At 34.9% G+C, this 71483-nt stretch overlaps 6 protein-coding genes, 1 non-coding gene and 1 pseudogene across 10 annotated transcripts; 3 read left to right on the top strand and 5 right to left on the bottom strand.

The window, feature by feature from the left end:
• The first annotated feature begins 1051 nt into the window (after positions 1–1051).
• LOC112100431 lies at positions 1052–1158 on the top strand. Its single transcript, XR_002906803.1, has one exon. It is a non-coding gene; the product is annotated as a small nucleolar RNA R71 (small nucleolar RNA).
• An 11854-nt stretch (positions 1159–13012) lies between these two features.
• Positions 13013–17709, bottom strand: LOC18049866 (cytochrome P450 CYP72A219). Its single transcript, XM_006442235.2, has 5 exons — positions 17323–17709; positions 15278–15492; positions 14903–15147; positions 14290–14668; positions 13013–13525 (listed from the first exon to the last, which is right to left on the bottom strand). Exons 1-5 carry the CDS (start codon positions 17615–17617, stop codon positions 13100–13102), a joined length of 1560 nt encoding a protein of 519 aa, XP_006442298.2. The 5' UTR covers positions 17618–17709; the 3' UTR covers positions 13013–13099.
• Positions 17710–17868: 159 nt separating this feature from the next.
• LOC112100316 (salutaridinol 7-O-acetyltransferase-like) lies at positions 17869–20599 on the top strand. Of its 2 annotated transcripts, none has more exons than XM_024189426.1 (2): positions 17869–18223; positions 20174–20599. In XM_024189426.1, exons 1-2 carry the CDS (start codon positions 18190–18192, stop codon positions 20488–20490), a joined length of 351 nt encoding a protein of 116 aa, XP_024045194.1. In that variant the 5' UTR covers positions 17869–18189; the 3' UTR covers positions 20491–20599. The 2 variants fall into 2 exon arrangements, with proteins under 2 accessions (XP_024045194.1, XP_024045193.1); XM_024189425.1 differs by having other exon boundaries at positions 20171–20599.
• A 3764-nt stretch (positions 20600–24363) lies between these two features.
• On the top strand, positions 24364–25848 carry LOC112099840. The gene is made up of 2 exons (XM_024187339.1): positions 24364–25060; positions 25292–25848. Exons 1-2 carry the CDS (start codon positions 24364–24366, stop codon positions 25846–25848), a joined length of 1254 nt encoding a protein of 417 aa, XP_024043107.1.
• A 10171-nt stretch (positions 25849–36019) lies between these two features.
• Positions 36020–40090, bottom strand: LOC18049865 (cytochrome P450 CYP72A219). The gene is made up of 5 exons (XM_024189158.1): positions 39738–40090; positions 37928–38145; positions 37592–37836; positions 36889–37276; positions 36020–36802 (listed from the first exon to the last, which is right to left on the bottom strand). Exons 1-5 carry the CDS (start codon positions 40012–40014, stop codon positions 36377–36379), a joined length of 1554 nt encoding a protein of 517 aa, XP_024044926.1. The 5' UTR covers positions 40015–40090; the 3' UTR covers positions 36020–36376.
• An 8727-nt stretch (positions 40091–48817) lies between these two features.
• LOC112099839 lies at positions 48818–51786 on the bottom strand (annotated as a pseudogene).
• Positions 51787–58688: 6902 nt separating this feature from the next.
• On the bottom strand, positions 58689–61800 carry LOC18049864 (cytochrome P450 CYP72A219). Its single transcript, XM_024189246.1, has 5 exons — positions 61234–61800; positions 60302–60519; positions 59972–60216; positions 59299–59686; positions 58689–59219 (listed from the first exon to the last, which is right to left on the bottom strand). The coding sequence occupies exons 1-5, from the start codon at positions 61508–61510 to the stop codon at positions 58779–58781; spliced, it is 1569 nt and encodes a 522-aa protein (XP_024045014.1). The 5' UTR covers positions 61511–61800; the 3' UTR covers positions 58689–58778.
• A 1077-nt stretch (positions 61801–62877) lies between these two features.
• Positions 62878–70942, bottom strand: LOC18048596 (60S ribosomal protein L18a). 3 transcript variants are annotated; one of them, XM_024188082.1, is made up of 6 exons: positions 70391–70942; positions 70209–70284; positions 69760–69874; positions 65152–65267; positions 64614–64677; positions 62878–63412 (listed from the first exon to the last, which is right to left on the bottom strand). In XM_024188082.1, the coding sequence occupies exons 1-6, from the start codon at positions 70770–70772 to the stop codon at positions 63071–63073; spliced, it is 1095 nt and encodes a 364-aa protein (XP_024043850.1). In that variant the 5' UTR covers positions 70773–70942; the 3' UTR covers positions 62878–63070. The 3 variants fall into 3 exon arrangements, with proteins under 3 accessions (XP_024043850.1, XP_006442292.1, XP_006442291.1); XM_006442229.2 differs by lacking the exons at positions 69760–69874; positions 70209–70284; positions 70391–70942 and adding an exon at positions 65363–65521; XM_006442228.2 differs by lacking the exons at positions 62878–63412; positions 64614–64677; positions 65152–65267 and adding an exon at positions 67449–67790 and having other exon boundaries at positions 70391–70940.
• Between the last annotated feature and the right edge of the window lie 541 nt (positions 70943–71483).

Here is a 71483-nt window from a genome sequence, read left to right as displayed (position 1 = left end):
TATTGATCGATGACGTGGCAGCATATCAGTGGACCAAAAATCTCGTGTACGAAACATGCATTACACAGGATTATTTTCAACCAAACCGCGTCACTGTTCAACCCAGGTCAAACCGTGTTACTGTTCACTGGCGTACTGTTGACTGATGATCTGGCGCAATCCTGAGCGTCCAAACTGTTTTTAATCCGATGGCCACAATTTACTCAATGTATCTATAAAAAGGGGGTCTCCCCCCCTAATTTGATGGCTCTGAATTTATTTTTGGGCTCCATTTTCTGTAATTCCTTCTCCATCTTGTATTTTCTATATATTTTAATAAATTCCCATTTTGCCCTTAGTTCAATTATGAGTAGCTAATTTTCTTTCAAGCTTAGGTTGAACGTGAAGTCTCAACATGTGTCATGGGCTTTATTTGGTAAATTTATTTTCTCTTCCCCTCTAGTTTTTGTGAATGTTTTGACTTCTCGTCGACAAATAATAATAATCTTGTCTAGATACCGCTTTGGTTTCACCGGCTCTCTAGTACAAGGTTATTATTATTTGGCACGATAAGCCCTTAGCACCACATTGATTAGAGTGTGGTTTATGAGGTGTGGATTCCCCCCTCATGATTTAATTGGCATTAATAAAGAATATTTAGCCCATAGTGCATGTTGATACGGATCTAGATACCCAAGTACGTCATTTCAATAGATTTCTCTTCAATTTATTCTTGCCATTTTAATTCCAATTTTAGGATAATCTAAGTCACTTTTACCACAAATCCAACCACCCTCATACAAAATTAATTCTACATATAATTAAAATCCACCTCCTCGTGGGATCGACACTCGTCACCATTGATCTATACTACAATAGATTCGTGCACTTGCGAATTCAATAAATTTTGCACAACAGCCACTGATAATTATTATTCGCAATTCTCTCCAGAATTTCATAAGCTTTAGTGTAAGATTTGGAGAACAGGGCTCCATTTGCTGAAGCATCCACCATTAACCTTATACTTGGATTCAACCCATTGTAGAAAGTTTCCAACTGAATGCAACAAGGAATGCCATGATGAGGACACCTTCTGAGCAGTTCTTTGAATCATTCCCAAGCCTCGTACAAACTCTCATCTTCAAGTTAATGGAAGGAAGTAATCTCATTCCGTAACTTAGCATGTTTTTTCGGTGGGAAATATTTCATTAGGAATTTATCAGCCAACTCATTCTATGTAGTGATAGAATCATATGGTAACGAATTTAACCATGCTCTTGCTCAATGTCTTAAGGAATAAGAAAAAAGCCTCAGCCTTAAGGCATCTTGTGTTGCTCCAGCAATCTTAAAAGCATCACTCACTTCCAAGAACAATTGAAGATGGAGATGAGGATCTTCATTTGGCAATCCATTAAATTGACCAACTGTTTGCAACATTTGAAACATCACTGGCTTCAACTCAAAATTTGCAGCTTCTACTTCAGGTTGATTATCCCATGGTGTACAACTTAAGGAGTTAACACAGCATAATCTCTAATAGCTCTGTCTCTGTCATCAGCCATGTAAATAATATTGTTATTGCCTGGCTGTCTCTCGCATGTTCATTCTGCTCTTCTTGAATGTTGATTGGTTGTAAGGGCCCGTAAGGGTTCAAATTTCCCACATCCTGCAAATTATTCATGCTTGAAACAGTTTTTGAATTCCTTTGTTCTCTTCGCAGTCCCCTGACAGTCCTTTCAATCTCAATATCGAATTGGAATACCACAGATCTGTCTTTGCGCATGCACGTACTGATCTGCCAATAAATAGAATGAATTAAGTCAAATTTGGCGCTATCAAGATTTACTTCACACTTCAAAAATAAACAATCAATCCTTGGCAACGGCGCCAAAAACTTGTTGGTTAATTTTATAATCAAATGCTATTGATGTCAAGGTGCAAGTGTACACAATAAGTAATAAAGTGATGAATATTCAAGATCGTCTCCACAGGAATTGATGTCACTTGAAATGCTATAGCAATCACAATAGTGCAACTAAATTCAATCTGAAGTTAACAAATATAGAGTGGGTTCTATTGTAATTGATGATTGTGAGAGAATAAAGTAAAACAATACCGTAATGAATTAAACCAAATTAAATGTGTCTAAGATTCAATTGAAACTATGGTAGTTGAATGATTAAACTCTCCTTATGGGTTGACTACTTTTCATCATGTTAGCACCAGTTGTTATGGCAAGTGCTGCAGCACAGGGCAGAATTAATTTAAATCCTCAGCTATCGCTTATTGGAAGTCTCATACCCTTAAATCTATTAACAATGACCAGTTGTTAATCTACTTATGGTATGGCATTATGATCCTTTAGTCTCTCCACCCTACAAGGTAAGCACCTATGTCTAGTGTGTCACAAATCTTAACTTCAAGTATAGCCCTTATGGGATTCAAGATAACTTAATCCAGGAAACTTAAATTAAGACCAAGTAATACTCTAATAATATCCGCTAAGACATGTCATTTTGCGGCTTTATCTTGACTTGAACTATTAAATGAGTGGTCAACCAAAATAACAGTTATATTAATAATAGCTATTAAAGTAAAATGCTACAGCAATGACATAACAGCACATAAGAACAATAAAAAACCCATTGGATTGTTTGTCACTCAACTACAAGCAGATCTAGTTCATATTCTGAATAAGAAAAGCAAACATAAATATTTTGTTCACGGGATACATCAGAACAATCAAAGGAAGAAGATAAATATAAGTTGAGCACGGTGAAAGAAAAATCCAAGTAATTCTGCAAGATTCCTCAATGTTGCCGAAACGGCACTCTTCAATTCTGATCTTCTTCTCCTCTCTTCTCTAATTATTCTAATGATAATTTCCTTGCCACCTTTCTATGTTGTGCACGCCTCCCTTTTATACTGCAAACTAGGGTAAACCAAAGTCCATGGGCGTGCATGAGTTAAATTAGGAAACATGCAAATCGCGATTCTGCAGCTGACCCGCGCCTAAGTTTTCTCTCGCATTGCTCCCAGATTGCTACAGCACTGATTGCTCTAACATCCGCTACAACACTGTACTATTCCCGATTGTGCTTTACTTCTTTTGCAGTCATCTTCTCTCCTCCTCTTGCTCATCTAATGTCTCACTATCCCTCATGAATTAAGACTTTCTGAAAACCTACAATTATTCACCTGTTTTTAGCACCAATTACTTTGATTCAAAGAAAACTTATTAAGACTCAACTAAAATGAATGTTTATGCAAAATATAACCAAAATGTAATAAAAGCACCTTATTTGTTCTTTAAGTGATCTTAATTTAAGTCTAGAATTGATGTAATAACTCTCATTTCCTATAGTTATCAACCTAGCATTTTGTTTGACTTAAGATCGTGTTATTTTTTAGCTGTGGGCATATTCCTTTCATCTTGATGGGAGTGTGTGATATCACTTCTTTATTATTTTGTCTCAATTTACCATTCATTGGAGTGACTATTTTTATTGGGTTTAATTTTTTTGTGAGAGTGTCACTACTTCCAGTGAGATTTTGGGGTTTGACATGTCATTCTTAAAAGTGGTTGTGACAAAGTCTACTAGGTTGATTCATACGGATGGTTAATGTGGGAGTGATATTTTTTTAAACTGGAGATAATGATTATACTTTTATTTGATTGCTATCATTAGTCTAATTGAATAAACACGAGTGTTTAAAAAAAAAATCATTTTGGATTTGAATTTTGTTTTCGCTTTATTTGCTAGGGACTAGCAATAAGCTAGTTGGGGGGTGTGTTGAGTACTAGAAAGTGTATATTTATAAAGGAGAAAATCGTCATTTTACATTTCAAGTCTTACTAACACCCTTACTTTTATGTATTTAAGTCTCTTGTGATTTAATTATGTGTGTTTTATTTTAATTAAGTATTTTATGTATTTTAGGGGCATCATGGTTATTTCACAATGAACGAGATATCAGACAACAAAATGGACATCACTTTTGAACTCAGGAGAGTCAAAAACCTTCTGAGGAGCATAAAAGGAAAAATGGCACTATTCACATGTACAGTACTGTCTATGTTACTGTTCATGACACTGTTCACATATTCGGAACGACGATGTGGCATTGACCGATGAGGTATCACGATACTATTGGACTAAAATTCTTATGTACTGTTGATCAGTGACGTGGCAGCATGTTAGTGGACTAAAAATCGTGTGTATGGTACATGCATATACACAGAATTATTTACAACCAAACTGTGTCACTATTCAAGCCGCCTCACTGTTCATACCGCGTCACTATTCAAACCGCGTACTGTTGACCGATGACATGGCGCAATCCTGAGCGTCCAAATTATTTTTAATCTGATGGCCACGATTTACTCAATGTATCTATAAAAAGGGGGCTCCCCCTTAATTTGAGATCCCTGAATTCATTTTTGAGTTTCATTTTCTGTAATGCCTTCTCCATCTTGTATTTTCTACGTATTTTAATAAATTTTCATTTTACCCCTAGTTCAATTATGAGTAACTAATTTTCTTTCAAGCTTGGGTTGAAGGTGAAGTCTCAACATGTGTCATGGGCTTTATTTGGTAAATTTATTTTCTTGTCCTCTCTAATTATTATGGATTTTTGACTTTTCATCTATAAATAGTAATAATCTTGTCTAGATACCACACTGATTTAACCGGCTCCCTAGCACAAGGTTATTATTATTTGGCACGATAAACCCTTAGCACCATATTGATTAGAGTGTGGTTCATGAGGAGTGAAAACCCCCCTCATAATTTAATTGGCATTAATAAGGAATATTTAGTCCATGGTGCATGTTGATGCAGATATAGATACCCAAATGCTTTATTTCAATAGATTCCGCTTTAATTTATTCCTGCCATTCTAATTTAAATTTTAGGATATTCCAAATCATTTTCACCACAAATCCAACCACCCTTATGAAAATTAACTCTACACACAATTAAAATTCACCTCCTCGTGGATCGACACTCATCATCATTAATCTATTCTACAATAGATTCGTGCACTTACGAGTTCAGTAAAATTTGCACAACAACTATCATCCTCATCTCTCCTTTGTAGTTGATCTTCTACAAAGATAACATCTTTGCTGATGATAATCTTGTAGCCAGTAGGGTCCCACAGACAATACACCTTTACTCCATCAGCATACCCCAAGAAGATACACCTCTTAGATTTTGGATCTAACTTTGTTCTTTCTTGGGTATTGTACATCACGTACATAAGACATCCAAATGCATGTAGGTAGAAGTAATTAGCTGGCTTTCTAGTCCACATCTCCATCGCTATCTTCAGCCCAATTATTGTGGATGGCAACCGATTTACTATATAACAGGCAGTTTTTGTTGCTTATACCCAGAATAAATTGGGTAGACTCGCAGTTCTCAACATAGCTCTTATTCGTTCTGTAAGAGTCTTGTTCATCCGCTCTGCCACTCCATTTTGTTGAGGAGTGTATGCTACCGTGAACTACTTTTGAATACTTTCTTGCTTACAGAAAGTATGAAACTCGCCGTCTGTATACTCACCACCATTATTTGTCCTCAAGCACTTAATCCTTTTGTCGGATTCAAGTTCCACCCGCGCTTTGTATTCTTTAAACACTGGAAATACATCTGATTTTTTCTTAATTGGATACACCCAACATCTCCTAGAATAATCATTAATGAAATTCACCATACACTTTGCACCTCTTATGGATATGTCTGGTGATTCACAAACATCAGAGTGAACTAAGTATAGAATGCATTTACTTCTAGCAATAGATTTACTGAAGTTTAACCTATGTTGCTTACTTGTAATACAATGCTCGTAAAATGGTAAGCTTAACGATTTGAGCCCTGAAAGTAATTTTCGCTCAGAGAGAATCTTTAAACCTTATTCCGATATATGGCCAAGTTTAAGATGCCATATCATCATTAACTCTTCTCCATATAATGCAACACACGCATCAGCTTCCTACAATGTTTCCCCTTTAAGTATAAATAGATTAGCACCGATCTTTTCTACCTTCATCAATACAAGCGCGCCTTTAACAATCTTTGTAATTTCATTCTCCACATGAGTTTTGTACCCATGACTATCCATTTTTCCTAAAGACAATAGATTATTCCTCAAGCATTTGACATGTCATACCTCCCTAATTGTGCGAATACCATCAAACATTTTTATTTTGATAGTACCAATGCCAACGATCTCCAAGCCATGATCATCTCCCATATATACAGATCCTCCTAAGATAGGTTCATATGTGTGGAACCATTCTCTTTGAGAGGTCATATGTCAGGTAGCTCCTGAGTCTATAAGCCAGACGTCAGATAGTCGTTTTCTGCCTTCTAAAACAGTTGTTGCCTTACTGTAGAGAATTTCACCATCATCCGAGGTACTTGCTACACACCCTTGAGCATTTGATGAATCAGGTTCTTTACCCTCTTTTTTCTTCTGGTTACTCCAACACTCTTTCTTGACGTGCCCTTTCTTGCCACAATTGTACCATTTGACATTCTTCTTACTTCCTGATTTTGACCTACCATGATTGTGACTTCCACTGGAGCCAAATTCTGTTGATCTCTCTCTTGTTACCGATAGTGTTTCTGCTTATTGCGAACTTGCTTGTCTGTCTTCCTTATTTTTCTGCCTACTTTCTTCATTTAATACGGAAGCGGCAACATCGTCGAAAACTAAATTGTCCGCTGGATTATTGTTTGTAAGGTTGATAATGACTTGATCATACAAATCTAGTAGACTTTGAAGTAGGAGCCCTGCACGTACATTTTCCTCTATATTATGACCCAACATTGTGAGTTGTGAAAATAAAGTCTTTAAGGTGTTGATGTGGTCAGTCACTGATGTAGATTCCGTCATTCGAAGTATAGAGTCTCATTTTTAAGAAGTCTTGTTGTGCAGCGACTTGGCCTCGTAAAATTTTGTGGGAGTATCCAATATTTCCTTTACTGTCTTTTTCTCTACCACACTAGATAATACTCCATCCACAAGTGCTAAGTGTAGATCCGAAATGGCGATCCCGTTTATCTTGTTCCACTTGTCATTAGTTATCTTCGTGGGCTTTTCTCCAATTGCTGTCAAGCAATTATTTATCCTCAATACAACTTTTATCTTTATTTTCCACAACGGAAAATTATTTCCGTTGAACTTCTCAATTTCGTATTTTGCTGCCATTACTGTTCACCAAAAACTAACTTTGTTAGGATCAGCTCCCACCGTTTCACGTGAACAGTAATTGTATACATGAACAAAGCCGTATACGTGAATAGTATCATATACGTGAACAATATCATATACGTGAACAATATCGTATACGTGGACAATATTTTACATCTGAATAGTACTTTTACGTGAACAACAACCTGACTCCAAAAAATACAACCTAGCTTTGATATCACTGTTAGGAAATTGATGGGTGAAGGAAGACCACAGCTAAAATGAAATTGGAAGAAAATAAAGAACAAGTACAAAAGAGGACACCAGAAAATTACGTGGTTCAGCTTTCAGCCTACGTCCACAGGCGAATATAGAAGGAAAATATTTCACTAGTGATATGAAAATTACAAGTATTGTAATATTTTGGCTCACTTCCCAGAACCCCAATACACCCAATCTCTCACTCACTAATTACACAAGAGTATTAAGACTCTTAATTTTTCCTCTCTGACAAAAGATTAAAAACTGAAGAATGGGATGCCGAGAGGGGAATTAAAGCCTTCTATTTATAGGCTTCATTTCCCTTCCTTTTTTTCAATAAAATAATACTATTAATATTTTATTATTTTTCCTTTCAAATCTTTCGACTTCTTCTTTCTTCTTTTGTTCTTTTTTCTCATTTTTCTTCTTCAAGCATTTCAGCACCACCAAAAATGGCGGGCCGTGTTGAAAATGTTGATGGTTTGGCACCGCCCATCTAAAAAAGTGGTGCCAACCATGTTTTTGATAGGATTTAAATTTGAGAATTCGCGTAGCATATTTTTTCATTATTAGGAGTTACTTTGATCAAGGTTATTTAAGTGCTAAACTGTTATAATTAAGCTTGCATGTATTTGAGTTCTTTGTATGTAAATGACAATTATATCAATGTGTAATGTAAATTGAAATTTGCCAATGCAGCTTCAATTGTACAGTTTAGAATGTGAAAACAACTATGTAAATTTTAATCTAAAAAAAACAATTGAAGCATGGTAATTTTAAATAAGAATGGTCATCAAAGACCTATATAAGATGATTGTTTTATATAAAATCGTCATTAAAAATTGACATTTAATGACGGTTTTGAAGAAAACTATCATTAAAAATATATGCTAAAGTAGTATTGATGACCGTTATTTAAAGAACCTTCATTGAATGGTATTTTTTAATGACAATTTTTAAGAAAAACCTGTCATTGAAACTCTATAATATATCTCAAATAATGATTGTTTAATAAAATAACCATCATTATATGTATACATTTAATGACGGTTTTTGAACTGTCATAAACAGTGTACCCTTTTTAATGTCGCTGCCTAAAACCGTCATCTTATGTCTTTTAAAACCGTCATTAAATACTAATTTTGTAGTAGTGAATTTTATACAATAGAGTTTTCTACAAAATGAGAAACATAACTGCCGAATTTGATTGTGGCTATATTTGTGCTCTGTATGAACCAAAATGCAGAATGATTTATTTATTTATTTAAAAAGAAAAGATTTGGATAACTCTAAGTTGGCATCAATCCCAAAAACTTCTAAAACGTGTAGAAAGACAGGATACTTTTAATAAAATATATTTTAAATAATTTATATTAGGCAATTCCTCAGTTATGTTTACGTAACTTACAGTGTAGAGAATCCGAGAGCATCTAATGTGTTTTAATTTGAATCCATGCCATGAAACTTATCAAAAAGTAGTAACAAGTAGTCAACCACCTGAACTGGTTATTTTTAAGAGTGATAGGCTACTTGATCAAACGATTTTAAAGAGGATTTGCAAAGGGAAAAATATTAAAAATGAAGAGGGAATAATAAAATTGGAAATTGAAGAGGGGATCGTGCACGGATTTTTTTGCGAAAGGAAAAAATGAGATCGTAGATTGCCTAAATGTTTTTTTTCATCTTGGCTGTTTGACTGCTTAACAACCATCGATAGTAACCGAGTGCTTCTTCTTCTGTCTGTGGCTTCTTGGCTTGGCTATCAAATGTAGAAGCTGGTGCCGCAAATGAAGAAGCCGCAAATGTTAAATTTGACAAATAATGATCGGCGCCAAAAAGTTTGAAGGAAAATGGCAGTTTATGGCTTCGACGTTGAAGAAGCCATGAGAAGGACAAAAAAAAGAAGAAATTAAAATAATAGATTATTTTGGCTATAAAAGGGGAGTTCCCCATAAATTGTAAATTAATGCCCATTTTGTAAAAAAAAATTTTCATTTCTTTTCTTCAAATTGTTTCTTCTATCAAGAGCGAGAAGCTGAGAGTTTAGTGATTGAGCGATTGGGTGTATTGGGTTCTAGAAAGTAAGGGTAAAATCTTACAATACTTATAATCTTCTTTGCACTAGTGAAGTTTTATCCTTCTGTCTTCGCCTATAGATATAGGTTAAAAGCTTAATCACGCAATTTCTAGTGTCCTCTTTGTATGCTTATTCTTTATTTTTCTCCAATTTCATTTTATTGTGGCCCTGCTTCACCATTAATTTCCTAATTGTGGTATTAGAGCCAAGTTGGTTGTCACAGTACTATTCACATATATAGTACTGTTCACATATATGGTTAGTATTCACGTGAAACGATGGGAGCCAATCTTAGCAAATGTAGTTCGTGGTGAAAAAACAATGGTCGCAAAATACGAAATTGAGAAGTTCAACGAAAATAATTCGTCGTTGTAGAAAATAAAGATGAAGGCTATTTTGAGGAAAAAAAATTGCATGGTAACAATAAGAGAAAAGTCCATGGAGATAACTGATGATGCCAAGTAGAACGAGGTAGACAGTAATGCAACTATGGATCTACATTTAGCACTGGCTAATGAAGTGTTTTCTAGTGTAGAGAGAAAAAGAGAGCAAAGAAAATATGGGATACTCTTACAAAATTGTACGAGAACAAGTCTTTACAAAACAAGATTTTCTTAAAAAGGAATCTTTACACTTTTCAAATTCATACGATCAACTCATCATTAATCTAACAAACAATAACCAAATAGATAGTCTAGTCTTTGGCAATGTTGTAACCTCTATATTAAATGAAGAAAGCAAACAAAAAAAAAAAACAAGGAATGTAGGCAGGCAAGTTCGCAGCAAGCAAAAGCATTATCGATGACTAGAAATAGATCAACAGAACGTGGCCCCAGTGGAGGTCGTAATCATAGTATATCAAAATCAAGAAGTAACAAGAATGTTAAATGCTACAATTACGGCAAGAAAGGGCATGTCAAGAAAGAGTGTTGGAAAAATAAGCAAAGTAGAGACAATAAAGTTAAGTCATCAAATGCTCATGATTGTACAATAAGTACTTTTGATGATGGAAAAATTCTCTACAGCGAGACAGTAATTCTTGCAGAAGACAGGAAGCATTTGGCTGACATTTGGCTTATAGACTTAGGAGCAACATGACACATGGCCTCTTAAAGAGAATGGTTCCACAAACATGGACCTTTTTAAGAGAATATGTGTACATGGGTGACTCAAAAATCTCTGGTATTAGTGCTGTCAAAAGAAAAATGTTTGATGGTACAGTTCGCACAATTAAGGAGATACGACATGTCAAAGGCATGAAAAATAATTTATGGTCTTTAGGACGAATTGAGTGACTTGGACGCAAAGCTCATATGAAAAATGGGATCATGAAGATTGTTAAAGGCGCATTTGTATTGATGAAGGTGGAAAAGATCGGTGTTAATTTTATTCATGCCTAAAGGGGAAACACTACAAGAAGCTGATGTGTCACGTCAAATGAAGAAGAATCGACAATAATGTGGCATCTCAAACTTAGCCACATATCGAAATAAGGTTTAAAGATTATCTCTGAGCAAAAGTTGCTTCCGAGGTTTAAATAGGAAAACTCATCGTTTTGTGACCATTGTATTACAAGCAGCATAGATTCAAGTTTAACAAATCTAGCGGCAAAAGTAGAAGCATTTTTAACTTAATTCATTCTGATATTTGGGAATTGCCATATATATTCCTGAGAGGTGAAAAGTACTTGATAACTTTCATTGATGATTATTCCAAGAGATATTACGCGTATCCAATTAAGAAAAAGTCATTCATGACAAAATAAATGGTCGAGAAATATAATTATAGGTGACAAAAATATTTTGTAACTAAAACACAGGTGTTAATTTAGGCAAACCATCAATAACACATAATATTAGTCTCTAAAGCTATTTTGATTTATTATAATTTTAAGATCTTGTTTTTTAGTCGTAGATGAGTTATTATGGTGACAAAACTAAAAATAGTAACTAAAAGTTTTGTCTTAGACAACTTTGTATTTTTTATGACCAAGTAATTTATTTCCTAAGGCATTGACAAAATTAAAAAAAATATTAGTTGAATGTTTTATTTTCACTAATTTTAACCAACATATTTTGTTATTACTATTTTATCTAGATAAAATGTTAACTCCTGTGACTAGACTTTTCCAAATTTTTGCTTTTCAACAATTTATAAAATGATCGGCTAGAATTGAACACAATTTCTAAATGAGTAATGGTAAAACCACAAACACTTTGTTAGAATTTATATATGTAACTTGATCACATCAATTTGCATATAAAGGGATTGACTGACTTTTCAAATAATTCTCTCATCCACAATCCTTTGTATAGACAAATTTGTCTAACTTGTTTGTCATCAATTATTATTTTAACAAATTGGCCAATTACAAGCCTTTTAATTTTATTTTATTTAAAAATATCTAGCCATGTCAAAATTCGGGTAGCTTATAATTAATTTCCATTAGTCATATGTGCGGGGCACTCTTTTTTTTTTTTTCAATTGTATGCGACATACTAACTTTAGTTTATACATAATTACCTATAATAAAATGTAATTAAAAGGTTGGATAAAATTATTTTTTAAGTATGTATAAACAATTAATTGGTCTCACCAAATAATAATAATCGGTATTCAACCAAAGGTAAGACAAAACAATTCCTCTTCCTTGGGTCAAGCAAGACAAAACAATTCCTAAATAGTTAATTTTCATAATTTCAGCTAATTTTTATGTATTAATTTAAACAAATGAGATTTTTTTTTCTTTTCGATGTGGTATATTTTGAAACTCTAAATGCTTTATTCTAACTTTATTTAAACAATTAATTTATTTAAATCTTATTCAATTTTGAATTTGATCGGTAGTAAAATTATTTTTATATTAAATTTTTTTGTTTAATTAGTTTGTGGATTTGACAGAATTACAAAATTTTAAACTAATTTGTAAAATGGTGGATTAGATAAGTATTGGATCAAATCCGCATTTGATTTGTTGACACATGAATTGGTCTTAAATGAATTTCACCAATTTATGGATTTGATTAGATTGACAATTTAAAATCCATAAAATTATTAATCGGATATAAATTAATATCTAATCTGTAAAATTCGATCTACAAATACTCAAAAAAAGCCTTTAAAAAAAGTGTTATAAACGCTTCAAAACCATTGATCTGTCATATTTATTTCTCATTTCCTCAGCATGAACTTCGTCCAGATTGGACCGTTAGGATTTCATTAAGGTCCAATGTATAGAGCCAAGATTTGGGCCCTGTTTTTCACCCACTCTAGATTCGACTAGGCTTGAGCTTGCAAAAAAAAAAAAATGCTTGACTCACATTTTAAAAATAATTTTTATTTTTTTAAAATTTAATTTTTATTTTTTTTAAACACGAAAGGTTAATTTGTTTTTATTTTTTTGCTTTCACCACAAGAGGCCTAATCAACTTTGTATACTAAGTAGAAAAAAAAATTGCAACTCTAAATTTATTGGAAAGAAGAGTACTGAGAAAATTTAAAACGGTAAATCAAAATAATAAAGTTCTTGCTCTACATATATTATATGGCAAGAATTCTGAATACTTGCGATAGTAATGCATACTAAATTTTGTGTAAAATGATATTAGCACCATGCTGTGGATATACAGTTACCCCACGAGTAGGAGCATGCATATAAGTTGGTGAAAGCTGGAAAGTGAACTTCTGCAAAATCATTGCTAAAGCTAATTTCGATTCCAACAGAGCAAAGTTTTGTCCAAGGCAGATTCGAGGACCCCAACCAAATGAGAAGAATGAAACTTGATTCTTCGATGCCTTTGAGACTCCTTCTGAAAACCTATCTGGGTTGAACTTTTTTGCATCATCGCCCCAGTATTCATGATCATGATGAACAAGCATTATTGGCAATGAAAGTAAAACTCCAGATGGTATAACAATTTCTCCTAGCTTAATCTCCTTAACATTAGCTCGAGTAAGCAGAGGTGCTGGTGAATATAACCTCAGTACCTCGTACAGAATTTGGCTTACCTGCAACAGAAAACGGAATCATTTGGGAGGGGAAAAAAGAAAAAAATTAGTTAAGGTTCTAAATTTCACTGGATTTCCCGTCTTTTGGTTTGCAAAATAAGCTATCACTACTAGTTAATTTTAAACTTTGATTTTTTAAAATATTACATACATATATAACAAATCCCTTCCCATTCCCTGTATAAGAAGGGATTTGAACCCTCGACATTTTTGTAGGTTTTATCATTTCCAGTAACCAACCCCCATGGCCATAAACACTGCACAATCTAAGTACCTTGTATAGAACTCAATTTTCTTACCTGCACCATACACTGGAATTATTTTTTCAAACAAGGAAATTCTTTGTTCTTGGTGACTGATAACAAATTTATTAAGGATAATTAATTGTGAAAATCACAGAATATAATTCTGATGTTGTGGGACGATGACACAGTTCTGTTGGCACCTCCCAAGATTTTCCCTAATTTATGTGGCTTCCTCTATCTTTGATAGTAAAATATTGACAAAAACTGGTCAGGTTAAGAAATTCAATTGGTATCAATTTAAGGAGAAGTAGTTTTCAAGTGCGGATGTTTGGATATTCCAAATTCCAAATTTGATCTATGATTAGAATAAAAATAATTCTACCCCAGCCTAGAGTCCTAATGGTAGTTCAAATTTATATTTTGTAAATCCAGACTTTGACACCTGAAAATTAACAAGAAATTGAGTCTTCCCAAAATTTTCGACAAATTAGATATTTAAGTAAGAGTAAGATTACTTACTACTTTCAACTGGTTCAGCTCTTCAAATTTTGGTTCTCTATTTCCAAAAACTTGACAAACCTCTTCCCTTGCTCGTTCTTGCCATTCAGGATGTATGCATAACAAAACCGTTGTCCACACAAGCAATGATGCAGTAGTTTCCTGCCCAGCTAGATAGAACAGCTTGCACTCTTCAATCACCTCTTCAATACTCATTCCAGTTTCCTTCTCCTGAATCTCTTTGTGATTTGATTCCATCAATATACCCAATAAGTCATCATTATTGCTGGCTTTTCCAACTTTCAGAGCTTCCTTTCTTTTGTTAACGATACCTTTTACCAGTTCTCCCATTTCATTGTGGTTGCTGTTCAATTTTCTGTTCAGTTTATTAGGCACAAACCTACCAATAAACCATTCTCATAATTAAGTGCAAGGCACGTGGAAATTATTCATACGCTAAAACATTTGACAACACTTTTCTACACTATAATGATAAGGATTCTTTTTTTAGAAGACCACTTTTAATCTTATGCAGTGCTATAAACACACATGATATAAGATGTTTAAAAAATTAGCACAGCTCAGGTCACCAAGAGTACTACGAGGAATAATTTAAGTTGATTATTAAAATTACCTCCATCCTGGAATATAAGCAAACAATGAAGCTTGAATTACAAGATTAATTTGTTCGCTTAGGACTTCAAATATTTTTCTTCCTTCTTCAAAGTTACTGCCGAATGCTGTTCGAGAAATCACATCCGCTGTCAAAGTTTGAATATGAGGCCACACATCTAACTCACAGGACTCATCCTTTGAAAACGACATCTCCCATTTCCTTAGCATGTCGTTACAGCTCTTATGAATTGTAGGTAACATATTCTTTAAAAAGAAAAAAAGAAGAAAAGAAATTGTCAAACATTGTCATTGGTCATGTAACAATATGAATATGCATATTGAAAATGGTGTGTTTTTGTGTGTGATTAAACGAAGTATAAAGGTGAAAACGAACCTTCAACTTATCATGATGGAAAGCTGGAGTGGCGATTTTTCTAACTTTAAACCACTGTTCACCATCATAGCCTACCATCCCAGTGGCCAGCAACTTCGCAAGTGGGCTTCTCAGCTTTTTAAAGATATCATGCTTCAAAAAGATTTCCCTTATCATTTTAGGGTCTGTGATGTGTATGTTTGGTCTTGGACCCATCCATATGAAAGAATTCTTACCTGTAATTTTAGCAATAAGCTTACGGATTAGAATCTTTCAACTTATCATGTTTTTCTTTGTTTTTATTGTTCTTAGAAAAAAAAAACGCAAAATTTATTTTATTTTATGGCATCGTCATCTTGTTATAATTGAAAAAAAAAAAAGGACCCTTTAGTTTTTTCAATTTTTTTTTCTTAAGTACGCATTACGCCATTACCATCCTTCCGAGATGAATATTTTTATAGCGAGTTAAAAAACACGTAATGCGAAGAAAATGATTAAAAACAGGTGAACACCATATTTTATTTATTTATTTTTAAAAATAGACGAGCGTTGAAACTTAACTCAATTTTTTTAGCCCTTTCTCAAATTCAAATTAAAGGAGAAAAAAAAATGCTACAGAACCGATCCACCAGGTGGCATCAACGCCTTGTTAGGCAAGTAATATCTTGAAATAATAAAATACAGCCTTCTCGTATTTTATTATTTTTCGTGGCTTCCTCGCATAAGCACAGACGTCATTTATATGTCTGCGTCAGCGTATCAGTATCGTTATCTTATTTTGTCTTATTTTTTTAACATGTTTAAATTTATTAATTTATTTATAACTAAAATTCTACAGTCACCTAGACTGATGCTATTTAATCACAATCTCAAATTTTAAAAAAATAGTAATAATAGTCAAAAGAAGAGAAGGAGGAGTCCTAATATTCATTATTAATTATATAGTCGTATCATTGAAAATAGAGAAATTTATTCTTATAAAAAAATTATAATTCAATGGAAGTATAGTACAAAAATTATTCTTTATTTAATTATTCCTAATACAAGTGATATAAAGATAAATTATGTCACGTATTAATAAATTAATAAGTTAGTCAAATTTAATGTATCGATATTGTTGACCAATTATTAAGCATTTATGCTGACCAATTAATACATATCCACAAATTGAAAGATATAGTTACAATTTTAAAGAATAAATTATTGTCACAAGTAATTTTAAAAAAATATTTTATTCTATCTTAATTATTTAATGTAACATAATATATATATTTGAAATATTATTACGCTGTGGAGGTAAGTTTATTAAAATAGAACTTACAAAAAATATAATTTATTACAATATAAAATTTATTTTTAATTATAACTAATCTCAAATTGTGATCATAATTTTTTATTATTATGAAAAAATTATTTCTTTATCGAGTATTCATATTTCAAGGTTTTACTGTATTAATTCTCATGGTTGGTGTAAATAATTCTCGGTCAACTAAGACCAATATATCAATCCGCTTTTGATATATAATTTTTTTTAAAAAAAATTACTTTGTCGTAATTATAAAAGACAAAAGAAATCTTCAGAAACAGACACTTGGTTGAAAGTTTCCAAAAACCATCCCATTTTTTCTTTTTGGTCCCTTCTCCCTTGTGGAAGAATGGCACATTGGTCCTTACTATTCTTCATTTTTTAATCACTCTTACTTTCTTTACATAACTATGATTTTAATGTTTGAATTTTATTGTTGAAGAGTAACATGAATTTTGACATTAAAAAAAAAAAATTCATATTATATCGATAGAGTGAAATTAAGATAATAACTGTAAAACGGTAAAAAAAAAAAAAAACTTTGTTTTAATTACGATTTTAACATTAAGGGTGTAATAAAAAAATTAAAAAATCAAATAGCAAAGTGATAAAAACAAGAAATATTAAGAGCTTATCTGCCATTCTCCTTTTCCCTTTAAAATTAGAAAAACTTGAATCTTATTTAATTTTATTGATATAAAAGCAAAATAAAATTATTACCAAGCAAAGTTGAGTGAGATAAATTAGTAGGAAGGCTTACCAAAATTGGTGATGATACGATGGTGGAAAGGCAGAATTCGCCGGGCGATATCGTCGGAGAGGCTGATGGGTCTGCTTTTAGCTTCTTTAGTGGTCTGGGCAAGCTCTTTCATGTCCCCATGAAATACTTTGTAGGAGTTTCCGGAGAATCCTTGCTCTCTGAGGAACTTTTCTAGCTTCTTTGGCTTTAGCCATACCCAATTCAGTAGCATCCACCAGGCACATGCTACGGCTAGAATAGCTGTAGAGAAAGCAATGGAGAAAGTCACAGCCCAAAGTGTAGCCTCCATTTTCATTGAACAGAACAGAGAGGAAACAGACAGAGAGAGGGAGAGAGAGAGAGAGAGAGAGAGGCTGTGCTTAACTACTCTATATCTTGATTCTTAATGAAGCCTCTTGGAAGGCGATTGATTATATTCCTCATTTTAAAGGAAAATGATATTCGGCCACCACGAAAACATAACGAAGCCAGAAACGCATGCTTCCTCTGCCGTTTCGAAGTTTTAGATTTAAAAATTAAAAATAGATTTTATTATTGAAAAACATTAAAATTAAATCTAAAGAAAATCACCTTTCCGCATGCTTCCTCTCACTGTACCACTCACTCGCTTTGCCTCTTTAGCTCACCGTCCCTCTCCCTCACCCGCTCTTCTCTCTCACTCACCCGATCTGTCTCCCTCACTCACCCCCTAGCGAGCTGTTTCTGTTTGGCTGTCCCTCACCCGCAAAGCTTGTTCTCACGCCACGCCCATCGCCGACCAGAAAATCACCGACATTGCTGTCACGCCTTTCACGTCGCCGATCGGTCTTACTTGAGGGTGTGCTTGACGATTTTGGACCTCTGTTTGGCTGTCACTCACCCGCAACTATGACGCTAGGCTCAGGAGGATCCGGTGTTGTGGGTCAGTTTCTTCGCTGATCTTGCCCTTTTTTGTTCATTCTGTTTATGCCCTTGATTGATTTATTCTCTTTGTTTTGTTGTGTTTCTTGTTCTGGCAAAATCTAGTTGTCTAATTCACATACGGGTCGCAGTTGTTGCTTTTATTATTTTATAAATTCTTTTTTGGGTGGTTTTGTGCAGTCTGATGAACATTTTGTTTTGCCATAAATGCATCTGGGTTGCTAAGTTTGATTGTTAATTAGACCTGATCCGTAATTCTATGCGTTTTTTGAATTTTTGATCGCGAAATTTAGTTAATTTAATTTAATAGTATTAGATCATCATCACCTAAAATTAGTATATTTAATCAGTTAAAGAAATTCTTTTGACACGGCCTTTATGAAACCTTGTATGTGATACTTTGCTTAGAAAAAAATATTTGGATTGTTGTTGTACTTATATTTGAAAATTACTAGAAACAAGTTATTTGAAGTGTGATACTCTGTGAAATGTTAAAAGCTTATGATTTGGTTGTAATTTTGTTTTTGCTTATATAGCTTATGATTTGGTCGTAATTTTGTTTTTGCTTATATATGTTTACTTTTGTTCGCAGTAAAGCATATACTGCTAATCCAGTAATTGCAGCTTCATTCTAAGGTTCTTCATTTACGTTTGTTGGCAGTAAAGCATATATTTCTTCATTAACCATCCTCTAAAATCAAACCAAACGTGACTTGTATTTGATTTTTATCCTAGAAAAATAGAATACAGCCTTTTCTTTTTCTCTTTACGTTGGTAATATGTATTTGATTCATTCCAATCTTACATATCATTGTTGGGTGCCGAATCAACATACAATGCTTACAATTGTGTGAGGAAAATGAACAATTCAGTTACGCATTAAGTTGGGAAGACTAACGTAGAAAATATGTGATAAGAGTGTGCAAACTGATAAATCAAAACTTTAAGTTGGTTGAATTTTTGGATTATTTTTTCCACTGTGTTGTGCATTTTAGGAATAGCAATTTCATTATGTAATTTGTTTAAGTGAATAATTGTACCTTCTTTTTTTAAAATTTTTTTGTTAATTTGGCATTTCTACATGAACTACTCTTATTGTTGTAATGGTTATTGACATACTCAACCTTTGAATATATGGATAAAAAAACCTTCAAAATATCCCACGTTCAATAATTGAATATTAGAGTGATGGAGATTGCTAGTTTGCACAAATTAAGAACCATATCACATTCCAAAAAATACAAAATTAACTAAGCATAAACATAGAAATTGGATTATAACGTATAATGTAAGAATCAAAAGGAAACGATGGATAAATATCACATCCTTATGATTGGCATGCGAATAGAGGTTCCTAAAAAATGACCATTATTTAATGACCATTAAAAATACAATCATAGCAAATTTTAATGATCATTAAAAATTAAAAAAATTAAATAGTATTACATCAAAAAACATAAAACTTACTGGATCCTTATTGCGCTCATGTGTTGGGACTACAATATCCACCTCAAGATTATCAAACAACATCCCAAACTTTGGCTCATACTTTTTTTGTTTCACATCCACAACATTATCAGTTTCTTCATTATTTCCATCTAAATTGTTGTCATCTAATTCTTCTAAATCTTCGACTTCGTAATTTTTTCCTGAATCCGTCATTTCTATACCATGAAAAATAAATTGTATTAACCATATACAATTCAAACAAAATCTATATTTCAAATAACTTATTTCTAATAATTTTAAAATATAAATACAATAAATCAAAACCTTTCCGCAACATACTAAATTTAGTTACCTAGGTTGGTGAAAAAAGGTCCAAAATCGTCAAGCACACCGTGCAATGATGAGGGGGTATATTTTGTAGACGTCGGTGCTGTAATTTCTCTTAATGAATTTCTCAGCGAACCAGATCTATCATTGATCTTTAATAAATTCTTTCCAGCAGATGGCAATGATCAGAGTGGACAAATAGCAGGAGCTCACGCGGCTAAGGTACAAGTAACATCATTTGCTTGTGGTGGTCTTGTTGTTTGTGCTGGTATTTCACATATGATCGGTGATGGCACAATTTTCAGCCCGTTCGTGAAGAGTTGGGCTGCAACAGCTCGTAAGACTTTGGAAGAAGCAGTCTGTCGTCTCAGTTTTGATGCTTCATCTTTATTTCCTCCACGTGATGCATACCCAAGAGAAGCAACTGCAAAAGACCAATTCGCCCGATTTCGAAAAACGGGCAGATTTGTTACGAGGAGATCGAGTGTGTGAGAGGGAGGGTGAGTGAGAGACGGATCGTGTGAGAGAGAAGAGCGGGTAAGGGAGAGGGAAGGCGAGTGAGAGAACAGAGCAAATGAGTGACTGGTACAGTGAGAGGGAGGGGTAAGAATTTTAGATTTTTCACTTTTTTAGATTTAATTTTAATATTTTTCAATGGAAAAATCTATTTTTTATTTTTAAATTGAAAACTTCGAAACGGCAGAGGAAGCATGCGTTTCTGGCTTCCTTATGTTCCTGTGGTGGCCGAATATCATTGCCCCATTTTAAAATATCGGGATATCCAATTCTGTCGCGTTTGTGGGTCCCGCATCGTGTCTCTTGCATTGAAATGATTTATTAGATTAGGTATAGGGTACAACTAGGGATGGCAATTTCTGGGTCCGGGTTCGGGTTTGGCTGTTCCGGATCCGGACCCGGATACAAAATATTCATAACCGAAGCCGTATTAAATCCGGATTTTTTTAATTCGGGTCCAGTTCGGGTTCAACTCGGAAAAGAGAGTGAGAGAGATTAAGTGAGAACTGAGGAACGAGTCACGGCTCACGGGTGAGAGCGATTGAGAGAGGAACGGATTACAAATGAGACTTGAGAGATTGAGAGGAGAAATTATAGATTTACAGTAGAGTTCAGGAGAAATTTTGAGAGAGGAACGAGAGAGATTGAGAGATCTAGATCTAGGGTTCACTTTTGCTTTTTTTTCTATTTATATTTAGGGATTTGTGGATAAAAATTAATATTAAAATAAATAATATCCGGGTCCAGGTTTCGGATTTGCGGGTTGACCTGAAACCGGATCCGGACCCAGAAATATACGGGTTGTCAAAAACTGATTCGGATTCCGGATAAAAATTACTCCAGTGCGGGTTGAACCCGGATCGGATTTTTCGGGTTCAGTCCGGGTTCGATCCGGGTCCGGGTTTGGTTGTCATCCCTAGGTACAACTATGATGCAACTGTGTAATCATATTAGCACTTACTTATATGATTCAATTATGATAAGAGAACCAATGACTAAGTAGCTTAATTTAATGACCAGGTGCAACTGTAGTATGAATTAAAAAAAAAGTGATAATATTATTTTTGTGTTATCATAAATATTTAACAAATAAATTTGGTGTTTTCAATAAAACTCTCCAAATTTATTACTGTTTGTGGACACATTAGATTTATTAAAATGTTAGGTCCTATTAATCGAGTGGAACATTTCAAAATGTCAGTTCCTGTTAGGACGATCATTTCATGATCTTTTATGTTTTCAAGAGTAAATTTTATTAACGTAATTAGTGATTAATAAATTAAAAAATAAAAATAATTAAATTCTTATCATACACTAGTATTAAAAGACAGATCAGATCAAGAGAAAATCATAATCCATACAAGTGTTTCTCTTTCAAATGACTTTTTTCTTGATGAATATCAAACTATGTATTGTTATTAGTTACTTCTAAAGCTGTTAGGTCATGTTTGGTTTGAAGAAAATGGAGGAGAGAAAAAGAGTGGAATGGAGAGGAAGGGAGAAGAAAGGAATGGAGAAGAGTAGTGAAATTAAATTTTGTTGTTTGGTTTGATATAAAATTTGATAAGGAAATGAATTATAATTTTTTTCTTTAGACAAATTTATCTTTTACCTTAAATATTAAATTATTTATATTAGTAATAAAATATATATATAAAAAATAAAATGGCGGCCCGGTGGCCGGCGGCGGAAGTCCGGAGGAGATCCGGCGATATTCCTGCGATGGTCTGACGGTGGTCCAGCGACATTACAGCGAGGTTCGACAGTGGTCCGGCGACTTTCTGGTGGTGGTCCATTTATAATATTAAATTAATAAAAAAAAATCATAAATAATAATTATTAATGGTATTAAATAAGTTAAAAAGATGAAGGGTAATTTTAAAAATTTTAGCTTTTAATATAAGAGGAATTTAAATTCTTCACTACTTAGTGTGGAATTTAAGTTCTACGTTATGATGATATTAAGTTCTAATGGAAATTAAATTCTTATACATTTTTTCAAACCAAACAATGAAAATAAAAAATGAATTTAAATTATTTTCCTCTCCTACATTCTCTCCTCCTAACCAAACACTACCTTAAAGTAGGAGTTGCGGCTGAATGTTTTTTTACTTCTAGGGCTTTTAACCATAGCCAATTCACTAGCATCCAGTCACTAGCTGTAATTGCAGTAGATAAAGCAAAGGAGAAAATCACGGACCAATCAGTAATCTCCATTTTCTATTTTGTTACAAAGTAAAGATTGTCGAGTGTCAATTTTTGTTTGTTTGAGAGACAATAAAGTGAAAGAGTTTTGAGTGAAAATTTTGATAGCAATTCATATCTGAATGTAATGTTCATTTTAACTCTACAGTGTATGCAAATCAAATCAGGACCAAATTGCAGCTGAATACATAGTTATAAGTGGAAAAAGTGAACGAGAATGGGATGGAGACAGCTAAAACAAAGAGTGTTGTACAATCAACGCCAAAGCCATTTTGGCTTTCGGCAAATCAAAATTTTGTCCAAAATATGTTCTTGTAAGAATACAATTACTCTTAGTTGCTTTTGGAACTCCTTAGAAAACCTCTCTGGTTTGAAATTTTAAACTCCTAAGAAAAACCACTGGTTTTGAACTTTACATCTTAGTTGGAACTTTTAAACTCCTAAGAAAATCCTCTGGTTTGAACTTTACATCTTTACCCCAAAGTTGAGGATCATGGTGAATAAGTATTGTTGATGCGAGATTCTGGCTACCCTCTCGACCACGACCAGGATCTCTGCTCAATCAACTCGACCACGATCAGGATCTCTCCTCGTATGACTTCTTCTCCAAAAATTCCTGCGTACACAGAAACAAGTTAGAGTACGCCGGTTGTTTTTCCGGCGTAAACCCTCTGACGCTCAAGTCAGAAATGAAGGTTTGGTGTTCCTGGGAACGTTAGCCACTAATCTTATGGCTTATTTTTGGTATCAATTATTCAGTGCTCTCTTTATCTCCGTTTTAATGTCAAAAATTCTAACCATTTTACCTTCGTTGACCACCTTTTTATAGGCTTCTCCTGAGTTTAGACATTCCCTCAATCCACGCCCATTGCCTTCCCATATCTCGGAAGTGGATGCTCCGTTTCCGTAATCGTGGGTGGTCGCGTGGTTTTCGTGCCTTGATTCTCGGGTTGGAGTGCACGTCTCGTCAACTTCCGTTGACCGGGTCTCCTCGCCTCAACAATTAGTAGAAGGCTCAACCATTAGCAGGAGACCGGCCTCGCCGATGGCGTATTCGTGGACGAGCAGAATATTCCTGCTCCTGTTCTCCTACTACCAAACTTCTACAAGATATATATGTTCGTGGGAACCCTGCTAATAGGCATCTGCTCATCACGGCTGGTCTCGTCGAAGTACATCCCCCAAACAACGGTCCCCCAGTTTCTGGTGTTGGGTAACGTAGTGAGCTGACAGTGAAAACTCAACGGTTCCGGCTTGCGCGGGGTAGGAAAAGGTTGCCAAGAGTTGTGTTGCATTTAATTGCGGATGACGTGATATGGCAGAAATCTACCCCTCCGTTTGAATTTCAAACAGACGGTTATGAAACTCTTGGGATTTGCGCCGTTAAATGCTGGCAGCCCAAGAGTTTGTTCCTTATTAGGAAAAACCAAAACCCCCAAAAGAGAGACTCGTCATTTTCTTTATCCCTGTCTCTCCGACGAAGGATTTTCGGCATAAAAACCTTTCATCCCTGCCTCTCTCCGACTGAGCCATAACTTCAGGTATTATTCTTATCTCCTCGGTCTTGGATAGTTGTAGACAATTTCTTTTCTCTGTTTTGTTTGGGTAGTGTTTGGTGATACTGCTCTGGTTATAGTTTAGGGAATGTCAAAAGGCAATGAGAAAGTTATTGAGATTGAGGACGATGAGTTAGGCTTCTTGCCTAGTCTGCTCGCTGGTCCTGCCTTTGACCCCGAGATCCCCTTAGAACCCATTAGATCTAGTATTGGAACTAGTGCTAGGAGGATGTCCCCCCAAATAACCTCCTCAACCGGTAATAGCGACGACGAGGGTTTTTCTAGCTCGGAAGACACCTTAAGTAAAGATCAGGGAGATGATTCTAGTGAGATGTCCTCACCAGGAACATTGCGACCAGATAGGAGGAGCACAGTAGGAGGTACAGCTTTATCACAGCATTACGCTATTGATTTCATCACGTGCACGACCACAGTAGACGAGCTCACTAATCTCCGAGTTAGGTATGGAATTCCCGATGAGATAACTCTTAGGATCCCAGGAAAGAAGGATACCCCCAGCCAGCCTCCTAGGGGATATGTTACTCTATTTCTAGAGAATTTTAAGCTTGGGCTGAGGTACCCCCTGCAACCTTATTTCGTCCGGATGCTTAATGGATTAAATTTAGCTCCTGGTCAGCTGAACCCCAATGGGTGGAGGATACTCTCTGGTCTGTTCATATTGTGGGACAAATGTTGCCAAAGCGAGCCCACAGTTGATGAGGTGAAGCATCTGTACCAGCTAAAAAGTAGCCCCAAAGACGCCGGCTGGTATTACTTCCAATCAAGTACTAAGACCAGGAAACTGATCTTCCAACTGGTGGTGGTGGGAATTGGAAGAAAAAATTCTTTTTTTGTTGGGGGTCTCTGGGGTCAAGTTGCACAGATTGACGGGAAGAATTATCACGTCCCACCCCGTTTCGTGGTCCCAGGTTGCCTGCTCGCTTTAGATGTCTTGTCTCCATAGTGGTTTTCATTTTGCTGTATTTTCTCTAACCCAATATCTGTTCGCATTGCAGGTTCCTGGAGTGTGCACTACCAGCTTAAACCCGAGTCGCTCAAGCTCGTCGAAGCTATGCTGGCTAATTCCTGTACGAACCGAGAGTTGCTAACTGCTTATAACTTGGTCGAATCTCGCTTGATGTCCACCAACCATAAAATGGAGGATGTTGTGATCGGGTCTTTGAATCAGAAACGTCCTCGACCACATATTGCCAAGCACGACCAAAATAAGGGTGCTCCCTCTGCGAAACGAGTGAACACCGTGGAGCAGGTCCCCCCACTGAGGACTCTACCTCCTCCTCCTACCAAAGTCGGTGAAACTAGTGGAGCAGCCACTGACCCCACTTCCTCTTCTCTCCCAGCTAGGTCGAAATCCCACCTGCCCGACAATCGAGCAGAGCATCTGGTCCCCTACATCAGTGAGTTTTCTAAGGTCGTGAGCAAGAGAGACTTGGAGGATTTTGATGGCAACACTCTGGTGAGCTGGTGGGGGCTATGCAGTATAGTGCTTTCCATTTCGGCTGCATGGTCACCTACTATAAGGCGAAGGTCGGCCGCTATGAACGGAAGATGAAGGAGGATATTCAATTGGCAAGAACCAAAGTTGATGCTGCCGAGAAGAAAGCAGGAGAGCTGAATCTCAAGAATCTAAAGTTGATAGAGCGAGAATCTCTCGCTCAAGCCAAGGCCATTACTCTTGAGGAAGAGCTGACTAAGGTCAAGGAGGATCTGCAGAGGCAGAAGGCCACCTATGAGGCTCAGCTCGAATCCCTCAAGGACTCTCAGCAGGTTCAGGTCGAAAATCTAGAGAAGAAAACTGACAACCAATATGACCAGGGTCTGCGGCATTCTTACCGCTGCATCATGGTTGTTTTAGGGAAGCAGTATCCTAATCTGAAGATGGATGACCTTGTTGCTGGTGTTGCTCAACACATGAACGAGGAGGCAGGAAAAGAGGATGTCGAAGAGGTAGAGCCAATTGCGGTTGAGGAGGGAAACTCTCCTCCTCGTGCAATTCCTACTGATGTTGCTGAGGCCAGTACCCCCCCGGTTGCAACTGGTGATACCCCCCTGCACCTGAGGTGGACTAACCAACCGAGGCTGCTCGGCTTACTGACCCGCCGTTTTCTTGAATGTATCTTGTGTTGTAGTTGCTTTTTTGGAACGTTGTATGTTATGACTAGCAACTTTTTATGATTGTTGATAAATTAATAAGAATGTTCTTATTTGCTTTCTCGTCTTGTAGTTGTAAATTATTTTACGTTTGAGAGTCTGCTTGCCTTCCCTTGGACGAGCAGATCTTGGCATGCTTGGCTTTTGGTCTCGCCATAAGACAGGCTTGGAGACTTGGTGAGCCTTTACGTGCTGTAGAAAATTTACAATGCTTGGGAGTCTGCTCGCCTTCGCTTAGTCGAGCAGATTCTGGCACGCTTGGCTTCTAGTCTCGCCATAAGACAGGCTTTGAGACTTAGCCTTTTGCATGCCTTAGAAATTTTACAACGCTTGGGAGTCTGCTCGCCTTCGCTTGGTCGAGCAGATTCTGGCACGCTTGGCTTCTGGTCTCGCCATAAGACAGACTTTGAGACTTAGCCTTTACATGCCTTAGAAATTTTACAACGCTTGGGAGTCTGTTCACCTTCGCTTGGTCGAGCAGATCCTGGCACGCTTGGCTTTTGGTCTCGCCATAAAACAGGCTTTGAGACTTGGTGAGCCTTTGCATGCCTTAGAAATTTTTGAAACCTTGGGAGTCTGCTCGCCTTCGCTTGGTCGAGCAGATCCTGGCACGCTTGGCTTCTGGTCTCGCCATAAAACAGGCTTTGAGACTTGGTGAGCTTTTGCATGCCTTAGAAAATTTTTGTAACATTACAGCTGACTGAAATTCTTCATCGATTCATTAATTGCTGAATTAGGCTTACACGAGTTTGATTTAACATAAAACAAATAACAACAAAAGCAAACAGAAATAACTTTAAATCAGGAACGAGTCTTACTGAAAATATTTCCTGAGGTGTGCTGCGTTCCAAGGGCGTTTCACCTCGTGACCATCCGCACAAACAAGCTTGTAGGCTCCGGGTCTAGCTACCTGCTTGACCCTGAATGGCCCCTCCCAGTTTGGTCCAAGTACTCATTGAGTCGAGTCTTTCGTGTTCTGATTCACCCTCCTTAAAACCCAATCTTTGACCTTGAACTACCGTACATTCACCTTCTGGTTGTAATATCGAGCAACCCTCTGCTGGTAGACGGCTGATCGTTTCGATGCTTGCTCCCTCTTCTCCATTAGCAAATCCAGATTCAAGTACATCTGGTCGTTGTTCTCCTGCTCATTGAAGTGATCTGTCCGGTGCGTGCTCGTCCCTATCTCGACTGGTACAACTGCCTCATGTCCGAAGGCCAAGGAGAATGTAGTTTCGCCAGTTGCTGTTTTGTGGGTTGTCCTATATGCCCATAATACACCTGATAACTCATCAACCCATGCACCATTTTTTTGCTCCAAGCCTGGTTTTCAACAGCCTCTTGATTATCTTATTGGCTGCTTCTACTTGCCCGTTAGATTGAGGATGAGCAGGCGAGCAATACTTCAACTCTATCTCGAGGTTCTGGCAGAAGTCCCTGAAGTTCTGATTATTAAAATGCCTGCCATTATTTGTTATCAAAGCATAAGGGATCCCGTATCGACAGACCAGGTTTCTCCATACGAAGTCAGTTGTCTTTTTCTTTGTGATCCTACTGAGAGCTTCTACCTCTACCCACTTCGTGAAATAGTCTATTGCTACTATTACATGTGTTGCTGCTCCTCGTCCCCTTGGCAATGGCCCAATCAAATCAATTCCCCATTGAGCAAATGGTCATGGGGAGGCCATAAAAGTGAACTTCTCTGGTGGTTGAGTAAAGAAATTTGTAAAGCTTTGGCAACTCACGCAGCTCCTGGTCTTCTCCTGCGCATCCTGGTGCATTATCGGCCAGAAATATCCCTGTCTTAGGACCTTGTGGGCAAGGGATCTTGCACCAGAATGATTTCTGCAAACTCCTTAAAGTACTTCTCTCATCACTTAATCTGCGTCGTCCTCGTCTAAACACCGAAGGAACAGTAAGGTATATCCCATCCGATATAATACCCCATCAATCATTGTGTATCTCGACGCTTGGGCTTTGGTCTTCTGGGCTCGTAACTTATCTGGTGGCAGTACCCCATTCCAGATGTACGAGATTATCGGGTCCATCCACGAGCATTTCTGCTCTATCTGCAGCACCTCCAGATTTTGCTCGATACTAGGGCTGGACTTCACCTCAAGAGGGACTGACTTGGGCATTTTCGGATCTGTTACCGCTGCCATCCTGGCCAGAATATCTGCTTGACTATTCTCCTCCCTTATGATTTGTATCACCTCAACTGCTTCAAACTTCCCAATCATCTGCTTGACTTTCTTCAAGTACTGTTCTATTTTCCCATCTCTCGGCTGAAATATTTCACTAACATGATTTGCAACTAGTTGAGAATCAGTTCGGATCTTCACCATATCCATTTTCACTGCCTTAGCCAATTCCAAACCTGCTATTAGGGCTTCATATTCTGCCTGGTTATTTGTGGCTGTGAACTCCAACTTTACGGCATAAGAGATCTCCTCCCCTTCTAGGCCTTTCAAGACAATCTCTGCTCCAGACCCCTGCTCCTCTGATGATCCATCCACATACACCTGCCATACTCGAGTTTCATTGTTGGCTGTAGCAGTATCCAGCTGGTCATAACATACTTCGGGCTCTGCGAATTCTGCCATGAAATCGGCCATTGCTTGGGCCTTTATTACTGCTCGGGGTTTGTAATCTATGTCGAACTCACTCAACTCTATAGCCCACTTCACGAGTCGACCAGAAGCATCCGGCTTGTGTAGAGTCTGTCGCAATGGTTGATTTGTTATTACCAAGATGGGGAATGCCTGAAAGTATGGCCTCAGCTTCCGAGCAACAACCACAAGGGCGAGTGCTCATTTCTCCAACGGTGGGTATCTGGTCTCGGCATCGAGCAAGGCCTTGCTAGTGTAGTATATCGGATATTGAATGTAACGCCACAAATTCCCATACATATTAAATTGGAAATTGGGCTTTCATTGAGAATTATGGGTGGCCTATAACCCTTATTTAGAAAGGGGTACTAATTAAATAGAGGTTATTTATGAGATCATTTTGGAAAAAGGGCTATTTTTCCTTATTGAATAGGGTTTCTTAAGATCCCCTATAAATACATACTTTTCCCCCTTCCATAACCCTAAGTTCACAACGTTTATTCTTCTTCTCTGCTGCTCTTTACGCTCCTACCCAAATCTTAGGATTCAAACCTTTGTTTAGGAGAGACTCAAAGCGACGGGTAAGTTCACAACGTTTATTCTGAACAGCATGAGTATCTCAAATTTTTAAAGCTATATTTTCTGAACGAATTTTCTTATAAAATTTATATTTCTGGAAACTAGACATGTAGGGCTTCTTGATTAAATTTTATTTCATTAAATTCAACTTCGTTTTCAATTTTATACGTATTTTGGAAATAGAAACCACTGCACTGGAAATCCACGATTCCAGTATTGTGATCAGATTCACAAGACTATTTGTACCACCAAATGAACTCAAAAAATTCTGAAAGTTTATATGTATGTTAATATATGTGTCTAGGATTCCCAGTTTTAATTTCATAATTTTCTGATTAGTATTTTATTTTATAAAAATCACGGAACCCGTTCTGTTTAGTTTAGATTATGTGAAAACAGTTTCGAATATGCTGAGAAGTAAATAGTTTTTAAAATGTTTTTGATATCGGATCCTCTTGTAAATTTTACATGGGGTACTCATGGATGTCCAGAATGGTTCCATAGGATTTTATATCATTCTGAGTCTTTGATTAAGAGTTAAAATTCCGAGAATCAGACCTGTACGGGTATGAATTAGAAAATCAAATTCTTAGAATAAGTTATTGATTGTCATATCTTGTATTTGTTTAAGGTTTTGAAGGTGTTTGAGGCTCTTAGAAGCTTAGAGGTGTGTTAATCCAAGTTCATTTGTCGAGGTAAGTAACTTCATTCCTAATGTACTGGATATGTAGAAGTATTTTGATATTATTATTATAAGTATAAATGTTTTGATACTACTTAAAGGATTACTAATTTTGATAACAAAATTAGCTTTATGTAAATGTTTTCAAACCATTCTTTTTAACAAAGTATTTTATAAATGCTTTTTAATATGTAAATGATTTTATGACATGACAACCTTTTATGATTTTATCTTTAAAATGTTATACAAGCCTAAATTATTGTTATGAACTTTTATAAATCTGATACGAATGTTTTGTACCCATATATGATTTCAATTACTGATAATTGTATGAGATTCCTAATGTTTTGGCTCATTATCCATAGTTATTCTGATTCTGATTCTGATCGTAATATACGATATATCTGTCTGGACCAGTACTGGGTTTCTGTTCTGAATGTGCACACGATATTCTGATTCTGTTTCTGGCCGGGTCACCGGGACTATAGGTGACACTATGTGACATGAGCTAACCTGTTTGTTTTCTGTATACGTATTACATGATTTGATTCGTAAGTAAATATGCTTTTGAATATTCTGAATTATTAAGAATTTATCTTATGTTATTGTGATATATCGTTTTATGAAAATTATGGATTATGATACATGCTTTAAACAAAAGAAGGCTTGCAATATTTTTGGTATCAATAGGCCTAGTGTGTTAGGAATGGTTTTACTTACCGAGTTGACGGCTCACCCCTCGTCATTACTTTTTGCAGATTAAGTTTCTTTTGAGAGGTGCACTTAGCTTTGGAGTTAGTGATTTCCAGTTTCCGTTTGCTATTGAATAAGAGGAGGAATAAACTTGTGTTTCTATTTAGTTACTTTTATTATGAACGTGTAATTTGGAGTTTGAGACTTTTGTTATTATTTTTATATGTCCTCGAGAGAGATTATTTAGTATTTGACGTTTGGATTTATGGATTTATTTGAATAAGAATTTGAGGAATTTCAGTTTGAAACTTATGAGTAAAGATTATGATTTGTGAGTAACCTCCTTCTTCACGTGCTCCGCACGTGTTAGATTTGGGGTGTTACATTGAACCCCTTCTTCCTCTCTCACTAGGACATAACTTGTGGCATGATCTGATACCGCCACATACAGGAACAACACGTCCCCATCCCGCGGCGTGGACAATAGAATTGCTTACTGCAAATATTGCTTCAAATTCTGGAAGGCTTCTTCGCATTTTAAGGTCCATTCTGTTTTCTTTCCTCTCCTTATCACTTGAAAGAATGGCTGGCACTTATCTGTTGCCTTGGATATGAATCGGCTCAATGCTGCCAACCTCCCTGTAAGGCTCTGCGTTTCCTTCAGGTTACAAGGAGACTTTATCTGCACGATCGCCTGAATCTTCTCAGGATTCGCCTTGATCCCCCTATGACTTACCATGAACCCAAGAAATTTACCGGACTCGAACCCAAAAGCACACTTCTCCGGGTTGAGCTTCATTTTATACTTCCTCAGAAGTCCAAATGTCTCCTCGAAGTGCTCGGCATGTTCGTTCGGGATTTTTGACTTGGTTATCATGTCATCCACATACACCTCCATTGTTCTCCCAATCAGCGGCTTAAAGATTTTGTTCACCAGCCTCTGGTACGTGGCCCCCGCATTTTTAAGACCGAACGGTATTACCCTGTAACAGAACAAACCCTGGTTAGTTATAAATGTTGTGCTCTCCTCATCCTGCTCGAACATGGAGATTTGGTTGTATCCCGAAAATACGTCCATGAAGCTGAGCAGGCCATGTCCGGCTGTTGAGTCTACAAGCTGGTCGATCTTGGGTAAGGGAAAGCTGTCTTTCGGGCACGCCTTATTGAGATCCGTGAAATCTACACACATCCTCCATTTGCCATTAGTCTTTTTCACTAACACCACGTTCGATATCCATTCAGGATAGTTAACTTTCCGAATGAACCCTACCTTCAAGAGATTCTCCACCTCGCCATTTATAGCCTCATACCTCTCCAGGTTGAAATACCTCATTTTCTGCCTAACTGTCCGAGCACCTTTCTTTATTGCCAGCTTATGACATGCGACCTCAGGGTCGATTCCTGGCATGTCTTCGTGCGTCCAAGCAAACACATCTGCATGAGCTCGCAGGCATTGCACCAACTCCTATTTCTGCTCTTCTTTAAGCCTCGACCCAATTCAGATTGTTTTTCCAGGATCATCTTGTCCCAAGCTTACTGTCTCCAGCTCCTCTACAGGTTCCTGTCTGCCATTCTTAGCTCCCACTCGGTTATCAAGGGATGTAATCTGCATCACTTCCCTTGCTGCAGTGGAGTAACAGCTTCGAGCGATTCTCTGGTCTCCTCGTACCACTCCAACTACCCCATTCACCTAGTACTTGAGAGCTAGATAATGGTTGGAAAGTACCGCTTTGCTCATCCTCAGAAATGGACGACCCAGAATCATCTGGTAAGGACCCTCTTCATTGGCCACCACAAAATCCAGTATCATTGTCCTTTCTGTCGGGGAATTACCAATTGTGATGGGCAGCTCGACCACTCCAAGAGGGACCAGCTTTCCTCCTCCAAATCCCTTCAAGGAGGTATTGGTGTGCCCCAACCTCAAGTCCGCTATTCCCATCTCCTCTAGAGTTGACCTGAACAAAACATCGACTGAGATTCCCGTGTCTACTAGAACTCGGTTAAACTTCTTGCTAGCAGCGGTGACTTTAATAACTAAAGCACCCTCATACGGATATAGAATCCCTTCTTCATCTTCATCTGTCTACATAATTGAAACTTGTCTGACTCTTGCTCGCTTGGCTGCTGGGGTGTTAAAGAATACCTCTTTGCTAGTCATGACATACTTGGCGTAGTTCTTCCTCGACCTGTTTGAGTCTTCTGCCAATGTTAGGCCCCCAGCAATCACTCTTACTATAGGCTGCTCGTGGCTCAAGTTTCTATCACTCTGCTTCCCTTCACATGTCGAGGCCGCCATCGGGAAAGTCCCATCTATGAACTCGTCCAGGTATCGATTTCCCATCAGATCTTCAACCTAGGTCTTGAGATCTCAGCATTCTGTTGTGGTATGGCCATGAGTGCCATGGAACTTGCAATAACGTCTCCTATCCCTCCTGTCGGGTAGCTTTGTTATTGGGGCAGGGAGGTACAGTAATCCCCGGTCCTTTATGGCCTCGTACACCTCATCCAGAGGCATCTTCAAGGAAGTATACCGCCCATAGTCCTGGTTTTGGCCGATCATGTGCACAACCCTTTCCCTGTTTGTGCCGTTCTGAACTGAAGGAGGTGGCAGCGCTTCTGGTCTGCTCCCTCTACCGCCATGGGGGTGTGGATGAGGATGACCATATGCCGAATCATGCCTCCTCCAAGGCTCCCTAACTGGTGAACGACGAGGTTGTGCTCTGCTGCGCTGATACTGTGGTGGCCTCTGATGAGGCTGGTAAGCGGTGACCCGACCTCCTGTACCACTACCTGAGGCATGGTGGTCGCTCCTCTTGATCGGCCCATTTCCTAATAAGGCTCTCTTCTCTTTCCTTCTCAACCCTTCTAGTTGGTCTGTCTTAATTCGTGCTGCCTTTTCCTCATCAATCTCTATGTCCCTCTTAGCCTGCTCGTAAGCGGCTGCATACGTCTGAATAATTAGGCTCCTCAAATTGTACCACAACCTTCTTATCTTCACCCCTTCTTTCAATCCCCTTAATGCCTGAGGATGGTTGAAGGCTCTCAGGTCGAGGACAGCGCGATGAAACCTCTTTATGAATTCCCGAAGGGTTTCTTCCTCCCCCTGCTTCATGCTTTTCAACTCCATCATGTCATCTTCTGGTGCCATTGCCCCACGAAACTGCTCTGCAAATTCCTATCACATCTGCTCGAAGGATTTAACGCTTCCTCGAGGAAGTTTCCGGTACCACTCACATGCTCATCCCTCTAGAGACAGCGGGAACACCCTGCATCTTTGAGCTTAGGATAATCCTTGCACCCCAGTTATGTCGTTAAAGCGCTCTATGTGCACCAACGGATCAGTTCTTCCCGAGTACTTGAGGTCTGGGAGGCGAAAATCCCTTGGAATGACTGCTCTCATGATCTCTGCCGGGAGCGGGGATTCTCCGTCCAGCATTATCCTCCAACCAGATGCTCTGCTCCTTCCTTGCATGTCATCAATTACCTACGCTAATCTGCGCACTTCTTCCTCCAACTGTACTGCACGACCAGGGTCACGTGCTGCAACTTGATCCCGCTCTTGCTCTACATCATGTAGGTGTTGCATGAGCTCTGTTTCCTCTGCATTCTCCACCCCGTCATCATTATCAAAAATCTGCCTTCCTGGAGATTGGTCTTCTCCTCTATAGACTTCTCCCCATAGAGATGAGTTACCTCCCTCACCACCAAATCTCCTAGTGGTCCGACTTTTCATCATATCATCGTGCCCTGGTGCCATTCCGCCACTTCTCACCCTTTCCTCATGGATTCCCCTCTGTTCACTCGTCAGCTCATGTAGGATGGTTGTCAGGGTCTCCATCTGCTTTTCCATCCGTTCCATCCGGTCATACATGTCTTTTTCCCGTGCTTCATTGGCTATCTCCCTCAACGTCACAGATTCGTTAAGCCTCATATCACCTCCTTGTGCACTACTTCCTCCTACATCCATTGTTTCTTCACTTGTTGTATTCCTCCTCTTTCTGTCAACAGAAGCTTTTTGATCAGCTCCCCACAAACGGCGCCAAAATATTGATGCGAGATTCTGGCTACCCTCTCGACCACGACCAGGATCTCTGCTCAATCAACTCGACCACGATCAGGATCTCTCCTCCTATGACTTCTTCTCCAAAAATTCCTGCATACACAAAAACAAGTCAGAGTACGCCGGTTATTTTTCCGGCGTAAACCCTCCGACGCTCAAGTCAGAAATGAAGGTTTGGTGTTCCTGGGAATGTTAGCCACTAATCTTATGGCTTATTTTTGGTATCGATTATTCAGTGCTCTCTTTATCTCCGTTTCAATGTCAAAAATTCTAACCCTTTTACCTTTGTTGGCCACCTTTTTATATGCTTCTCCTGAGTTCACACCTTCCCTCAATCCACGCCCATTGTCTTCCCATCTCTCGGAAATGGATGCTCCGTTTCCGTAATCGTGGGTGGTCGCGTGGTTTTCGTGCCTTGATTCTCGGGTTGGAGTGCACGTCTCGTCAACTGTTGTTGACCGGGTCTCCTCGCCTCAACAATTAGTAGGAGGCTCAACCATTAGCAGGAGACCGGCCTCGCCGATGGCGTATTCGTGGACGAGCAGAATATTCCTGCTCATGTTCTCCTGCTACCAGACTTCTGCAAGATATACATGTTCGTGGGAACCCTGCTAATAGGTATCTGCTCATCACGGCTGGTCTCGTCGAAGTACATCCCCCAAACAAGTATCATTGGAGCAAATTCATTGAGTGCAAGATCTCACAAGTCTCACTGAGCACAAGATCTCACTTATCTTTGGGAGATTTACGTTAATTAACACCAAAAGTTGCACTCTAAGGGGTGATGTTAATTTTTGAAGCTTCATTTCTTTTGTGACGATTTAAAAAAGCGAATCTCTGGTTATATATAACCTAATAGGTGCAATGACAGGAATACAAACTCTTGCACAATCTTAATTGAATTAAAAAATATAAAAGTCAAAAAAATTAATGAATCGTCCCATATGGAAACCATCTAAACAATTACAATGTGGGATGTGATAATTAAGATTCCTTAAAAATGGATTCAACTCGCATATTGTCAATACAAAATCTATACACACCCCCACACCCACACCCACGTATATGGAAACCATCTAAACAATGACAATGTGGGATGTGATAATTATGATTCCTTAAAAATGGATTCAACTCACGTATTGTCAATACAAAAATCTAATTTGTGTGTGTGTGTGTGTGTGTGTGTGTGTATAATACACACACAAACAGCTGCTGCCCAAGCTCTGAACTTCATTACAACGGCAAGGAAATTTAGCATCATGCTAATCTTATTGATGATATACTATTTACTTGTATTATTCTCACACTACAGTTTCCGTAGAATCAAGTGGGTACCGAATTCTGGATGAAGAGTTAGAACTGCGGTCGGAGCATGAACATAGGACGGAGACAACTCGAATGAGAAATTTTGCAGAATCATTGCCAAAGCAATTTTCGCCTCAACCAGGGCGAAATTTAGTCCAATGCATATCCTAGGACCCCATGCAAATGGGAAATAAGAAACTTGATTCCTGGTCACCTTTGAAATTCCTTCAGAGAACCTCTCAGGTTTAAACTCAATGGCATCATCACCCCAAAGTTCAGGATCATGGTGAACCATGATCACTGGCAAACTGATTTGAACCCCAGCGGGTAATATCAAGTTTCCAAGTTTCGTTTCTTTATTAACAGCTCGAGCAAGCATAACTGCTGGAGGATAAAGCCTCAGTACCTCGTTGAATATCATTTGAACCTGTAAGATATGCACACAAAACGCAAATTAATAAGACCAAAATTTATCAGTATAGCATATTCAAATTCAACTGCCTTTGTACTTACAATTTTGAGGTGATTCAATCCATCATAATCTGGCTTATTATTGCCAAAAACTTGCAAAACCTCTTGTCTTGCACGTTCTTGCCAATCTTGATGCTTGCTCAAAAGCACCATTGTCCAATTAAGCAAAACAGAGGTAGTCTCTTGGCCGGCAAAGTAAAATAGCTTACACTCTTCCATCACGTCGTTGAAGCTCATTCCAACATTTTTGTTATTTCCATGTTCTTCGGTTTCTCTAAAATTGGTGTCCATCAGTATGCCTAACAAGTCATCATTTGCAGCTTCCCCTGCTTTCATTGCCTTCTCTCTGTTTTTTATGATTCCCATGAGTGCAGTACTTATTTCCTTGTCAAGTTCTTTCATTCTCTTATTTCTGTTAGTAGGCAAAAACCTACAAATAAGCATAGAAACAGTTATGAGAGAGATAATAACTAAATGACTTAATCAACCCCTAGTCTTTATTTATTTATTTATTTTGAATTATAATCTACTAATATTTAACGTCAGAAATCCACCGAACCATTTTAGATTAACACTATAATGGCACAATCTGAGTTATCTAAACCAAAATGAGTTGCGTGGATCTTATTCTCAGTAATTGCCCCCCCCCCCCCCCCCAAAAAAAAAAAAAATTAACTCCCACCATGTTAATCAAAGCGGAAATATAACTAAGCATTTATGATCTAACAAGGAAATGTACATGTACCTCCATCCTGGAATATAGACTGAACGAATAACTTGTATTGTGAGTTCAGCTAGCTCTGATTGGAGCTGGAAAATCCGTCTTCCTTCTTCATAAATACTCCCAAAAGCAGTTCGAGAAATCACATCCCCTGTCAAATTTGCAAGATAAGGCCATACATCCAACTCACATGATCCTTCGGTAGACATTAGCTTCTCCCACTCTGTAATTATGTCACTACTACTTTGGCAGAATGCTGGCAACATAAGCTGTAATGAGAGCAAGAAATCAAAATGAAAAATGAAGGGAATATGGAATTTTCCAATGAGATTTATGTAAACAGATAAAGAAATTAATAACCTTGAGCTTCTCTTGGTGGAATGCTGGGTTGATAATTTTTCTGTGTTTAGCCCACTGCTCACCCTCATAAGTAACCAAGCCAGCTGCCAGTATCCTGGCAAGTGGGTTTGAATTGATTTTTGGAAAATCATTGATCTTGGAAAATATCTCTTTTAATTGATCAGGATTCGTTATATTCACCCTTGGTGTCGGACCAAACCACATGAAAGAATTCTTACCTGCATTAGTGTTTTTAACATTATATATGCAAAAGTTAGAAGGCAGATGCTCCATTGCGCATGGCCACATTTTAAGCAGTAAAAGTTTAGTGATTTTATTCAAAACTTAGTCAAGAATAAATGCCAATTGATTTTACTTCAATCATTAAACTTCTATTCCAAATAACTAAGCCTAATACAAGGTAAGAAGTTACATTCATGGTGTGATTTCACAAGATTTTGCAAATGATGTTGAAACTACACAACGCTATTGTGCACTGTACGGGGAGTAACACCATCCACAGACCAATTTTCCCTCTGGGAATTTTACACGTGGCATAGCTCATCAACAGGTTGAGTTAGAGCAACTATCCCATCTTATCAAGAAAATTATTGGTCTCTCATAGGGGTAGACATTCGGTTGGGGGCAGTAAAAAATCAAATGATTCATAAATCTCCAAACCAATTTGTGTTTGTTTAATTCGAACTAAACTGAAAACCCAAATGCTTTAGAGAGAAAAATTAAAACTCACAAATTTAAATTGACGTGGAACTTTGAAATTTCTCCTATATATGATTTTGTATTGTTGCTTTCTTGTTTTATTTATTGTTGTGGATTTGTAATTTGTAGTGAATTTCTAAATTATGTATATTTCGTGTTGTGACTTTATTATGTTGATTTATTTGTGTTGAATTCTATTACATAGTTTATTATTCGTGGATTTATGGACTTAAAATTGTTGTTATAGTAATATTATATTATTATGTTGTTTTTTATTGAATAATTATACAAGCAAAGTTTGTATTAAAAAAAATATACAAGTAAAATTGCTTGGACTAAATAAAATCAAAACTAAACCCAATCACAAAATCGAACCGAACTAAATTAATTCGATTCAGTTCAATTCTAGCATTTGATTCGTATTCAATCCACAAATTGATTTATAATCCACAAAATGATAAATCAATTTATTTTAGTTTAGTTCGGTTTTCACCCAGAGCCGAGCTAAACTAGATAGTTCCCAATCTCTAGATACATGTAGCTTTTAGAGACAAAATTCCGAGGGGTGGCCTACCACCTCAAGCGCCACACATGTTTTGTGATTTGGCAGAGGAGTGGGTACCTCATCGGGATCCACTTGTAGTCCCACAAAGAAATGGCTGAGCATCATCGGGATCCACTTGTAGTCCACACTACCTCACCGACGTTTCTCCCATAGCATTAATGTTTAAAAACGTTTATCAGTTTATCACGATATATAACGTTTATCACAATATATAAAGTTTCTTCATAATAAACAAAGAATAACGGATAAAGCCCAAGGAAAGCTGCAACGTCGATATCCCAGACCTATAATTAGGTTTTTCTTTGTTCGAAGGAGATTAAAATTATGTTTTAACCCATAAAAATTTTCAAGAACCAACTTTTCATGTTATACTTTTCACTGATATTTATAATCAAAATCCAATTTTTAGTTTATAATTATAACTCTAACGAACCTTCTAAATTAACTTTGTAAATAATGACACCGTTCAACCAATGAGTGGATAGGCTGTTACCTACTGAAATTGGAAACAAGTAAAAGAGAATATGAGGCCGCTGACATACATACCATAATCCTTGAACAGTTTGTGAAGGAATGGAGTAACACGAACTGCAGCGTCATCATCCAAACTGAGAGGTCTGGCTTTTGCTTTCTTCAACATGATGGTACTTTCTTTCAAGTCACCAAACAGAAGCCTGTAAGAATTGCCTTTTAAACCTTGCTGTCTCAGGAATTTCTCCAGCTTCTTGGGCCTCAGCCACAACCAGTTCAGCACCATCCATGCCCATGTTACCAATGTTACAATAACAATGGTGAACGCTACGGATTTCAGAGTCAATTCCATTTCACACTCAGAAATTTTTTAAGTGTTGTGAGAAATGGGAGAGTATGTATCTTTGAGGTTGGAAGATTGGTTTAAATGACGGATAAAATCATTTTTGTCTGCATTCGTTTGATGGACCAGATACTGTCTCCAACAAGTAGTGTTAAAAGAGAACACGGGTCTATTATTTTACACAACTCAAGATTTTGTTCTAGAACCATAGAGTGTATGGTTCGGTTAATTATATTTTCTAAAAACACACTAAAATTTCATCAAAAATAAAATTATGCGTGTGGATATGTAAATAAGAATTTCTAGTAATGACATCTGTACTCTTAAAATTTATGAATTTAATATTAAACCGTGCTTTGGTTAACCATCGTTCAATTGTAGGTAGATGAAAAAGTTTAACAGGAAAATAGCCAGGATCGAAACCGAGTTGGGGTACATTCAAAATCGAATATGATCAGGGATACAACTGTTTGTGTGATAAGTTCTCATTTGACGAGTATTGTTGTGGGTCTTACAACTGTCAAATGGGTGTTTGTTACGTACGCAATCGTACTCCATAAGGTGTGTGAGTCAGGATGGCAAATTTTAGGTCCGGGTCCGGGTTTGGTCTTTCCGGTTGTAGACCCGAATGTCAATTCATCTTCCCAGGTCCGGATAGTAACCGTATAGTTTAAGTTTGGGTCCGGTGCGGTTTCAATCCAGAAACATCCAGGTTTTAAACCCGGATATTTTTTAACTTAAAATCTCTTATTTGCTTTGAAAAAAACTTTAACAAACTTTACTCACTGTAAGGAATGACGATGAGCGTTGGATCACTCAACCAAAGCTTCTCAAAGCCACAGTCGTGTAAGGGAAAAGAAAAAAAAAAAAACACTTTCAAAATCCCATTTTTAGCCTTTACTTGTTTTGCAATTGCCTTGTATGACACTCCCATCAAATCACAATCCACTACCCATTTCAATAACCAGAACCCAAAGAGAATGAAATCACGTTCTTGGGCCAACTTCTCGAAAATATCATTGTTGAAACTGTTCATGAGACACCCATGGCCTTGCTGAAGATACCGATATCGGGATAATGGTTATATACTGCATCACAGCCGCAATCGCCCTCAAGCCGCTGATGATGATGGTGCCGTTTTCAACCCGTATCACAGTCATCGGCCGCGGAGGTGGTTAAGCATGTTGATTTGAGTTGGGCTTTTGGCGGTAAAGATGAGGAACACAGCACGATTCATGGTGATTTGATGAGGAAATTTTTGGCTTTAAGGCTTTGGCGGCCGCGACTTTGAGAGTAGAGATGGCAAAACCCCGGGCCGGGTCCGGGTATTGCCATGACCGGACCCTGCTCGGATGCAACCAGTCCGGGTTCGGGTCCGGGCCGGGTTTTAATCCGGGTACTCGAATTTTATATTTTTTAATATTTTATGTGTATATATTTTTTATTTTTTAGTAATTTTATAAGTTTTAAATTTATTTCAATAAAATTTGACATGAAAATATAAACTTTAAGTGTTTAAAACTTTATATATGTATAATAAATAAGTCAAATAAATATAAAATATTTAAAATAATATATATTTTATAATTTTTTTAATAAAATCCGGATTCTGGGTTTATCAAGTGATGCCCAAGACCGACCCGGCTTCATACCCGAGCCGGGTAATACCCGGCCCGCAATGCCCGGGTACGGTCCGGGTCCGGACCGGGCGGGTATTTTTGCCACCTCTATTTGAGAGTGAAACTAGGGCACAGTTAAATTCTTTTTCTTTGATGTTTCTATTTATATTAAAAAAATTAATATTAAAATAAAGATATTCAGCATTGGGATCCGGATTTACGAGTTCACACAAACTCAGAACTGGACCCGAATACATCCGGATATTGGATTTAAATTTTTCTTATATGGGTTGAATCCGGCCCGGATTATCCGGATTCGTCCGGGTCTGATAATTACCATCCCTATGTGTGACTGCACACTCTTAATTAGTACTTTATTTAAAATATAATATAATTTAAAATTTTATATAGTAATATATAACATGACAATACTAATATTCATTAATAATAAATTTACTCATTACAATTGCCCTTGTTGAAGGCTTTTCGATGGGATGTAATATGTTGAAAATAACGTGAAACAACTTCATTATTAATATAATCAAAAGCATATTTTTCAATGCATACAATTAAGTTATCACTTAATTTATTCTCTAAATTAAATTATTCTCTAAAATCTTTTTATGATAGTAAATATGTTCATATAATGTGACGCAAAGAGTTAACATGAATACATGATAAAACTAGGGATTTTCTAGATAAAAGGTCAATTGGAATAATTGAAAATTAGAATTGACTAGAGTTAGAATTTAGGGATCAATATTAAAAAACTAAATAATTGTAGGAAAGTGCCTTTCATTTATGGGAACTACAATGAAATCCACGTATGGCTGCATACGCATTGCTCTGATCAACTATTCTACTACCACTATAACAAATAAATAAATAAAGTACCTTTCATTCAAAGCACTAAAAAAAGGACGAGAAATGTAAAAAGTGTAAAATGAATCTCTTTTGTTTTATCTACAGTCTTTTGTCTTGATTTAACTTTCATAATGTTTAAATAGTTAATTAAATTATTTAAAATTAGATATTTAAACTAGGAGCAACATAAAATCTTTAAAATTGTTTGGGACACTTTCATAATTTTTTATTTTTGCTAGATCACTTAAATAATAAAATAAAATACATTTTTAAAATAATTAAAAAAAATTCAAAAACTAGCTGGGGCATGTGTCCAAATTGGTCCCATGCTGGATTTGTCCATAATTTAACTTGAAATTTTTAGTCAAATGGTGAATTTTTATACTCTCACTTTAGTAAGGGCATGGGTTTAAGTTCTCACGTTAAGGACTCGATTATTCCTCTTCCAATTAAAAATGAGTAGAAATATCTCCTTTATTGTTGTTGATAAAGTAAATATTTCTCTAATTAGTGAGGAAAGAATTCGAGCAGTGTCATAATAAATTTGATTTAAGGTAGTGCTAGTACATTTTTAACTGTAAGTATAGTATTATAACAGCTTCAAAATTTTTAATGTCAAGCTTCCAAGCTTCATTTCTTTTCGAATAGCTCGACTAGTATAGCTGCTGAGGGATAAAGTTTGGGCATCAATATCTCACATCACTTATATAGTGTGGTATTTTCAAATATCAATATCTCACATTACTTAGACAAGAGAGTATAAGTTGGTTTATATATAGAAACCAAATATAGTGTGGTAACAAGGTCATAAAGAGAATGCCCAATAACTCATGTGCAGGGGGCCCCACCTCCCCCACGGAGCTATCGTGCATGTGCACCAGCTTAGCCATCTTTTAATTTTTGCCCTTTTTATTTTATTTATTTTAATTCGAATTAGATTGAGAATTTGATTTCTAATCAAATTATGGTTCAATCAAATCCTTTTATATGTAAAATTCAGATTTAATGCAGAAGAAGGGGCTAGGGCTTGCATTTATTCAAAGAGCTAAATATAGCACACTATGGTCATCCAAAAACTTGTTCTCTTGTCCTTTGTTTTCCTTTTCTTCGTTGTTGTATGTTTTGTTGTTCTAGACTATCATGTTGAAGTGCAACATCGAGATTAAATCACTTTCATCACTTCCTCTTGCACTGAGATATTGCATGTTGAGATGCACATTTTGATCTTAAGGAAAATGTTATCGTACGCCTTTACTCTTTGCTATTTTTCATCCACATTTCACAATTTTTTTGTCCTAAAATTCCAACAATCTTAAGATCAAATATGAGTGATATTCAACCACAAAATTTGTCTTCATTAGTTGTTGGACATGATGCTCCCTCAGCCTCTGGACTTATTGTTCCCACTGCCGATCTTCTAGCAGTTGCTTCCACTATAATCACTAGGAAAAAAAAACTTGCCAAATACCTCCAAGATTGAATTGTTCAATGGCAAAAATTTTAAGCACTGGCAAGTAAAGCTCTTTGATGTATTAGATGTTCATGACCTGACTGACTATCTACAGTCATCACCACTAAAAGAGGGCACTGAAGATAATGACAAGAAACTCCAGAATTAGAATATTTGTAACAAGGTCTACAAGTACACAATATTGAACACTCTTGCTAGTTCTACCTTCGATGTTTACTATTAATATAAGAATGCGTTTGAGATATGGGCACTACTTAAGAAAAAAATGGTTAAAAATGTTAGAACTCAACAATATTAAAACCTCAAAGCATAAGAAGAAGCAAGTGAGTCTTGAAAATGCTATTATATATATTAAGATTGAAGAGAAGAACATAATTAGAGATGCATTCGATAAAGTAAAGGAATTTTATTCCAATCCAAATCTAATAGAGAACACTCCTCAACCTAATAAAAAGCAGAACAATCTTAATAATAAACACCTTAATAACTCCAAAAGGCTCATTGCTAAGAAGAAAGGTCATTGTTTTGTTTGTCGAAAAAGTAGGTATTATGCTAATCAATGCAAGCATAAAGCTATGAGAAATGAAGATAGCAAAAAACCTCCTAAAGCCTATGATTGAAGGAAAAGGAGATGACATCATTGCTGCTGTAGTTGTCTCTGATGTGAACATGGTAAATAGAAGAAAAGATTGGGTGATTGTTTCTGGAGCTACTAGACATATATATAACAATAAACACTCTTTCTTTGACTAAATCTAGTGCGGGAGGGAGAGCAAGTTATTTAAGTTGGTGATTCTCGATCTACTTCAATCCCAAGCAAAGGTAAAATTCTTCTCAAGCTTACATCTTGGAAAAACCTCTCATTGAGTAATGTACTCCATGTTCCTGAGATTAGATACAATCTATTATTTGTTTTTATGCGGGCAAAACTAGGTTCAAAGTCTCCTTTGAGGGTGATAAAATTGTAATGACAAAAAGGGTATTGTTCTAGAGAACTCTTGAAACTTTATGTATCCAATATTATAATAAATGAAAAGGCTTCTTCTTCTGCTTGTGTAGTTGACTTTATTGATTTTGGCATAGGAGACTTAGTCATATGAATTTTTCTTATATTAATAAAATGAGAGAACTTGGTTTACAGTCTAATTTGAGCTTATCTAATGACAAATGCAAGGTGTGTGTTGAAGCCAAATCCACTAAGAAGACATGTAGATAAGTTCAATATAGAGAAACCGAACTTCTCAATTTAATTCACAGTGACCTTGATGATTTGAAACAATCTATGATCAGAAGAGACAAAATGTATTATATTACTTTTATTGATGAGTTTTTGAGATATACAAAATTATATCTATTAAGAAATAAAAATAAAGCAGGTGAAAATTTCTTAGTCTATAAAAGTGAAGTTGAAGATCAATTTAATAAGACAATTAAAAGATCAAGAACTAATAAAGGAGGTGAATATGATTCAAGCATGTTAAATGTTTATTGTGAGAATCATTGTATCATCCATGAAGTGATACCTCCCTATTCACTTGAATATAATGGTATAGCTAAAAGGTAAAACAAAACTTTGAAAAACATGGTAAATGCCATGATAATAAGTTATGGGGCACTGCTGAATTTGTGGGAGGAAGTTATGTTATCTGCTTGTCATATTCAAAACAAAATACCTTATAAGGAAATAGGTAAGACACCCTATGAATTATGAAAAGGCTATAAGCATAACTTATCACACCTTAAAATATGGGGGTGTCTAGCCGAAGTTCTTAAAATGGATCCCAAAAGAATAAGATTAGGACAAAAAACTATCAACTGTATGTTTATAGAGTATGCCCACAAGAGTGTTGCCTATAGGTTCTTGGTGTTACAAGATTAAGGTATCTCATTTGAGGCTAATACCATCATTGAATCCAAGAATGCTAAGTTCTTTGAATCTATTTTTCTTAAAAAACTAGCATGGAGAAACAACTATCCTATACTGAATCAACAATTAATTCTTCTGAAAGTTCAAATGTGGAACTAAGAAAATGCATCAGGATGATTTCTATATCTTTCTTGCGGAAAATGATCCTCAGACTTTCACAAAAACTATGATTTCTCGAGATGCACTATAGTGGAAAGAAGCTATCAACAATGAACTAAATTCTATAATGAGCAATCGTGTATGAGAATTAGTTGACATACCTCTAGGTATAAAACCTATTGGGTGCAAGTGAATTTTCAAAAAGAAATTAAAAGTTGATGGATATATTGATAAATATAAAGCAAGATTGATGGCCAAGGGATTCATATAGAAGAAAGATATAGATTATTTTGACACATATGCTCCTGTAACTCGGATTGCATCTATTAGAGTTTTGATTGCTCTTACATCAATTCATATTCTACATGTGCGTCAAATAAATGTTAAAATTGTCTTTCTCAATGCAAACTTAGATGAGGAGTTTCTATCTAGATCAACCTGAAGGTTGTTAGGTTCTAGCATAAAGTGTGCAAGTTGGTTATGCCTCTATATGGCTTAAAACAAGTACCGAAACAATGGCATGAGACATTTGATCAAGTATTATTGTCCAATGGATATACGATTAATGATTTAGACAAAAGTATATGTTCTAAATCTATAAACACTTATGTTTTTCTCATCATATGTCTCTATATTGATGACATGCTTATTTTAAGTTCTAATGTTGGAACTATTAATGAGATTAAGGAGATGCTTGAATCTAATTTTGATATGAAAGATATGATAGAGGAAAATGTTATTTTAAGCATCAAAATTATAAAAGTTTGTGATGGTCTCATGTTATTGCAAGAACATTATGTTGAAAAACTGTTAACAAGATTTAAGTATTATGATTGCAAAACAATGTCCCTTCCACGTATGATAATAATACCCACATAAAGAAGAATACCTAACATAGTGTTGATCAAGTGATGTATGCCCAAATAATTGGTAACCTAATGTACTTGATGAATTGTAGAAAACCTGACGACTATCACTTGACTACAGTAGCTAGAATTGCTAGATATTTAAGAGGAACCATTGATTATAGGCTTAAATATGGTAGATCTCCATAAGTACTTGAAGTGTATAGTGATGCAAATTGGATCTCTGATCAAATAAGCTCAAATCCACTAGGTTATATTTTCATGCTTGATAAAGGTGCAGTATCTTAGAAATCATCCAAGCAAACATGTATAGCTTGCTCTACCATGGAATTCAAGCTAATTGCTTTAGAGAAAATATGTTTTGAGGCTGAGTGGTTGCGAAACCTTTTGGAAAATCTTCCCATGTTTGCTCACCATCCTACTACTACGCCAATCCATTGTGATTGTCAAGTTGCTACTGTAAGAGCTATAAGTGACATATATAATAAGAAGAGTATACACATTATGAGACATCGTATCGTTAAGTAGCTATTGGAATCAAATATTATGAGCCTAAATTTTGTAAGGACAAAGTTGAATTTGACCAATCCTCTACCAAAAACACTAAACAAGAGTTAAGTAGAGATCACATCAAGGGAGATGGGACTACTGTCTAGATCAAAAGACAAGAGTGATGGTAACTCTACCTGTGTGATTGGAGATCCCATGAAGAACGTTTAATAAGTTACTTGTTGTTTTGTAACACTATCAATATTATGTAATCTTATATTTATTATCAATATTATGTAATCTTATTTTTATTCTATAAATATTTTCTTTATTTGTAAATCCTCCCTAGAACAAGATAATGTTTATCGCAGTGATTTAGGTTAAGCAATTGAGCTTTTAATAAACTTCATAACTCACTTTTTATATATGATGGTGTGTCAAAACTGCATGACATACTTGATGGAGGTTCACCTATGTTAGTGTAGAATTGGGTAAGTTCCTATGAGAGTTAAACATGCTTCTCTAGAGTGCTCATGAAAACAAGGGCACATGGCTACTAAAGTGCCAAATCGCAAAACAACAAAACATTGAGAGAGTTTAATATGAGCTTCTAGTCCTCTGTCTTACAAAAAAAAAGAGAATATTGGTTTATAGAAATTATCAGTTTCACCAAGTTCCTATGAGACATGGTTAGGTATTCAATGGCTAGTTCATTGGCCAAAAGGCACCAGTTCATATGCATTAAACTCTATGGACTATGATGAAGTCGAAAGAAATTGAGTATTTTGAAATATGTGGAGGATTGTTAAAGATTGAGTTGGTATTTTAAAATACCAATATCCCACATTACTTAAATAAGAGAGTATAAGTTGATTTTTATATAGAAACCAAATAAAGTGCAGTAACATGCCTATGAAGAGGAGGCCCATTTGCATGAAACCAAGCCCATGAGAAGAGCTCATTCCATGACTCTATTAATTGGTCGCTCATACCCAATAACTCACTCGCAAGGGGGACCCTCTCCCCCCCATGGGGTTTCATGTATATGTGAGGGCTTGGCCATCTATTATGTTTTTGTCCTTTGTTTTAATTTTATTTATTTTAATTCGAATTAGATTGAGAATTCAATTCCTAATCGAATTAGGATTTAATAAATATAATTATAATTCCAATTTAGAGAGGAAAAATGGGTTAGGGCTTGTATCTATTTAAAGAGCCAAATAGATCACACTATGGTCATCCGAAAACTTACTCTCTTGCTCTATGTTTTCCTTTCTTTCGTCATTATACATTTTGTTGTTCTAGATTATCATGTTCAAGTGCAACATCACAATAGTAGAAATTGTATAGTGGAGATCAAACTACTTTTGTTAGCCCTTCTTGCACCGAGATATTGCATCTTGAGGCATCTTAAGGACAGTGCTATCGCCCACCTTAAATGTTTGTTGTTTTCATCCAAATTTCATTGTTTTTCATCCTAAAATTCTGATTGCTCGGCCTGTATAACTACTGGGGGATAAAGCGTGGGTACCTTGTAGAATATCATTTGAACGTGTAAGATATGCACACAAAACGCAAATTAATACGACCAAAATTTATCAACTATAGTAAAGCATATTTCAACTCAATTTCATTTGTACTTACAATTTTGAGGTGATTCAATCCATCATAATCACTCTTATTATTGCCAAAAACTTGCAAAACCTCTTTTCTTGCACGTTATTGTTGTTATGTAAATTTTATTGAACTCGCAAGTGCACGAATCTATTGTAGAATATATCAATGGTGATGAGCGTCGATCCCACGAGAAGGTGGATTTTAATTGTGTATAGAGTTAATTTTCTAAGTGGGTGATTGGATTTGTGGTAGAAGTGATTTAGATTATTTCAAATTAAAATGGAGAGAATAAATTGAAGTAAAATCTGTTAAAATGAAATGCTTGGGTATCTGGATCTGCATCAACATGCACTATGGGCTTAATATTCTTTATTAGTGCCAATTAAATCATGAGGGGGGTTTCCACTCCTTATAAACCACACTCTAATTAATATGGTGTTAATGACTTATCGTGCCAAATAGTAATAACACTACACTTGGGAGCCAGTTATACCAGTGCGGTATCTAGACAAGATTATTACTATCTGTCGACAAAAAGTCAAAAAGAAAAATTAAATTTACCAAAAAAAAAACCAGGGAACATATTGAGACTTCACCTTCAACCCAAGCTTGAAAGAAAATTAGTTACTCATAATTAAATTAGGGGTAAAATGAAATTTATTAAAATATATATAAAATACAAGATAAATAATGAATTACAGAAAATGGAGCTCAAAAATGAATTCAAGGGTCTAGAATTAGGGGGGAGAACTCCCATTTTATAGATACAATGAGTAAATTATGGCCATCAAATTAAAAAAATTTAGATGCTAAGGATTGCGCCACGTGGCAAGTTCTGATTGGATAGAACACCTCATCAGGGCTGTTATTCTGTGTATATGCATGTACCGTATGCACGTTTTTTTCTCCACTAACATACTACCACGTCACCGGTCAACACCACATCAATATTTTAGCCAATAGGATCGTGACATATCATCGGTCAACGCCAATTCATCAGTCACCGCCACATAAGCAGTTAATGCCACATCACTCGTCCAATCGATACTGTCACATCATCGGTCTGTGCCACATCATTGGTCAATGCCACGTCATCGGTCAATGACATGTCATCATACCGTATATGTGAACAACGTCGTGAATAGTATCATGTATAGTACCGTACATATGAACAGTAATATTTATCCTTGTATGCTCCTCCTAAGGCTTTTGACTGTCCTGACTCCAAAATTGCTATATGTTTTGCTCTCTAATCTTTCGTTAATTGTGAAATGACCATGCTGCCCCTAAAATACATAAAATACTTCATTAAAATAAAACACACATAATTAAATCACAAGGGACTTAATTATAGAAAAGTAAGGATGTTAGTGAGACTTGAAGTGTAAAATGACGATTTTCTCCTTTATTAATATACATTTTCTAACACTCAACACTTGTCAATCTTGATGCTTGCTCAATAGCAACATTGTCCAATTAAGCAAAACAGAGGTAGTCTCTTGGCCAGCAAAGTAAAATAGCTTGCACTTTTCGATCACATCGTTAAAGCTTATTCCAACATTTTTGTTGTTTCCAAGTTCTTCAATTTCTCTAAAATTGGTCTCCATCAGTATGCCAAGTCATCATTTCCAGCTTCCTCTGCTTTCATTGCCTTCTATCTGTTTTTTGTGATTCCCATCAGTGAAGCTCGTATTTGCTTGTCAATTTCCTTCATTCTCTTATTTCTCTCTGAAGGTACATGCCTGCCCATAAGAAATAAGAACAATAGAAAATACAAGAACGTATTGAATGCACTAATCAAGTCCTACTTATCGATTTCAACAATATGATTAACATCTTAGATTAAATATATGATGACATGGATCGAAGTAATAAGCCCAGGATGGTCCAAACCTACTTCCATAATATTTGAAGAAAATCAACTCCTACATTGCTAATTGCTCCCAGAAGCCGTCCTAGGAAGCACATCACTAGTTAATTTTGCAAGAGAAGGCCGTACACCCAACTCACATGATCCTCCTTTAGACGTCAGGTTCTCCCACTTTGTAATTATTTCACTACAACTTTGGTAGAACGCAGGCAACATAAGTTGAAACGAAACAGAAAGAAATTAAAATGAAGACATTTATGTAAACAAATGAAGAAATCAATTAATAACCTAGAGCTTCTCTTGGTGGACCTAGTTGATAAGATTTCTATATTAACCCACTTGTCACCTCATGGCTAACCAATGCAAGTGCCAATAATCTGGCAAGTGGATCTGAATTGATTTTTTGAAAATCATTGATCTTGGTAGATATCTCTTTGATTTGATCGGGCTTCACAATATTCAACCTTCGTGTCGGACCGAACCACATAAATGAATTATTGCCTGCATCAATTTTTAAGCTCTGGTTATTTTGCTCGTGGCATAACTTACCACAGCTTGAGTTACACCCATTAGCCCATGATATCAAGAAAATTATTGGTCTCGCAAACAACATAGCTTAAATGTTTCAACACCATACATATTTTCTTCATTAATAAAAATAAAATTACGTTTTAACCCATAAAAATATTCAAGAATTATCTTGATGTGTATGATCTCTACTAACTACATTTATAACGAGAAGTCTATTTGGATTTCTTCTACTTATATCAGCTCTACAATTGTGCAAACTGAATTAGTTTGATTAATAATGGCACAATCCAGTCGAGATATTATCGTCTAAACTTTCTTTCAAGTCACCAAACAGAAGCCTGCAAGAATTGCCTTTGAAACCTTTGCTGTCTCAGGAATTTCTCCAGCTTCTTGGGCCCCTCAGCCACACCCAGTTCAGCACTCTCCATGCCCAGTTCCCACTGTTACGATAACAATGGTCAGGTCTATGGATTTCAGGGGCAATTCCATTTCACACACAGAGATTTTTGAAGTGTTCAAAGAAATGAGACTTGCCTACGTGGTAGATTAGTTGAAAGTGAATTAAAAACATATTTTCGTTTGCATATGTTTAATGGCTTTTCTTTGTTTCGAATCTTCCTGTACCATTATATTGTCTCCAGCTAATGGTACACGTGTCAATATCAATCATGCATGTGGTGATCTTTGTGGACTTGTCACTCATTGACTGTCTTCTATAGAACTAGAGAATGTAAGTTCGGTTAATTATTTGAAAAAAAAAAAATTGTTTACCCCTAATACATTAATTATTCTCAAAATATCCTCAAACTATAATAAACATTAATCAATCCACAATTACTATTAAGAAGGTAAAAAAAGAAAAAAGAAATCATCTATTGTTCCCATTTGATCGTATTTTTTGAATGATCATTAGGGTAAATTAAGGTTTACGATAATTTAGAGATAACTGAAGTTAACAAAAAATAAATAAAATAAAACTCATCTAAATAAATTATGCATGGTGGGCCTATTTGCGCTTGAAAAAATACTCAAAATATACTATTATTTATGTATACTCATTTACTTATTTTATAAAAAAGGTGGGGCTATTTGCACTCTTAACATTACTATGAATATTCTTATTTTAATAAATTATTTTATTACAAAAACACCTATTATATGAATTACTAATATGGAATCTCTCTTATAAACTAACATAATAAAATTACTCCAAACACTCGCTATTCAATATATGATTATCTTGCCATAAACCCGAAAAAATTTAAATCCAATAACTTAAACAATATTTAGTTAAACAAAGAGCAAATCAATACTTTTAATATATTTTGAGCATATTTTTACTCTTTGATTTTCAGAAGAAAAAAAAAATTGCAGTCTTCTTCCTCTTCCTCATCCTTCTTTTAGTCTTCTTTTTCTTCGTCTATTTCTTCTTCCTCTTTTTTTCCTTTTTTCTTTCTTTTTCTTTTTTTTTTTTGGGGGGCTAGATGGCAAAATTTTTTTCAATTGTTTGGTTAAAAAATTGGGTGCAAAAACTAATATTGAATACATTCTTTAATAGACAAAAGCTAACAAAGAATATGTTTAGAATATAATTTGATTCCTTTGTGTATATACTAAGTTGTTATTAATTCATTTTGGATGCTCAATAGTTTAATTGGTGTTTTGAGTAAATTAGTTTAACTAGTTTAACTAAGGTCTTTTTTTTGTATTTTAAAGAGTGTAGAAAGTAAAATTTAATTATTTTAAATCCAGCACATGATTGTACAGAGTAATAAAGTGTTCAAAGTAATTTTTGGAGTATAAATAACCTAATCTTTTGAAAAATGGTGGGACTATTTGAATCCACCATAATACTCATTTGAACCACTTTTTAGAAAACATTTTTACTACTAAATTATCTCTAACGTAAATTACTATTAAAGACATAATAGTATGTATATACTTCATGCTCTCATCTTTTAATCATGTCTAAATCTGTTCAATGTAGACATAAGAGAAAATTTGTTTCATACTTTTAATTTTTTTTTTAAATTTTCTTCAACTCCTTTGGTCGAAAACAAATCCAATCAAGTTGTTGGATACTTGGATTTGGTCAAAACTATCTCACCAGTAAAGCTCATTGGAATCCAATAAACCAATAAGTTCTAGTCAAGATATTTTAGATTCAAGCAATAAAATTTAAGAAAATTATCAGTCATATACTCTTAAATGACACCTGTATCAAACATGTGTGAACACTTTTTAAGTGTATCACTCGTGTACCCTAAGTTGATAAAACACTTCTTCCGTCCACCAATCCGTTAACTTCTTTTTGCAAGTGTTGACATCATAAGGGTAATTTAGTCTTTTAAGATTGACAAAACTTTGATTAAAAAACGACATGTCATCCCATTTACCTAGTAAAAAATGACATATCATATGATATATATTGATAACAATGACATGTCATCCCATTTATCGGATAATTTTTAATAATTGCTAAAAAAAACTACTTTACAACCGAATCTACTCCTCCAAAATTTAACCTAAATTTTTGAAAATCCACTCCTCCAAGCTCCAATTGGAAATTTTTATGGTATAATATGTATAAGTGTAAATAATATGTTGTTAATAATTTATTATGGTATAATATGGATTTTTTTTATGAATAATTGTTAATAATATATACCATTAATAATTCATTTTTTAATCAAAAAAATGTATTGTTAATAACAAAATAAAAAAAATTGTGTATTGAAAATTTACGTTAACTTTTGAAGTAAATTTATCTTTTTACCTTATTTTGAGTTTCAAAGGCAAAATAGTCAATTTGTCACAATTCTGTTAACTTTCTAACGAAAGTTAACAGATTGTTGGATGTCAGAAGTATTTTGTCAACTTAGGATATACGAGTAATACACTTGAAAAGTGTTCACACACGTTTGATGCGGGTGTCATTTAAAGGTATATGGCTGATAATTTCCCTAAAATTTATTTCATTAAATTTGCACTGTATAAGAAAGGGAAGAGTTATGCCATTGACAAATATTGAGCGTTTGAATTAGTTGTGTAATCAATTGATTATTGATTACAACTATCATCTTATTGTCATTTAATTTTTTCATGATATTATATATACTTTATAATAGTTTAATGACAAGCGCGGACAAAAAATAAATTCCACTTGAGAAGTTGAAGGATACGACCTTTGGTTATGAATGCGCCAAGGGTTGGAGAGATGGAAGAAGAAGAAGAGAAGAAAAATGTTGCAGAAAATCATGAATTAATTTCAAGGATATGTTGGTTATTAACATGGGTTTATAAAGTATAATATAAAATTTTTAACAATAGAATTAATAAGTAGATGAGTTTACAAAGTAATTTGGTGGGTTCAAATATACTCACTCTTTAAAATAATTAATTTTTACTCTGCACACACTCTTTTTTTTTCTATGAGAAAGTAAAGCATTCAATTGATTAAGAAGAAGAGAACAACATCAACAGCTGGACAGGGAAATCACCTATCCATGTGATAGATAGGATCCTCAAACTCAAGAGCTACATTAGCTAAGTTATGGGCTATTACATTACACTTTCTTGGGACAAAACGAATAGCTGCCGAGGCCTGGTTTTTCAACTCTGCTTGTATTTCTTCAATGTTCCAACAAATTTTAGCTAAACTTTCCTTCTTGTTTAAAGTGAGCTCCACAACTTCCTTCAAGTCTGATTCGACAATGAATAGGGTACAATTTGTTTTCTGAGCTACTTGAATACCAAGCAGCACTGCTTCTGCCTCCATGTTTGCCACATTTCCTTTTAAAGCTACTCTCTTAACAGCTGCAGCCACGATCTCATAAAATACTGAAAAAGCTACTCTCTTTAACTCTGCACACTTTTTAAAATACTAAAAAAGTCCTCAATAAAACCTTTAAGTAAATCAATTGAGAATTTCAAGCTAAAATAAATCTATACATGTAATCACAATTTATTAAAAATGGTAGTAAAACTTTTATATTTGAAGTCAAGTACTTAATTACCAAGCTTAAATAAATTAAACAATTAAAATTTATTCGTCTTTTTAAATTTTAAAATATTATTAGTCAAAAGTTTTAATAATAAACTAAACTCAACTTAACATAAAGTTATTTGGGTATCATTGTTTCTTTGTCATACACTCTACCTTTTTTTTAAAGAACCTACTGTTGACGGTTTTTCTATCAAAAACTCCTCAAAATATTTAAATTTTATCTTATAACTTATCCTCTTGGTTAATGTAACTAATAACTAAAATCTCAAAATTCACATAAAAGTTAAGAAATGTTGATATATAGTTGTTACTATATTTTGTTTTTGTAAGTATTGGCATTTTTTCAATTAAATTATTTTTATAAATAAATTAAAACAGTAATAATATTTTAGCTCCCAAATCTTTTCAATTTATTCAATAAATATATAATTTAATTATTTCATGAAATAAGTCACTAATTCCAATTGGGAAGAAAATATAATTGAATTAGGAACATATTTGAAAATAAAATAAAAACTGTATTATTTTATAAAATTGATAAAAAAAAACATAAGGGTAGTTAAATTAGGGACAAATATGAAAAAAAATAAAACTATATTATTATATAAAATTAATAAAAAAATAAGGGCTATAAATAACTTTCCTGGACTAATCCGGGCTACACCCCCGCTTAGGTCCGCCTGCGCACTCATTATTTCAAATACAACGTTTAAAATTTAAAATCAAATTTTTACTATGTAAAATATATAAATCTAAAAAATAGTCTTGAATTTTTTTTTTGGGGGGCTCCTGTTTTATTATTCTTTTTCTAAAGTAATTTTCTCTCTTCTTATTAAAGGCTTGAGATAAATTATATATCCCTTTTTCTTTTATTGAATCATAATTCTTCGTTTCTTTTATTGAATCATAGTTCTTGTGATTTTGATTTTTAGTATGTATTGGCTACAATTTATCATTGAGGTATCAGTTACATAAATATAATTTCCATTAATCTTATTTCGAAGATGTTAATGAAATATATTTGGTGAAAACGATATTAGAGTGAGGATACGTGCACCCATGACAAAAATTTGCAAAGAAGTCTTCAATCTTTCAAATTTTCCAATTGAAAAAAAATTGATTTAAAAAGAAGAAGAAGAAGATGATGATGGTGATTTAAGATTTTATAATACATGGGTGTGTCAAGGATATTTGTTTCAAGTTAAAATTATTCAATCCTTAATACTAATTTCATAAAAGGACATTTTTATAATATAAAATTTTATTAAATAAAGAGGATTAAAAATAACTTTTAGAATATATAAATAAATAGCCTCACCCGATTATAAAGTACAAGGTCACTTGATGATGTCATGAATTTATGTAATCAAATATGAATTATGTAAATGAAACATAAGACTTATAAATTTAATATAAAGCATGTAAATCAATATTAACTGTGAAATAACATATAAATTATGTAAATAAAATATTAGACTTGTAAGTAGAAGGTAAAACAAACAAATTAAAATAGGAGTGATAAACTGGTATATTATTGATAAACAAAAGAAAAACTTACAAATGTAATATATAATTTATAAATCAATATTTAGTGTGAAATAAAATATAAATTGCGTAAATGAAACATAAGACATGTAAATAAAAGATAAAATAAGTAAATTAATATAAGATTGGTAAATTAATGTATTGGTAGTGAACAAAATAAAAATTTAAAGACATAATATAAAACTATAAATCAATATTAAGTACAAATAAAACATAAGTTTAGGTGTAATTTACAAAATTAATATAAGAGTTATTAAAAAAAACTTACAAATGTAAAATAAAAACTCATTATAATATTGATTACCTTATATATTTATTAATTCTATTTTAAATTGAATAATGATAGTTTTGGTCTTATGTAATAAATGTGATGTTTTATATAAATTTATTCTCAAAATTAGATTTTGAAATCTATTCTTTTAATGTTTTTTGAATTTATTGTAAGATGACATGATTTTTCATCCTTCTAAATCTCCTCATCAGTAATGCAACTAGTTTCTAAATACAAGTAAGGGGTCACGGTTAAAATTACAAGAAGTACTTGTAAAACTCAAAATTAAATCTAACTTTATTGATATGTCATATATGTGTTTAGTAATATAAGAACATGTTTTTATTTTATTTTTTGTTTAATCCACATTAAGATAAATTATTTCACTTAGTTAACTTGTGTAGTAAAAAAAAAACAATGATAGAAAATGAAAAAAAAAAGTTTATAAATATCTTAAGACAAATATAGAATTTATTCTTAAACCAATTCAGTAAAACTTATTCTACTTGTTTTTAGTATAATTTTTTTGGTCTTAGATTGATGACTATTTTTATTTCATTGTTTAGCTAAAGTAAATGAAAAAATTATTTTTCACTAAAATTATGTAGAAATCATGTTAATTGTTTTAATAATTAACTGGCTTATATTAATTTACATGTTTTATCTTCCAATCACTTATCTTATGTATAATTTTATAAAGGGTAAAAGTTCGTTTAGTTCCTATATTTTAAGGTTAGTGTCCGTTTAGTCCTTATATTTTTAAAAACATCTCAAAACATCCCTATCATTAAATTATTGACATCCTTGCCATTACCTTTTGTTCATTTTGACTTATTTTTACAATATTACCCTATTACAATAATGTTCCTTTTTTAAACATTATTAAAAAGAAAAATTAAATTACTAGTTTAACACCAAAAAATAAAATAAAAACAATATATATATTAATTTTTGTGGAACACTCTGCTGAGAAGTTAAAATATTAATTTTTAAAAAAAAATTGATAATTTAAGTTTTTACAAAATTGATAATTTAATTTTTTACAAAATTGATAATTTAATTTTTTACAAAATTATTTTTTTTTGGACACACATGAGCTTCCACAAAAATTAATATATATCTTTTTTGTTTTTTATTTTATTTTTGGGTTTAATTTGATAATCCAATTTTTTATTAATTTCTAAAAAAGAAACATTACTGTAAGAGTGTAAAATTGTAAAAACATGCTAAAAAAATAATGGTATAAATGTCAATATTTAATAGTAAGGACGTTTTGAGGTATTCTTAAAAATATAGAGATTAAATGAGCACTAAGCTCATAATGTAGGGACTAAGCAAGCTTTTGGCCTTTTATAAAATATATTTTTTACCACAACATTAATGCTGTAATTCTAATCATGGCGTTATAAAATTTTCCAATGTGGGGAAACATCTTTACTCTAAATAAAACTAGAGTTGTGTTGAGCTCAATTTAAAAATCTAAACAGCTCTTGTCTAAGCTTTGAATCTCAATACAAAATTAAATACATTAAACTTCATTATAAAAGAGTCTACATTGGCATCATGCTAATCTTATTGACAATATATAGTTGCCGGCATTAATTATTTTTGCACCTTAGTTTCCGTAGAATCAATTGGGTACCCAGTTCCGGATGAAGGGTTGGAACCGCCGTTGGAGCATGGACATAGGATGGAGACAACTCGAATGAGTAGTTTTGAAGAATCATTGCCATGGCCATTTTTGCTTCTACTAGAGCAAAATTTTGTCCAACACATATCCTAGGACCCAATGCGAATGGGAAATATGAAACTTGATTTTTGGCCGCCTTTGAAATTCCTTCCGCAAACCTTTCCGGCTTAAACTCAACTGCATCGTAACCCCAAAGTTCAGGATCCTGGTGAACTAGGATCATTGGCAAGCCAATTTGAACCCCAGCGGGTAATGTCAAGTTTCCGAGTTTCGTTTCCTTAAGAACAGATCGACTAAGCGCAGTTACGGGCGGATAAAGCCTGAGTACCTCGTAAAGTATCATCTGGACCTGTCACATACATACAAACACAACTGAGATTAATATGATCAAATTGATCAATATCGAATACTATTTCCTTCGTACTTACAATTTTGAGGTGATTCAATCCATCATAGTTGGGCTTATTATTGCCAAACACTTGCAAAACCTCTTGCCTTGCACGTTCTTGCCAATCTTGATGCTTGCTCAATAAGACCATCGTCCAATTAAGCAAAACAGAGGTAGTCTCTTGGCCGGCAAAGTAAAATAGCTTACACTCTTCGATCACATCGTTCATGCTGAACCCAACATTTTTGTTATTTCCATGTTCTTCAATCTCTCTAAAACTGGTTTCCATCAGTATGCCTAACAAGTCATCGTTCGCAGCTTCCCCTGCTTTCATTGCCTTCTCCCTATTTTTGATGATTCCCATCAATGAAGCCCGGATTTCCTTGTCAATTTCTTTCATTCTCCTATTTCTCTTTGTAGGTAAAAACCTATATATAAGCAATGAAACAACTGAAAAGACAAGAACTAAACAAACTAATCAAACCCTTAATTTTTTTTTGCCCTCTTTTTACCAATCAGAAATCTGCTGGAGCCTCTTAGAATAACTCTATGATTAGCACAATCAAGATATCTGAGCCGAATCAGCTAGGTCTACTTCTAATATTTTGCGCGAAAGAAAATAACTCCCGCAAAGTTAATCAAAGCCTAATCATAAATAATCCTATATGACATGTATATATGAATGTTTCCAGTGAAGAGAAATGTGAATATACCTCCATCCTGGAATGTGAACTGAACGAAAGACCTGCATTGTGAGTTCAGCTAGCTCTGCCTGGAGCTGAAAAATCCTTCTTCCTTCTTCATAACTACTCCCAAAAGCCGTTCGAGAAATCACATCACTTGTCAAATTTGCAAGATAAGGCCATACATCCAACTCAGATGATCCTTCTACAGACATTTGCTTCTCCCACTTTGTAATTATTTCGATACAACTCAAGTAGAATGCTGGCAACATAAGCTGTAACAAAAGCAAGAAATCTAAATGAGGGCAAAATCGAATCTTCCAAAGATATGTAAACAAATGGAGAAGTTAATTAATAAACCTTGAGCTTCTCTTGGTGGAAGGCTGGGTTGATGAGTTTTCTATGTTTAGCCCACTTCTCCCCCTCAAGGGTAGCCAATCCAACTATCAGCAGCCTGGCAAGTGGGATTGAATTGACTTTTTGAAAATCATTGATCCTGGTAAATATCGCTTTTATTTGATCAGGATTCATAATATTCACCCTTGGTGTCGGACCAAACCACATGAAAGAATTCTTACCTGCAGAAATTTTTTACCAATATTTGCACATGTTACTTGTTAGAGGCAGATGGTACATTGAAAATGGTAGTATACCTAAGCTGTAAAAATTTAGTGATTTTATTCACAAATCAGTCAAAGAATAACCATTCATACTAATTGATTTTACTTCAAGCAGAAAAGATCTAACAAGCAACTTTGCCCATTATAAGGTAAACAATTAGAAACATGGCACGATTTCATAAGATTATGTAAAAGCCTAACGGCGTTGAAACAGTGAATTAATCAGACAACACTCAGCAAAAGCAACGACGCTGCCCTCTGGGAATTTTACATGTGGCATAGCCCATCCACAGGTTGAATTACACCCACACGCCTATCTCATCAAGACAATAGTGGTTCTAGCCACTCGGTCAAGGCTGAGTGGTAAAGTATCACCACTTAATTAAAAAGAAAAAAAGAGAGAGAGAGAAGTTTAGCTGCAACATCGATTTTTTTCTCTGATCAAAGAAGCGTAAAAATAAAATTATGTTTTAACCCACCAAAATTATGTTTCAAGAATTATCTTTACGTGAACCATCTCTTCTGAATCAGAAGTCTAATCAAATTTCTTTCATCAGACAGGATGAATTCTTTAAGCAGTGGCGTATTTGAGTCATTTGAGTCCAGAACAGAACAAATATACTTTTGAACGAGTAAAGTTAAAAGAGTACACGCCGGGATTGACATACATACCATAATCATTTACCAGTTTATGAAGGAATGGATTGACACGAATAGCAATATCGTCATCCAAACTGAGGGGTCTGGCTTTTGCTTCCTTCAACTCGATGAAATTTTCTTTCAAGTCACCAAACAGAAGCCTGTAAGAATTGCCTTTTAAACCTTGCTGTCTCAGGAATTTCTCCAGCTTCTTGGGCCTCAGCCACACCCAGTTCAGCACTCTCCATGCCCATGTTAGCACCGTTACAATAACAATGGTCAAAGCTATGGATTTCAGAGGCAACTCCATTTCACACCGACAGATTTTGTGGGTTTAAATTTGCAGAGACGAACGAGAATGGTATATATAGTCATCAAGCGAATGAGAAAATCGTTTTCCTTTGCATGTGTTTTTGATTAGGTGTTTTCTGGATCGATGATTTCAGAATTTCCCCGGACAAAGACATTGTCCCCAGTAAGCGGTGTTAACGATACGTGTCAAGCTTGCATGTGACTGTGAACTGTGGACATTGTTCTAGAACTAGACCGTATGGGATCGATTAATTTTAAAAAATAAACTAAAATTCATATAGTAAGAATTTTGAAGTATAAATGTTTGTAAAATAAAATCTAAACCTGCATTTGAATGGCAAGCATCTAGAAACAAGATCTGTATTCTGTCATATGACGCCAGGAAATATAATGCCTTTTCGTAAATGCACAATCGAGCAGCATGATGTGCTCTGCTTTCACACGAATGTAGGTCCACTTTGTCTTGGCTTATACGGAATTTCAATTCTACTGTTATGGGGATTAATGGCTCTGCTTAATTTTGGGGTCTGCTTTCAGAGAAATACAAAACGATTAGAACTCTGCTTTGTGATACAGACAAGACGCAATGGATCTATCATCTTCATCTCTACTCCTATTTCATTTATCTTTATCATGAATATAATCCACGATTCTCAAACATGATAACCAAGGTCACAAACTATGGTGTACCAATCGGCTGTTTTTTTTTTTTAAGCTTAATTAATTTAATTTTAATCATTTAAATCATTGAGTCCATTTATTTTTTCAACTTAATGAAAATTTTCAATCACTAAGTCATTCAATTATCAAGCTAATTTTTAAATTTTTTGTTTAATCTAAAAAGTCTTAATAATATTTTTAAAAGATATTCTCTAAGATATTTCTATCTAATTAATTAATTTTTATAGTACACTATTATTTTTAATTTTTAATTTTTAATTTTCTTCATATTAAAATTATTTATCTTCATAATTTTTCATATAAAAATATCATTAACTACAATAAAATTGATTAACATATACTAATTTAAAACACTAAAAAGTCGTATTCAATTGAATATAATTTATGTTATGATAATCTATTATCTCATTTATATTTTTTATGATGTTTATTATTTGTTTAACAATTCAAATAAAAGCAATTTAGACAAAAAAAAAAAAACATATCATTCAAATTCAGATATTCAGTTTTATTCATAATTCAGATTAATTCAAATCTATTAAAATTTCAAACAAAAAAAAAATGCCACCAAAATAAATAGATGAAAATAGTAAGCTTTACAAGCCCCAATATAGAAACTTTATACGAGTAGCTACACAAAACTTACTCAAAATTTCCTTTCACTTGAAGAAATAGAACAAAAGATGAAAAGAATGTCACAGCTTTTTCAAAAGAAGGTGAGCAACTTCATAAGTTAAGAACAATTCAACAGAGGTTTCTAATCAGATTCTGAAACCATACTTGTAAAAGAAATGGTATGAAAAACTAAAAAAGACAGTCGTATTGTGCCGGAAAAAGAGAATGCAAAATGCAAAGCACTGACGCCCATTTAAGGAGGTTACATGAACAAGTTGGGCCTTGACGCCTTATATGTGGTCTTGAGCTTCCTCGTGGGGGGCCTAACTTTCTTGAACACTAAAGGGAACTTGATTTTGGAGTTATGGAACTGCTTTGTGCTTTCTCTCTTGCAGAGCTTGGCTGGTATTGTGGCTGTCCTGATGATCTGAATGCATGGAGACCGTACTCGGTGACGAGAAGCCATCTCAGTGTACATTTGCTCAACAGCACCGTTAAGAGTAATGTCTCGATATTCCTTGTACATATTGTGATACCCAGTTCGGCTTTGATATCGCAACCAGATTCCATAGTTCTTAATTTTGGTAGGATTCTTCTCAAAAATCTGCAGTACAAATTAAAGAAATTAGACAAAGATAATCTTATCATAAAGCATAAAGCAGAGCACTTAAAAATCCACCATATAAATTAAAAAAGAGCGACATACTCATACACCTTCTAAGGATTATATGCTAAATATATACTACAAATCATAAAGAAGTTGTAGCAACATGTTGACATATGGGATGCTGCAATGGTGCAATAATATAATTCCTCAGAGTGACTGTTAAAGTGCACATAAAACCTTTGATTCGAAGACCAGCACAGGTAGACACAACTAATAGCCATCACGTTTCAATAATAACAAAAAATAGAATGGTCGTACATCTGTTATTTCCATTTAAGAAGTAGAGCCAAGAGACTTACTTCCATTTGGAAAGGAAACGGCAAAAACTCCATTACTGATTTCCAAGTATGCAACTACCTATGCAAATTGGGAAACCTTTCATTAAGAGACATGTTAAGTTTTTTAACTTTTCTACAATGCATGTCATCTTCTTCGGTTCACATGAAAGCATATATTAACTCTCACTTAGATTGAATAACTCAAAATTTAATGCCTTTAAAACTTTACTGCCCAAAGAATACCATGAAAATTATTACCTGAAGCTAAAACAGAAAGTTCTTGCAGATGCCATGCCAAAGTCACAAATCAAGTTAAAGAAATCTCAAAAAATGATCCCTCTTATATCCATCCAGTCTATCAAGAAAAACTTCTGCGGTCCCCAAATATTGAATTAATTTGAACAAAACCATGCATAAAAATTTTAAAGAAGCAGCAACCTCAACTCACTAGACAAGTAATCTCAGCACAAACACTATGAAACTATCATTCATTTAAATTGTAAGAATTGCATTTAAACATGTCAAAAATGTTAAACCAGGAGTTGAAACACTCATATATAAGATATTCACACTCTTTATTTGCATCCAAACTTCATTTGCTTGTGCTATTCAACAAGAGAATTAAGGTCATATGAAGTCGTGCACTTGTAACATGCTCACTGAATTTTCATGCATTCTGATATTATCAATACCAAATCAAATACACCCACTCATTTAAGTGCCAAAAGAGAAGGTTGTTTAGATGGAAATCTAAAGCTGCACACTGGAAGGTGCCGACCCCTCTTCACTAATACTTATGCAATAGCAAGAAGTAATAAACAAAAAAGAGTGATATTTAACAAGATGCAGCAAAGACATACCTCATCGATTGCTAACATCTGCCCATTACTCTTCTTAACTTTCTTCAGCTTCCTCAAGAAATACCTAAACAGGACAACAAGATAAAAGTTAACAGCCGAAAAAGGAGACTAAACAAAAAAGACACATTTCATGAAGAAAAAAATTCTAAATCAGCCGAAAGATAATAATCAAAGTCATTAAATCACTACGGAAATTCCAGCCTCAGGAAAAATTCTTTAAAATCAACACCCGAGCAACAGGTAATGGTGAAAAGTGTTCAGGAGAGCAATAACAACAACTACAAAGTGACCAACTCTGCCACATGAGTCGGGTGCCTAAAATATAAGATGTGGCAATCGTGCTTACTACAACAAATCTCTATATGTGCATAGAATAAAAGATTTTAAACCATACATTATCAATTTTGAGAACTCTTGATAGGACAATTTAATACTGCATTTACTAATTTAACAAAACATAAAAATAAATTGTACCGGGTTCTATTATTACATTAAGAAATAAAATGAATGAATGATATGATTATGAAGCCTTACTCACCAGAACTTGGATTTGGCACGAACCTCGTTGGTGGCCCAGAGCTTCATTCTGTAAATCTTGGGATGCTCATCCTTTTCTGTGGGCAAAGCTCTTCCCACAACCTGGTACTGGTGAAACTGCAACCCCGAACAGAAACCCAAATCAATACGTCATCGTTTTCAACAATCTATTTCTCTAAACGAAGAGAAAAGGAATTGAATCAAAAACTTACCCTGAAGGTAACCATTTTTCCTCCAAGGAGAGCTGGCTCACTGCAGGTGAAGGAGGGGAACCGGGGTTTATATGCGGCGCTTTGCATTGAGGGTTTGGTGCCAAAACCCTTGGTCCAATTTGTTTCTTTTTTTTTTTTTTCAGAAGGATCCATTTGGTTACAAAGTCATAATAAAGCAATATAGCATAATATAATAAGGATTAAGGGTAATTGTATGATAAAACAATTTTATTTTTAATTAGTTTTGAGAGAAACTCCTATATTTCAGATAAAATTTCTCCACTTTTATAGACGTGGGGCAGCTGCTCCAAATAGGTTATAAATGCCCATATAAGTCCCTTTTAGAGTTTTAGTTTATTCATGGGCACACGAACTCCTTTTTAGATAATTATGCCCATCGATTACAATGACCAAATTGTATTCTATTTGGGTATAATTATTCAAATGAAGACATGAATGACCATTTCAAAAACTATACACTTGAGAAACCTAGGAGTATTGATGGCTTTTAGACTTAATTTAAGCAGATCGCCGGTATCTCTATTATTAAAATCAACATATACCACTTACCTCATATTATTTTTATAATATTCAATAACCTCTTTGCACAATAAAATTTAAAGAAAAAAAAAGAGTTATCGATCATTTGATTGATATTTGATATTGAGAATATAAAATATACATTTATTATAAGAAAAATGTTCAAAATAAAAAATAGCAAAAGCATATCTTATTATTAATTTTTTATTCACATCAAAACTTATATTTTTTATTTTTAGTATTTGATTTTTTATTTTAATTCCTATTTATATAATTTCTTTAATTTACAATAAATATGAATAAAAATATACTTAAAATAAGGGTATACTGTAAAATTATGTTGTGGGAGAAATTATTAAGTACTACAATAACAATAGGGAATAAGTGTTATATGTTGATTTTAATAAAAAAAAAATTGACAAACTCCCGTAATTTTATTCTCATGATGTGACTGAAATTTTATGTAAAATAGAATCCTTTTGTTGAGTGAAATGATGTAGACTGATATGGTAAATAATGACATGCTAGTAGTGCTAACTTTTATGGTACATTTATTAAACGAGAATGAAAACGGGTTGGAATAAGAATGTGAAATGAAAATCACAAAAAATTATTTACTTGAACTATAGGAATCGGATTCGAAATGAACTAAATTGCCACTAATATGTTTACTTTTTATTGAAATAAAAAACGAAATAAGTTAAATTGTTACAAATTACTAGTCATAATTATCATTTTATATTTTAATTATTATGATTATTTATCAAAAATTATTATTATTATTATTAACATTAATATATTCATTAATTATAAAAACTTTTATCAATAATAATAATAATCAGCATCATCAGATTAGAAGCAACATCATCATCATCGGCATCATCATCATCAGTTCACGACGACTGCTCCTGGTGGTTGTTTGACTTCTACGACGTGACGATTGTTGCCCACGACTGCTGCTGCCACTGACGCGACGACTAGTGACCAACTGCTACTCCACAGGCCACGATCGATGACGGTGAGGGAGCTTTGGCAGTGACGAGCTCGATCGTTTTTCTTTTATGCTATTTTTAATTTTTAATTCAAATGAGGATATTTTCAACATATTATAATTTTAATTAGAACAAAATGATCAATTTTAGAAATGAGATTCTCATTTCTCATTCTCAAATTGGTATGGACCCTATGATTCCAATTCTAATTCTCGTCTTTATTTTGTAGAGAAAACAATGTTATCAATTTCGGATTCTGATTCCGTAATCCGAAAAGTAAACACAATAAAGCAAGTGAACTTTGTGTATCAATTGAGAATAGATACATTTGAAATACAGCGACATAGTTTCACTTAATAATTCAGTTCCCCAAATTAATAAGACTACTATACATTTCTATACGGGACCAATTGATTTTCACAGCATTTTCTGCACAGTTTATAATATAAAATCATGATTCATCTGTAGCTGCAATTCTTCGTACAAGTGTCGAGCTCAAACCCTAACCCTAAGCAATTATATCATAATCAAAACACTATCTTAGTACCACATGATTTGCAAAAACATACATATAATTAAGAAATGATCATAATTCCATAATTTAACAAGTCAAGCACATACTGAAATATTCTTCTCTTATAATACAAAGAACTCCATCAATAAACAAGATTATCACTAACAAATGGCACTGTAGTCTCTGCAGTTCTGTTGAGTACCGTTAACCATAATTAACATTCAAGGACTTACTAGATCTTTCACGATTTCACACAATGTTTAAAACCCCAGATACAGTTCAGGACTTCAGAGATGAGTATATCCATTTTTCACCTGTACAACTACCACTCATCGGCTCCCTTTGTTACACCAAGAATAATTGCAATTGTAGCAAGAACAGCCTGCAAAAATTGCATTGTGTTAGAGAAATAGCTAAGCAGTGTAGATGAAGAAACATGGTAGCTCTCCATTTGGGGCAACTCTAAATATTATAGAATGCACCCCAAACTTCATAGAGGGGGGAAAAAAAAAAAAGTAGAACTGTTTAAGACAAGGTACAACTTTAGGTAATATTACTACTAGGCCAGAAAACAAGAGCTAGCTAATGCAAGGAGAATTGTTTCGGACAGGGTACAACTTTAGATGACATATCTCACACCCATGAAACTTGCTATGCTAATTGAGGTAACTTTGCTTCTGCATCTGTCACCAATATTCAGCAGCATTAAATACCACTTAAAGCAATTCCGTCGGTTCAAGAAGGAAAGAGACGGGGAAAACGGAGGTATATTTTCTCAAGATCATATAAAATGCCATTAGTTGACTAAAAAAAACATGAAGACACTCTGATGCAGGATTAGCATGTCGCAAATTGGATGAGATGTGAGACATCATAAACTTGTAAACTGTTTGCACTCTCACCACCAGTTAATTACATTACAGGTTCAAACCCACAATCGTTTTGCAGGAGCGTATTTATGATACTGACAGTGAAGTTTCCTTCACCGTTCAAAAATTTTAAGAACGTCTGTTGCATGAAACAAGCGTAAGAATAAATTGACAGAACTCATCACATTGAAGCAGAAATGGCACAAAAGACGAGCACAGAGCTAACATAGTCAAACTTCATTGCAAGAGGAAGGCCAGAAAACACCTGTTATAGTAGCGTAGGGCAAGAATTGAGGCTAAAAGAAATGGAGGTTCCACAAAACAAAGATGAAAAGATCTTGCAGATCTTCTGTCATTCAAATTTGAAATATGTGCATCAAACATGGCTCGAAAACATAAGCTACAAGGCCATTTAACAAAAATCGGAAAAAGCGACAAATCGATTAGAAAATGAAGGAAAATATTCTTGATAACTGAAGTTTTACACTCAAGTATGCACCTCCCGGTATAACAACTATTCACAGAAAACTTATTGCAAACAAAACCCCAGAATTCTAAACCTAATTTCCATTGGCCTTTACAGAACTATAAACAAGCTAAGCCTGAACCTAGGCTTGAACAAATTAGCAAATATTTTCAAGCTTCATCTCACTCCTTACCCCACCCCTCCCAATATCTCCTCCCTCTCTGTAACTGAAGGATTTTATGATAACGTATTAGCAAAAAGGACAGTAGACTTACACAATCATGAAAAATGGTTTTGGAAGTCAACAGCTGTTTACTGGAGCACGTTAAAAATAATAGAAAAAGAACTCTAGCAGTTCAAATTAATGATCTCTGTCTAAATACATAATGGAATAATTTACAGACAAAAAAGCTGAAAACTGCCTCCAGCCACGAGCTGAAAAAATCCACAGTACTAAATTCTGCATTTCCTATTGTTGGGTACGAGCATACAAGCAAGTAAGATCAATTGAAAAGATATTCAGGTTCCGTTATTTAAAACTGGGAGAAGTTGATCAAGTGTTCCATTAAAATAACTTTGATCAGAACCATGCAACGGTAAAAACAACCTGGCAAGACTGATACTTTTACTCTAAGGAATAGGAATGTACAGAGAACCCAAATGAATGATAAACACAAACATGTTGGTATCTATGACGTCGTTGTTCTAAGAAAGGAAAGGTTATTTGATCGTATCGATCTAACACAAATTTTCAATACTTAAATTTTCATCTCCAGCATAGCAATCACCAACGATTTTATCACGAAGTGGAATAAGTAACCATCTCCGCCAATTTCACAACAGAATAAGAACACCCTTTCGACACTTAACTCCGAACTCTCACTACAAACAAAAAATTACGAAAATTTGTGTGGTAAGTAACAACGTAATTATGATAGAGACTTCGGTGATAGCAGTGATCGAAATATACAACCATTTTTAAAACTCAAAAGTAAATTATGTTTAGAGTGACTCACAGCAATGGTGCAAGCAATATATCCAGGCTTCTCTCGGATGTCAATCCTTGCACACATCAGCACAAATAACCCAACATACCATGGGATGGCACCAAGGAAGAAACCCAAAATAAACCTTCATTTAAAAAAAAAAAAAAGAGCATTAAATGAATGGATCATCAAAAGAGTAATGCCATAGGATCTCAACCATTATCCCAACGTTTGCTTCTCAATTGATGTGGCATTTTATATCACTGCTACAGCATATTAGTTATTAATGTTGATCAGGAACGGGTGAAACTATAATTCATGAAAAATTAATAAACACTTAATGACTAACATGACGTAACAGTTACACATAAGCAGCCACAATGGAACCCAAATACAGGGATAGTCATTTGGATCCCCAGTATTACATTGTTATCGAGTTGATATACAAAAAGTTTAAAAAAATAGCAACAACTACTTACAAGCACCAGCCAACACCAAGACCACAGCAAGGAAGGCGACGCTCTCTCACTGGTCTCCCTTCAGCTACGGCATAACCTATAAATAAATAAATAAAAAATGGTAAATATCATCGACCACCCCTACACTTTGTTTAAATACAAATCGATGGATCAAATATTCGCCAAAATGGTCGCATTTTCACCTGGAACAGTTTGGTAGCCTTGGGGGTAGTAAGGAGAATGATGGTGGTGGTGGAGATGTGAAGAGGTTTGGCCGGAAACGCCAGGTGGGGGCACGGGCTGAGGGAACCCAATTGCCGGTGGCTGCGGCGGAGGGTAATTGGCTACGCCTTGAAACGTACCGTACTGGGGTGGTGGGGGTGGTGACCGTTGATCAGGGTGATGATGATGGTGTTGATGACCGACAACAGCGGCTCTGTTTTTGTCGTCTTCACTCATGGTGATGACCGGTGGGGTGAATTGGGACGGTGGTTGCGGTGGCGGTGGTGGTGACTGCTGATCGTGGTGGTGATGGTGGTGTTGATGACCAACAACAACGGCTCTGTTTTTGTCATCTTCACTCATGATCTTGATTGATGGGATGAATTGGGATCTTTGGATTTGGCAAAAGAGAAGACGCAAAAGTCAATGAAGTTTTCGTTATTAGAGGAGGCCAGAGAACAAGAAGCTGTCCTGTAATTTCCGTGTGACGCTGTTGAAGCATATAACAATTCGTACGATCATTTGCTGATGGTGATGTCTATTGCCATTTTAACTTCATTATTTGCGCACACGTCAAGAGTAAAATATCTGAATAGTTTTTAAATAATCTTAATGTGGTTATAAATAATTACAATTTCAATCCAGCGGATTATACGTAAGAATAAATTGTTATATTATAATAAATTAAAATTTGCCTAGATCTCCTTTTAAGAAATTTGATTCTGTATAGAAATAATTATTTATATATTACAAAAAATATATAAATGTTTTACGGTTAAAGTTTAAAATTGAGAACATATTTTTTCTAAAATTGTTTGAGACAATAAGTTATTTTTTTATAATTGTTATCAAATTATTGTATAGTAGTTATAAAATTTATATTAAGAGAGAAACATAAAAGAGAATGAAAACGTTTAAATTTTTTAAATAACTCACGTACTCCCAACGGTACATAAATGTATGGACTGGTTTTTAAAATTATGCCTATCTTTTTCATCAATGTCTATACGTTAAATTTAACACTAATTATTAATGTAGTGCATATTATTTACATTAAGGATAGTTAAGTCAAAA

This window comes from Citrus clementina, unplaced genomic scaffold (genome assembly GCF_000493195.1).
Source record: "Citrus clementina cultivar Clemenules unplaced genomic scaffold, Citrus_clementina_v1.0 scaffold_3, whole genome shotgun sequence".
Taxonomy (NCBI): domain Eukaryota; kingdom Viridiplantae; phylum Streptophyta; class Magnoliopsida; order Sapindales; family Rutaceae; genus Citrus; species Citrus x clementina.
This window is presented reverse-complemented; position numbering and strand designations above follow the sequence as displayed.

Excerpts from the sequence above, each read along its gene's own strand:
- LOC18049866 (XM_006442235.2), bottom strand. The coding sequence starts at position 17,617 with ATGAAAATGGAGGCTACACTTTGGGCTGTGACTTTCTCCATTGCTTTC. Across the intron at positions 15,493-17,322 it reads TCGTATCATCACCAATTTTG|GTAAGAATTCTTTCATATGG; the intron begins GTAAGCCTTCCT and ends CTAAAATTACAG. Across the intron at positions 13,526-14,289 it reads AGCTGAACCAGTTGAAAGTA|GTAAGCCAAATTCTGTACGA; the intron begins GTAAGTAATCTT and ends TTTCTGTTGCAG.
- LOC112100316 (XM_024189425.1), top strand. The coding sequence starts at position 18,190 with ATGACGCTAGGCTCAGGAGGATCCGGTGTTGTGG. Across the intron at positions 18,224-20,170 it reads AGGAGGATCCGGTGTTGTGG|CAGATGGCAATGATCAGAGT; the intron begins GTCAGTTTCTTC and ends AATTCTTTCCAG.
- LOC112099840 (XM_024187339.1), top strand. The coding sequence starts at position 24,364 with ATGTCAAAAGGCAATGAGAAAGTTATTGAGATTGAGGACGATGAGTTA. Across the intron at positions 25,061-25,291 it reads CTGGTATTACTTCCAATCAA|GTTCCTGGAGTGTGCACTAC; the intron begins GTACTAAGACCA and ends TTCGCATTGCAG.
- LOC18049865 (XM_024189158.1), bottom strand. The coding sequence starts at position 40,014 with ATGGAATTGACTCTGAAATCCGTAGCGTTCACCATTGTTATTGTAACA. Across the intron at positions 38,146-39,737 it reads CAAACTGTTCAAGGATTATG|GTAAGAATTCTTTCATGTGG; the intron begins GTATGTATGTCA and ends ACACTAATGCAG. Across the intron at positions 36,803-36,888 it reads GATTGAATCACCTCAAAATT|GTTCAAATGATATTCAACGA; the intron begins GTAAGTACAAAG and ends CATATCTTACAG.
- LOC18049864 (XM_024189246.1), bottom strand. The coding sequence starts at position 61,510 with ATGGAGTTGCCTCTGAAATCCATAGCTTTGACCATTGTTATTGTAACG. Across the intron at positions 60,520-61,233 it reads TAAACTGGTAAATGATTATG|GTAAGAATTCTTTCATGTGG; the intron begins GTATGTATGTCA and ends AAATTTCTGCAG. Across the intron at positions 59,687-59,971 it reads GTTCACATTCCAGGATGGAG|GTTTTTACCTACAAAGAGAA; the intron begins GTATATTCACAT and ends GCTTATATATAG.
- LOC18048596 (XM_024188082.1), bottom strand. The coding sequence starts at position 70,772 with ATGAGTGAAGATGACAAAAACAGAGCCGTTGTTGTTGGTCATCAACAC. Across the intron at positions 69,875-70,208 it reads CTTGGTGTTGGCTGGTGCTT|GTTTATTTTGGGTTTCTTCC; the intron begins GTAAGTAGTTGT and ends TTTTAAATGAAG. Across the intron at positions 63,413-64,613 it reads AGATGTTAGCAATCGATGAG|ATTTTTGAGAAGAATCCTAC; the intron begins GTATGTCTTTGC and ends TTTGTACTGCAG.